At 42.1% G+C, this 72,089-nt stretch overlaps 1 protein-coding gene across 2 annotated transcripts; it reads left to right on the forward strand.

Annotated features, from left to right (window-relative positions):
• The first annotated feature begins 5,078 nt into the window (after positions 1 to 5,078).
• LOC147429980 (RNA-binding (RRM/RBD/RNP motifs) family protein) lies at positions 5,079 to 45,930 on the forward strand. Of its 2 annotated transcripts, XM_086496168.1 has the most exons (11): positions 5,082 to 5,324; positions 5,589 to 5,660; positions 5,769 to 6,008; positions 6,135 to 6,216; positions 6,312 to 6,467; positions 6,642 to 6,791; positions 6,924 to 7,130; positions 44,764 to 44,851; positions 44,925 to 44,983; positions 45,121 to 45,186; positions 45,310 to 45,930. In XM_086496168.1, exons 1-11 carry the CDS (start codon positions 5,134 to 5,136, stop codon positions 45,397 to 45,399), a joined length of 1,401 nt encoding a protein of 466 aa, XP_086352294.1. In that variant the 5' UTR covers positions 5,082 to 5,133; the 3' UTR covers positions 45,400 to 45,930. The 2 variants fall into 2 exon arrangements, 1 of the variants encoding a protein (XP_086352294.1); XR_015185916.1 differs by lacking the exons at positions 45,121 to 45,186; positions 45,310 to 45,930 and adding an exon at positions 44,489 to 44,678 and having other exon boundaries at positions 5,079 to 5,324; positions 44,925 to 44,974.
• The last annotated feature ends 26,159 nt before the right edge of the window (positions 45,931 to 72,089 follow it).

Consider the following 72,089-nt stretch of genomic DNA (forward strand, 5'->3'; position numbering starts at 1 on the left):
GGGCTAGGGAGCTGACATGTGTCCCTAATTCCCTTTGTGTAAAGGGAGCCTGTGTGTGTGTGTGACTTTCTCTCTCATCCCCTACTCCCAAGGCTCGCCCCCTCCTATGTAGGGATTTGAAAAGACTTTTTGGTCACACACAAAGCATCCAATTTCCCCTAGGGTTGACCTTTGGACACAACCTTTGAATTTTGGAACCTTAGCATTTTGGAAGTCTTAATGGGCTGAACCTTAGGGTCTTTTTAGCCCATTGTTGCACATGGCTCTTTTGCAGATGGCCCCCCCTTTGGATCCCTATTTTCCCTCCTTTGGATCCCTACTGTGGTCGGTCTGCTAGCTTAACCAATATTCTAGCTTTTTTCCCTTGGCACTTCCCCACATTAAATGATCAGTTTAATATGAGAAAATCATTTAGGAGAATTAGATATTTATTATTATGACAATTGACCCTACTTATTGTCCAATTCCTAGAAGGTGATCCTGGTATACCTATGCAGTGTGGAAGAGTAGAAGAAAGATGGTGTTGAATTACCGTGTCCTTGCCAATCTGAAAGAGAACACCAAGCCCATAGAAGCATATATGCTACACACCCTCAGGGCTACAATAACAATGTTGTGGGATGTACAAGACCTGAAATGCTAGATGACATGCACAATAACAAAGATGATAATCACTTGCATAGAAGCTTTAGACAACATTGACAAAGCAGAACACCCATGTGAAGTCTTTTTTGAAGGCACCAATGGCATTAGGTGGGACCTCCAAGAAGCACCTTCAAAAAATGTCATCATGGGAATGTATTCATGCATCATGTCCTTGCCTTCACACTACATGCAACCCTTTGAAGAGGCATTCATGGAAAGAGTTTTTGAAATGGATTCAAACATTTTCAAGCCATTCGAAAAGGAGCTTCAAGCGCATCATGTGGCATACCAAAGCACACTGCTCAACATCCCTCTCAGAGATCTATCTTTCAAGGCGGACATCATGGCAAGAGTAGCCAAATACAACAAAGTACTCAAGTCTTTGGAGAAACGACACTTTGAAAATTATTGATGATCTTTTGCAACATGCACAAGGATGTGCATCAGCTAGGAAGGGGGGAGGGTTTGGCTAGTACAACTTACGGACATCCTCCTAGTCGGACACACATTTCATAGCCAAAATTTTGGCAAAATGTCCATTATTTTTTGGAGAACCGTGTATATGAGTTATGTAAGTTTTGATCCTAGAGCTATAGATATCTGAGATGTTATGTCACAAGGCCTAGAGTAGAAAGCCAATGGCCATTTTTGAAAGCCCTAGGTATAAAAGCCAATAGCTCTAGTTTGGAAGGACATTCTTTTGGAAAAAGAGAGGAGATCTGTTGTATGTATGGTCAAGAGGCTTCTCAACGTCAATTTGTAATCAACATATCTCATGATTGGGTAATCTATTTTGAAATTCAAAAATTTCATTGCGTTCCTTGTCTCTTGCTCTTTCATTCAAGTGTAAGCATTTTTCAAGTTCTGTCGTGGTTTAAGACCTTGCGTTTGTAAGCCTTATCTTTAGCTTTGAGTGCTTAAATCATTGTTTTATGACATTTTGACTATAAGAGAGTGATATTATACCTTAGCGCTACCTATTTAAGTGGTTCTGTTAGGTTTTATGACCTGGAAAATGATGGATAGTGATTTTTGTACCTTGTTGAAAAGCTGCCAAACTTTGTAGACTTGTCCCCTTAGACCTAATATAGCTTTCCCTAAAGTTTGTGACTATCCGAATGTGTTTGGTCATTGAAATGGCGTGACGATTGAGAGCAGTGAGATAGGACATATGCAGATTTATTGATCCATGAGTTGGTGATTTGCTTATTCAGTTTGACATGTTTGTTTGTTAAGGTCACTTCTTGAGGATTGACACCCCCAAAGAGTCTCCGTGCCCCATCTAAGTCGCTTCCTTGAGTATTGACATGAGTATGTCAGTGCCAGAATGCTATGCTATGGACGTCCGTCATAGGGACCCGCAAACACATAACTTCTTAAACTAATCGTTATTTAAGAAGTTAAGGTTGCCTGAGACTTATTTAAGAAGTTAAGGTTGCCTGAGTACACTATTTGCTTGACCAATGGTTATGATAAGACGATATGGAATACCGTGGTCTTGGGGATTCCATTAGCCATGCAAGACTACGCGAGGGTACACTTGATCTTCAGGTCATGCATTTGGCTAGGGCATATGTATACCTAGGCATGGAGTGGTTATACAGCCTAGGCCCTAGTCTAGTGAGGTTCTATTTGCACAACACGCTATAGTTTGAGCATGGTGGTAGGGTCATCACCCTACAAGGTGACCGTAGTGTCCCCTCTACCCCTCTCATCTCTTCCACGGAGCTTCACAGAGCAGCATGTAGAGGCCAAATATCAGAGGTATATGCTTGTTACCCTCTTTTAAATTATGTTGTTTTAAGTGAAAGCAATAAAAGTGTTTCTATAGTTGAAACTAGAAATAATGTTTGTGTAGACAAACACATAAAAAACATGGCCTTGGATGAGACCCACTATTTGGGAATCCTGTTTGGCATGCATGCGACTCTAAAATGAAAAAATCCAAAGCAAAAGAGACCCTTAAGAAAAAATACGTAGATGCTTTAATGAATTTATTAGAGGAGTTCCAAGATGTATTTCTTGGTGATTTACGAGATGGCCTACCGCCGTCGTGGGAAGGAGACCATGGCATCGATGTTATGCCAGGGTCAAAACCTACAAGCAAACCCACTTATAGACTAAGACACATGAGGTGGAAAAATAGTTAACATAATATTTGAACAAAGGCCTTATTAGGCCTAGTTCTAGTCCGTGGGCATCACCTACTCTTTTGGTAAAAAAGAAAGATGGATCTATGTAGACGTGCATAGATTATAGGGCTTTTTGTCAAATGTCGATTAAGAACAATTTAAATGATGCAAGGGGTAAGAACAATGTCCAAAACTCTTCCCAAGGCAATTCCAACAACAATAGCAACAACAATCGGTCCAAGGAGAAGGGAGTTTACAAAGGTAAAAGTAAACTCTCTCCTGAAGAGCTAGAATTTTTTTGTAAGGACCACAAATCATTTAAGTGTGGGGAGCAAGGACATGGCTATCATTCTTGCCCCAAAAGAAATGCCCCCAATGAGACTCCTAGAGCTTCCACAATCGAAGATCCAAAAGAGGATGCTCATTGCAAAGGATCACCTCTCTCCTATGCTTGTGGAACAATATACCTGATGCCACATATGGATGAGCTGTTTGATCAACTCTTTGGATCAAAGTATTTTTCTAAAGTCGACCTGAGATCTGGCTATCATCAGACCAGAAGTTCAAGGTCATATGATGAAATTGGACTTTTAAGTTAGAGATATATCCAAAGCCAATGTAGTGTTTAAGTATGAATGGCTTTATAGTCTTGGCCCATCTCTCAAAAAGAAGTATCAACATAAGCCTCTCTAGTTTGATGTTGATGGCACTCATTTTTTGTTACTGGGAGAAAAGGATGTACCTCCTTCTCCTCTCTTGTGTACAATTGAGCTGTAATTATTGAAGTAGGAAATGAGATAGAATATAAAATTACACTCATTACTTGTCCACTTATCTATTGATTCTCACGTTAAAGATAATGTCAGTTTTGATGTATTTCTCAAAGTGATGGGCTTGATCAAGTATCATATGACTACCAAGATGTGTTTCCAAACGATTTACCTTTTGAGTTGCCTCTTGAACAATTAATCGTTTGGATAATAAGCCTACTAGTAAGCCAACATATTTCCTTAGTCAAATCGAATGTGTTGAGGAGGAAAGTTAGCTTGTTGGACTATCTCATTAGCGATTTCATTCAAACTGAAATAGATGGACGGAACTTCAATGTGCAATTTCATCATGTTTGGAGTTAAGATATGTGACTATGTGCTCCTAGCCTTGCATTGCCCAACACATACTCCTCGCATTCCTACTGCCATATAAGGAAGGCCCACCTATGATGAGAAAAACTTGCAAACTTTTAAAAGAAAAGTCTACATCTTGCAAGTTGCATCACTTGAAAGAGTGGAGAGACAAGAGCTACAAGAGGCATTGAAAAACATTACAAGACAAAAAGAACACGACTTTGCATTGGATGTGGAACAAGAAGGCGAGACTTTTTGCTATCAACAAAATGAAATTATGAATATCGATTCTTCGTTGATAGAGGAGCTAGATAAATATAGGACTTAGATGAATATTGGAATTTGGACACAAACCTCAAAAACAGGAAGTGGATAAACATAGGTATCCAGAGAGATCGAGGTCAATATCAGTTAGATAAATATAGGAATCTATTGAGATCGAAAAAGAGCAAGACAAATAGCAAAAACACTTGCATTCTTACACAAACATGATAAAATTAGTAAATAAAAGAATAAAATTCAATGAAAGCCCTCCTTTTGATCGTGGGGGGTGTCTTAATTTGTCTAATGATTTATTGTTTCCATAACTCACTCATGATATAATTCTGTCATCAGTGCTTTTACTCCCTTATCTTTATATCGAGCGATTCTTTGTCATTCATCCAATCAAAGTCTTTGCCTCAAAAACCTAATTTTAGCCAAGCCCAAAAAGAGTAGTAAACTCTAAGAGTGTTGACACACTAACGGAGTGCCCACCATTCTATGTGAAAAGGCTTTACACACTTGTCTTCTTTTTCAAAAGGTTTTTTTTTGTAAAACCGTCACTTTGTCAGCTTGTCGTGTAGCATACTAGTTGAGGTTGTCTATCTCATGCGTTAGGTCTTTGGTTTAAAGGTTTGATGCTCCTAAAGTTTTGGATGCTGTGAAAGCAATACTTTGGTGCAAGTCTCCACCTTTGCACATCCCCCTAATTTGGGTGCGGGCCCCCTATTATGTAAACCCCTAAATCTTTCGCTTTGAAATTCAGCTTACATTTTGAGTGCTTGCTTATAGGGTATAGCCTCAGTGAAAATTGCTATCTCACAAGTTTTTGTGCTAATTGAGCTAATCTCACAATAGCCTTCCAACCATTCACAAGTAGGTTCGAACTCAAGGCCTTTCACGCATTGTTCCCATTGCTCATTATAGCCGTATTTACTACCATTCAGCATACCAAGCGACAGCGTATCGCGATGGCGGAGGTTGCTCCCTCACCACCTCTTCCCATGGAGCAGCAGCTGCGACCGCCTCCCCCTCCTCTGCCTCCTCAAGACTCCCCCACTCTGCTGGTCAAGCATCTCCCTGATGCTCTCCCTCTCGACACTCTCAAGCACCTCTTCTCTCACTATGGTGCCTCCAACATTCGCCCCTGCATCGCTGCCAAGTAGGCTATACTGCATTATTTCTGAGGATGTGTTGATTTATCCTGTGATTTGTTTCCACTTGTCAGATGTACGGGTTTTCTTTGCACGCACGCACGCACGCACGCACGCACGCACGCACGCACGCACGCACACACACACACACACACACACACACACACACACACACACACACACACACACACACAAGTACTTACGCACTTGCTTTGGCTTCACATATATCTAGTTTGATATATGGATTTGTGTGTGGGCTGTCAAATCCTCAGAATGAAGAACTGCGCTTTTGTGGAATTCAAAGAGGAGGCCCAAGCTGCGCGAGCTCAAGCTCAGCTGCACAGGTGAGGAGCGGTTTATAAACTCTGCAGACTTGCATCAATTAAACACGTCTGATTTGCTGACAATCCTAGTCTTAAATATTTTGTTTTGATGTTTTGAAAAGCCAACAGGTTGCGATTTCTAGGGAAAGTTCTTGCAGTAGAGAGAGCAAAGCCATTTACTTCTAAAATTTCAGCAAAGGACCAAACTGAGGCTGCTTCACAATCATCCAACCTAGTCACTTTACATGATGGTCAAAGACTGCCCTCTTCAATGAGCTATTTTGAAACAGGGCCTACTCGTCTGGGGCTGCGCCACGAGCCTATTGCACCAAGTCTCGGCATTGATTATCCCTTTCCCCCTCACCTCGAGTAATAAATTACACCATGACAGTTCTTGCTTCTTTGCGTTTACCTTCCATGTGTTACATTTTGCAAAGCTTACATACAACGATCGTGTTTGGGTTAACACTCCAAGTATTGTTGTTGTACTGACAGATATGCATACCCTCCACCTGATGGTAACATATTAACAAATATTGTGAATGCCCTCATTGCAGTTCCTGGCTTTTACACTCAGGTATCCAGTTGTTTCTATGGCCTTATGTTGTATTTGATCAAATAGCATTCCACTTCCAGCTGATTGGGTCATGTTAACTAGTCTTGAATAAACAGGTGTTACATCTAATGAACAAGATGAATTTACCTGCACCTTTTCGTCCAGCTCTGCCAACTCCTCCACTTCCGCCGCCTCCACCTGAACCAGTTGCCCCTTCATGTCCAGGCAGAGATCTGTCCAGTGACGAGTCAGAGTTAGAGTCTGCAGAAGAGGTCAGCCTTCTTCTGTATCACCATGGATTGTGGAATTCCTTACTTGCACTTCTAATGAGTTCAGTTTGCTTTACGAGGGGTTGAAGCCTTTTCAGAAGTTTAGGTCACTAGATAGATTTTGTGCCATACAAGGCATCCATTTCTGGTGCTCTTGACTAATTTATTTTTCAACAGATGGGTGCAGAGAAGGGTGAAGAAGTAGGTACTCATGAACTGGGCACAAAGAAGAGGAAGAGCAGGGCTAAAGAAGTTGAAGAAGCTAAACCTACATCTTTAGTTCCTGCAGAAAGGCCCTTGATAAAGAAGAACAGACCTGTTCTACAGGTATTTTAAACGAAACCTTGAAACCTTGTAGTGCCACAGCAGCCTTGTTTGTTCAGTTTTTATTTTTGATGGGACACAATACAAAAATCCAAGTATAACTTTGATTTGGCTATTTATGCGGCATTTGTGCAGATCAAAATTACCTCCAAGGGGCATTCGAAAGACCCCATACAATCAGAAGGTGATAAAGTGCCCGAGGAACGTATGAATGATTCCGGTGCTGAAGAAAGTGTTGCTGTAATGGCAGAGTCAACAGAACCAAGGAATGCTGCAACACGGGATGAGCTAATAGCTGGAAGAATGCCTTCAAATGAACTCTTTGCCCTTCCAATGTGCAAGGTATCTACAGTGCTTTGTAACACAGGGTTATTCGATCTCTTTGTGTATATAATCCTACACTGTTAACTTAAGCAGGTGCTAGGTATTTCAACAAGGTGGTTGCTTCTGTCATTTTCTGTTCTTGTTAGTATGAAATACGTGAACCAACGTATGCTGCATACATCGACTTGGAAAAGGCATATGACATAGTACCACACGAGGCAGTTCTTTTTAAAGATGGAACCCATAGGGATTGGAGGCCGATGCTTGAACTATTTCTGAGCCCTGTATCAATCCTCTTAGGTCAGAGTGTGGGTTGGAGCGAAGCTGAGTGGTCAGGTTCAAATCGCTCGTGGCATGCGTCAAGGGTGTACTGCGTCGCCTACTCTCTTCAATATCTCTATCAATGACATCTTAGAAGAGAGTGTGATTCACATTGGGGTGGCTATTCCAAGCCTCCAAAAGATCCAGGGTCTGCTGTTTGCTAATGATTCAGTGCTTTTTGCGGAGTCGAAGAAGGAGTTGCAGGCTAGTTTAGATAGATTGCATAGTTGGGGGAAGAAGGGGGGGATGAAGTTCGGTATGAAATGCCAAGCGACCGTGCTTAACGTGGACCTCGAGGAACTTATTGCCTTTAAACCACACATTGGGTCTGAGGAGATTCAAGTGGCCTAAGAGTATAGATACTTAGACATATCAATAGAGAGTGAGGTTTCAATTGATACTATCCTCAGAGACATAATTGAAGCGCACGCAAGTCTTTATATGCGCATAAGCATTTATTGTGCTCTAAGAAAATCCCGATGTGGTCACGGTTGGCCTTTCTCAAGGTGCGCGTCTTCCCAATGGTTACTTTGGGGACGGAGATTATGGGCGCACATGACATGTGGAAGTTGAACCCATTAGAGACATTGATAGCAACAACTGGAATGAGGTGGATAGTTGGTAAGGCTACGAAGTCAAGTTTTGTGGCAACAATGACTCTTCATTGGGAGTTAGCCCCCTCCGGGGGCAGTACGAGCTTACTGTGCAGGGCAGAGGGTATGAGAGCTTTTACCAGATACGGAATTTTTAAAACTTGGATTGAGGATCTAGTTAACAATATCCTAGGTTGGAACCAATTCAAGAAGTGGACTTGGTGTAAGAGGACAAAGTTTTGGGGAGAGAGGTACATCAACGGCGCTTTTGTCGAGATTGCAATACAGGAGAGCTGGGAGCTATGGGAGCACTCACACCAATGTGTCTCCGTTGATCCTTATATTGAGAGGAAGTATGAGGATTCACATGACTACCTCTTTCGACAGAGACTTGGAAGAACCCCGATGGGATTGGGATGGAAGAGAGTCTTGCTACAGCTAGAGTGCAAAGGATAAGATTGAGCGAATAGAATCTAGAACCTGCCCGCTATGTGGATTGAAAGGTGTAAGGTAAGTCACTCACTCGTTGGTACAATGCCTTGAATTGGACAAGCTTAGAAGTTCTATACGACCCTGTATGGATAATGCTGGACGGCTATTGGAAAACCCAATCGGTGAAGATATCGAAGTGTTACTCTTGGGATGGGAGATTTGTGGAAAGCGATTGCCAGGGTGGGTCGCTCCCGGTGGCGCCCAAATTGGTCATCGTGGACCGTAGCTGAGGAGTACCTATGCGGATAACGTTGCACCATTCTTTGCGGGGCCGTGCTGCGGTACTACAATGCTCTGACCCGTGAAGGTGTCTGAGCTTGCAGGGCTTGTAGTTATTGTGTAACAGACTTGGACACCCCAAGTTGAAAATTTGGCACGACACGCGAGAGAATCACTTAAATACTTTACAAAAATTAATCACAATTCACTTGAGTCGACACGGTTTGGCGTAGTTCTGTGCCCGGAGATATTGTGTCACAAACTATTGACGTGTCAAAGCCCTGAAGAATGGAGCCAACTTGGAGATGCCGGCCGAGGGGTTTAAACCCCAAGAAGAACAAGTAACAGAAGAAGAAGTCCTACCAACTCATGGGGACCCCGTCCGATGGAGCTCCAAGTGACATAAAGGCATTAAAAATAAAGCAGAACACACTCAAAAGACTTGACACATCAAAATATTATGATGTGGCACCTGTACGAACGTTTCGCAATTCGCGGCGGATTTTTAAGAAAATCCCAAAATTTTATCAGAGGCATGCAAAGAATCAATTTGGCTTAATCGACTAGTAACAGATTTGGGAATCAAAGAAGAGATGCTTGTGTTATATTGTGATAGTCAAAGTGCTATACAATTGGCTCGCAATCTAGTTTATCACTCAAAGACAAAGCATATGGATGTGAAGTATCATTTCATCAGGGAAATGCTCGAGGATAAGCAACTTCAGCTTGTCAAAGTTTACACCACAGAAAATCTTGCTGATCTACTTACAAAAGGACTTCCCTCAGAGAGCTTTGCGCATTTTCGCAAGCACTTAGGTGTAGGGTAGTACATCACTTCTCTACATCTCTTGTATATTAGCTTGTATAGTAGCTTCTCTCACACTTAAAGTACCACATTGGACTTAAGTGGAAGGTTGTTGGGGTATAAAGCCCAATGTGGTCGCCCAGGTAAGTGGGCGGGCCGCCAGGTATGTACACATATTCTTTTGTTAAAACCTAATAAGAACTCACTATGCTCTACACATTACAGTAGAGCGAGTTCACCATATCGTCGTGCTCTTCTTCTCGCACTCTCTCTCGCGTCGCACTTCCGCTCGTACTCCTTCAGTAGCTTCAGCTATGCTCTATGGGGTTCAGGTTCGAGAACCCTTTGTGGGTCAGGGTGGGTGGAGAGGTATGGAGAGGCCCTTGGTATCTATGATCTCTCGACTAATTAGAGCCAAGGCCTCCGTGCCACATGAGATCATTAGAGCGTAGTTAGCAGCCCCCCACCAAATGGAGATAGAGGCGCTACCACATCAGACTCCTTTATGCACAGCTTATGGGATACTACTAGAGACAGATATGCCAAATTGGCCCTCGAGTCCTCGATAGTTAGCTTAACAGGGGGACGCATAATGCTGCTATGCGCAAATGTCAACATGAACAGCTTGCCTCCCTTGATGCACCATCGTTGTCTCTCACACAGGTGGAGATTACTAGACTCATCTGCCAGGACCTGACCCAGTTGGACACCAGGACACCAGGAGGACATGGATAGAGCCCTTGATGCACAATTGCTGTCCCTTACATGGATGGAGATTACTACTCATTTGCCAAGACCTTACATTGATGCACCATCGCTCTCTTCCCTCTCTGGCACTCTTCAGCGCACAGATTGCAGAGGAGGTGCTCCCCGGCTGTTGTACTTTGCAAATTAGGAGTAATATAAAGAAATACCGAAAGGGGCGCCAAGGTTTGGGGCCAATACTCTCTGGGGTGGAATTCCGCCACTCCGTGTCGCGTGTCGTTTCTCTCTCAGTTCAGTTGTTATTGAAGTACTAAAAGTGTGTTCAGTTTGTTCTTTTCTATTGGCACGTGGTGCCCGTCTTGTGACAGTGGTATCAGAGCATCAGGCATGTGCTTTTCTGAAAGCATATCGGTCCCACCAAAGAGCAGACATAGCAAGGTGGCGCTTCGAAAGTTCATTGGAAATTTTAGCTTCGTGCTTCGACCTCGGACTTACTAGCCTCTGACCTCGGATTTATTAGCCACTCCCACCCTTACTTCATCGCACATCGGGCGCGCTCCTGTCTTTACCGCTCATGTCTTACAAGGCATAAGCCATTAAGATCACTTGCAAGAGAAGGATTCAAGATTTGTTTCGAGCTGCCATTTTTCTTAGAGACAGTACCATGCAGATGCTGATAGCTACCAAGCAGCATACTCCAAGTACTTGGCAAGTTTTCAAGAAAATTTTTGCCCGAAGTTATATGGTTTCTGACATCTTCCTTTGGAGTGCAACTTCTGGCAGAGTGGGGTATCCTGAAATGCTTGCCATGGAAACCCTAGTAGATTATAACTTGAAGTTTCTTGACATCTCCCAGTAAATGTCTCTTCACGAGCAGATGACCTTGGAGGTTTAGTGCGACTGCTATCTTGGGACTACCATCGTCGTCAAAGAAACACTGTTTGTCCAAGAGTTGATGGACCGTGCTGTGCTCGGCTACGACCCTATGGAATGAAATTAACCCTATATTTTTGGTGCAGGTTTCAGGATGGAAAGTCAATCGACTTTTCGAGCTTGATTGATGTCGAGATTGCTTTCTAAGTTTCAAATTGACTTGTTTGGTGATCCTGTTTGAAATTTGTTTGAAATGGATGGTATCTGTTTTGAACCTGTCTTGGTGCCGATTTGAATTGTTTGACTTTGGTTTGATACTGGTTTCAATGATTGGTGATTTTACTCCCGAGTGGAGTAGTGAGAAATGATGTTTGAGAATGCTTGTTCATACTCATGGCCTGGACCCTTGTTGTTATTTACGGGGGGAGTTGTTGTTGTGACTCTCGGCCCGAACCTGGATGGTTATGCGGGAGGAGTATTAAGAAGTCTGAGCAGTGGTTACTCTCAGCACCTCCAAACGACGCAGGCTACGGTCTGGGGGGCGTTTGGTTGTAAAAGGCCTCTATATCTCATGGCCCGGACCTTTTTATGTTATTTGCGGGAGGAGTGATGAGGGAGTCGTTGAACAGCTCATGGCCCGGACCTGGATGGTTATTTGCGGGGGGAGTGTTCATCGACAACTTTATGTTTCTATGTCTTGTAACATGCATATGTAAGCATTTGTGTTGCATTATGATGTGCCAACCACTGAATATTCCTAATTGGATGAGATTGCCTGGCTATGTAATTTTAGTGCATCAAGACACCCATGGAAGATCAGGGCGATCTAGGTGTGATGGCTAATTTTACTACGTCGGAATATCAAGTTCCAATCTGGACGAAAGGAAAAGCTAACTCCTTGATCAAAAGAGCCGAAAGGAGAAGCTAATTCCTTAACAAAAAGAGCAAACTGATTGTCCCTCGGAAATTTTGAGCTAACTTGAGGAGTTTTGCAGATATGCTGTAATCGCGATTACTCTCTTTCAAGAAGGGGAGATGTCACAAACTATTGACGTATCAAAGCCCTGAAGAATGGAGCCAACTTGCAGATGCCGGCCGAGGGGCCTAAAACCTAAGAAGAAGAAGTAACAGAAGAAGAAGTCCTACCAACTTATCGGGACTCCGTTTGATGGAGCCCCAAGTGACATAAAGGCATTAAAAATTAAGTAGAACACACTCAAAAGACTTGGCACATCAAAATATGATGATGTGGCACCTATACGGACGTTCCGCAATTCGCGGCGGATTTTTAGGAAAATCCCGAAATTTTAGGAAAGTGTTTTTTTGGGGTCAGCTATTCGTATTCGATGCTTTTGGGCTTTGGGCCTTTAAATATGAGCTTTGGGGGCCCTCTCTGGCACTCCCCTCTCTGGCACTCTTCAGCGCGCAGATTGCAGAGGAGGTGCTCCCCGGCTGATGTACTTTGCGAATCAGCAGTAATATAAAGAAATACCGAAAGGGGAGCCAAGGTTTGGGGCCAATACCCTCTGGGGTGGAATTCGATCACTTCGTGTCGCGTGTTGTTTCTCTCTCTCAGTTCAGTTGTTATTGAAGTGCTAAAAGTCTGTTCAGTCTGTTCTTTTCTATTGGCACGTGGTGCCCGTCTTGTGATGTATTGGCCCCAACATTTGGCGCCCCTTTTGGTATTTATTTTTATATTAATGCTTGAGCAAAGTACAAAGAACGAAGGTCCTCTCTGCTCAGTTGCTTGTCAACAGACTGAGGGAAAAGAGTGGCCTTGGGTTCTTATTTAAAGGCCCTTGGACTCAAAATCAAAAGAAATTACATGAAAGGTTGCTAACTCAAAAGCAATTGGCCCAAAAGCAACCAACGTGAATCGTGAAATTTCGTACTGCTTGCCACGTGGCACAGCTAGCGCAAAACACAGAGATCCGTGCTGTTGCAAGCATGTCAGTGTAATCTGCGAAAATCTGTACTGTCGTCCACGTTGGTAGCTCCAAGGTCATCAATCAGCTTCTGCAGCTTTTGTTCTGAGCTGCCACGTCATCAGTTTGTGACATACCCCCCTCTGGAAAGAATTGTAATTGTCCTCGATTACGTCTACAAAATTAAACACTAAGCCATAAACCAGTTCAGTAGACACCGACTCTAAGTACCGACGAACTAGATGACACAAGCATAGTTACCCGGAACGCGGAACGGGAACGGCGACGGGATCCCCGCGGAACGGGGGAACGGCTAGGGGTCCGGAACAGGAACGGCGCGGAACGGGAGGTTAAAAAACACCCAAATAGTGCATTTTTTGGCTCCTTGTGTTTAAATACAAGGAGTATTAGAGTGCTTTGACTCTAATACTCACAAAAAACTCGTTTTGAAGACCATTTAACCTTGCTATGACTAGATGAAGATGAGAGAGAGAGCTTGAGAGACTGAGAGGGAGAGACTCGAGAGAGTGAGAGGGAGAGGGAGAGATTTGAGAGAGTGGGAGGGAGAGGAAGAGAGCTTGAAGGCTTGAAGCCTTGAGCCTTGAGAGAGTGAGTCTTGAGAGGGAGAGATCTTGAGAGTGTGAGAGGGAGAGAGCTTGACCCTTGAGGATTAGCTTGTGGAGAGAAAGGGGGAGGGGGGTGCATTTTATGAGTCCTTGAGGCCTTCCACACTTCAAAAAGAAGCCCAAACATTTACTTCAATTTTTCCAATTTTTGCCAAATTTGTTTGTAGCCGTTGGCCGTTCCAGGGGCATTCCGGAACATTCCGGGGGCGTTCCGGAACGTTCCGGAACAACCATTCCGGTTTGCACTGGCCACCTAGAACGTTAGACGTTCCGAGACATTTCGGAACGTTCGGGAAGGGAACTGCCCCCTGGAACGCCGGAACGGGGGCTAGGGGGCGTTCCCCGGTAACTCTGGACACAAGTCCAGCACTTGCACAAAGACTACAGTCAGTGAACATCAAATCACATTCAAATCAAATCACATAGAATCTATCCAGATCTTAGGACCATGATTCTGGGCAACGTATTTAGCAATCGCATCTAGATCCACATAGACCTCACTGATGTTGGATTAACTAATTATTATTGGGATCTTGTCGATAGATTTCTCAAGACCGAAATGCTACAATCATTTCGTCTCTCATTCCGTCTGTCAAGCACACAATCATATGAGTGAGTATTCAAAAATTAGATTCATTTCCGGAAATTCCAATTCATCAATCACACATTGAGTTTATACTGAACAAAGTGTTTCAATCATACAGTCTAGTCATCTTATCACTGTGTAGCCATCTCATCCCTCGGGAACTCTTGATGCGCTTACCACAGTATCATTCAATCATTCATCATGAATCATCAGCATCATTCAAAATTCATGATTCTTACCTTGAATCGTGATGGTGTTCATTCTGTAGCTGTCATTGCTCCCAATTGCATTCATATGCAAATTCGTCATCATCTCATTCTCGATTTCATATGTTATCTGTTCACAAATAACCAAATCTTCCAAACATATTCATTTCATACATAAATTAGAGTCATCTTCGGGAATTCCTATTTAAAAATTATTCATTCATAAAGTCATAAAGAAAAATACTATAAGCTCATCAGTATCTTTTTCAATTTTCTATCCAGTATCTGTTCTGAGCGAGTATCTCCTCGCCGAGTTCTATTTCAGTCTATCAGTTGTTCTCATTCTTGTGCCTTTTTGAGGCATCGGGCAAATATATATCCTTGTTCCCCACACTTCGTTGTTTTGAGATATTCGTCTTTTTGTTCTCTGTCAGTCGGGGACGTGCATCTTTCGTAGCTCTTCTTCTGTCATCATTCATCGAAAGTTGTTATGTTGGATAAATCAAATTACTTGAATGCATAGCAAACCCTTGCTTAGCATGTCCCATCAGTTGCTGTATGGACTAGGATTTTTGTAATAAGCAGTAGTCTCAAAGCTCTGTGAGAAGTCCACAACAAAAATGCTCAATTTGCTGCTTAAAACTTGAGTGCGCGTGTGCAGAATCGTGTGTGTGAGAGAGAGAGAGAGAGAGAGAGAGAGAGAGAGAGAGAGAGAGAGAGAGAGAGAGAGAGAGATGCATTATCGTCCACGGAGGTCAAATATGACCTATGGGACCAAGAAAACATACATGGTTGGACCTCTTACTAGAGGAGTACATGGAGAATCATGGCTAAGGTGGATACAACAAAATTTGTGACATATGTCATTTGGGGGAGAGAGAGAGAGAGAGAGAGAGAGAGAGAGAGAGAGAGAGAGAGAGAGAGGACCACAAACGCTATGTGTGGGAAAGGGGCGATCAACCCTCCACTGACTACCAAAGCAAGAGAACCTCAGTACAACAGATGATGGAAGTGGGTACCCTCCTGGCACCTATAAATAGGTGCCCAAGGGGAGGTAGGGAAAGGCTTGATAAAAATCCTCACGACCCAATAGAAAAATAATATATGGAAATATATGAGGGTGCCCAGACAAGGGTGGGCGGCCGGCCCCAAACTGTGGCGGTCGGACCAGGAGCAACCTAGACTATGGGTGGCCAGCCCAGAGACATACTAGCTGTACAAGTATGCCCTAGACTTGTGAAGCAGCAGAGTGATGTAAGTCTAACACCCCCTCTCAGCACCTGATGCTGAACAAACCGCATGAAGCCGAAGATGTGAGGCAAATGATGAAGATGTCTGCTGCGATGTCCACTGAAGGACAATACTCCAGCGAACTCCGCGAGTGTAGCAGCAGTCTGGGGTGTCATGATTGTGACTATGTTTAGTATTACATCTACTCCTTGTTGCAGATACGCAAAGTGCCATGCCAAGGAGAACCCCTTCGCTTGGATGGTCATGACCCCTCGCTCAAGAGACGTGCCTCTTCACCAAAAGCCACACTCCTTCGACGACTGGTCACACCACTTCGCTCTACGGTTGCGACGCTTCGCCCAATAATTGCAACTCTTCGCCAAAAGGATGCGTCTTTACGTCTAAAGTCGCGTCTCTTCACCATGAGACGCGTCTTTTCATTTGTGACTCTTCGTCTCCTATATAAGGAGCCTATTGTACTCAGTTTCAATAAATCAAACACCGAGTCTTTTGAGTCTTGTTTCTGAGTTCAGGTCAAGTTTCTTAAGTCTTAATCACGAGTTTAAGTACTTAATTAAGGATTGGTACCTAGAATCCTTACAGTGGTATCAAAGCAAATTTTTTTCCCGGGACCTGAAGGTTGTGAGCCTCTCACCCTTGCCGCTACACTCTACCCCCTTCCCGGAATTGTATGGGAGCAGAAGAAAGTTGGTACACACACGCATACGTGTATAAGATAACATGAATTTTTCTGTTCCAATTCTATAAATAAAGAACAGAACACAGATGTGTGTCGGCTACGTACCCGATGCATTTCGAGAACCCATCTGTTGGTGCCTCTTCACGGCGCACGCACCCTTTTCTCGGGTAGTACCCCTCGCCCTTCCCCAAAGTGACATGCCATTGTGCACAAGTGCTGGATTATTGAAATTGACGAATTGCTGAATCGCTGGCTGAATTGAACCTTTGCGCTCGCACCTCTTCATGTGAAAGGACACCATGGCACCTCTTCACAAAAGGGCACCCCTCCACTTTCGTGGCACCCCTTCCCAGAGGATTACACCCTTTCACAAGCGTTGGCTGAATTTTTGGAAACGTTGCTGAATTTTGAAACACAGGCTGCATTTCCACTCATGCTCGCACCTCTTGGCGCATAACATGCCGGCTGAATTGTCTCCACATGCCTCTTCACCAAGCGTGCCTTTAGCCTGGCGCCTCCTCACCAATCGCTGAAGTCTTTACACTGGCAGCTTTTCGTAACATGTCTACGCAGGTCAATTATACAAGGCAGCGCATGGTTTTTTTAAATTAAAATCCACTTATAAGCCAACGCAAGTTTTTATTAAACCCAATGAGGACGCCCAACTTGGCCGGCCAATCCGCAAAATTTACCCAGTTTTTAAAAAACCCATGTAAATTGACTCACATTAATTGTAGGGCCATTTGAACACACCCTTTCAATTGGCCATTAAACAAAAATGAAAAAGTTAAAACAAACATAAAAAACAAAGAAAGCCAGCAATTTCAGGATTCAAACACTGTCTCTCTCCTGCTTGCTTCTGGCGCTGGCAAATTTCTCGCGTGTGCGACATGGCCGACGACGACTATGTACACCTAAGCTTCCTCTCGTACATAGACGCAAGTCCGGAAGAAATCTTACCCGAAAACCCTCTTGCACGTGAGGTGATCGTGATTCTGGACATTCCGAACCCGAGGTTATCATAATTCCCGATTTCTCGACTCCAAAGCCGAAACCTGTTCCAGAGGTAGTTTCCGCTCCTAAAGTATTAGTTCTTAAGCTTATTCGGAGAAACAGTTACTTTCGCTGAGGAGTCGGCATGAATGGATCACAAGATGGCGACGACAATATTTTACCCGAGGATCCGATAGCAGTTCTCAAAAAGCAGATAGAAGCAATTTCAACAAGTCCCGTATCGATTCACACTCGCTTGGATCAGATGCAAATACAAACCTCTTCTAGAAGTCACCCAATTACTTCTTGGACTATACATGAATCTTCTTCCGACGCTTCAGTGGTCGACCAGGAAGAACCACTCAAATCAAAGGCTTCGGAACTCAAATTTTCTCACCCAAAGCATGGTTTCTCAGAGACAACTAGACACAAAGTACGTTCGTGCGAACAACAAAAGTCTCAGCATGAATATTCTTGGAAATGCTACAGTTCTAAGCAACCAACTTCTTATTGGAATCGTCAGCAACAGAAGTAGCAATATGAAGCTTCCATAGGATCATCAACGATATCAAGATGGGCTTACTTAGTGGCACATATATCCGACCCTAGTCGAGTACTCGGTCGTGAATGCTGCGACGTTGGACAAGTTCCCCCTCTTGAGCCATGCCCTACATTTAAGTCTTTCTTGGCTAATGGTGGTAAAGTTGAAGATTTATTGATCCTTTCCTTGTGCAAGAGGATCATTGAGAGGTCTAAGAGGCAACAACTCCCTCGACCTCCCCCTTCTCAATTGGAAGCCTTAATACCCGCTGAAACAATTGAAGATTCAAAAGATTTTGGTTCTTGTGTGACAATGGACAAGCACAAAACCCCTTCTTTGGCCGTGACCCAAGCAGAAAAACTCGCCTCGTCACCGCCCTTGCAGATTAAAGTCTCTCTCTCTCTCTAAACAGATACCAGATGCTATGGTGAATAATAATCCTTCAAACTTGAAGACTTGAGTCCTTGCCTTCAGGTTCAAAGGATAAATCAGCTGGAGACTCTTGCAGCATGACTTTAGTTGCTGCAATTAAATCTTTGGACACAACTTGTTCCAGTGATAAACCTTTACAGATGGAAATACCTCCAAACACTACTCTGTCTAAATCTACGACATCCCTTCAAGAGGATTTTACTGTTCCAGATAAACCAATGGAATACCTTACAGCTTTTCAACCAGTGGTCATCACTCAACAGAAAACTCAAGTCAGTTTATCAATAGTTTCACTTGAAGCAGATAAAAATTCAATCTTTTCTTGGACAAAGCTCAAAGTTAAAAATGACTTTGACAAAGGCACTAATCAAGTTGCAGATGTGATACTCACACTTTTGATATGATCAGTTTACATTCTCGAAAAATAGTTATGGTCAATAACATTGCCATGACATGGGACTTAACAGAAAGAGCTTTGGATACAGAAGCACTACAAAAATATATTTCCTTCTCTCGGAGTTTTCTTCAATTACCTTGGGTTTTATTTAAAGAGGGAGGGAATGTCACGATTGTGACTATGTTACAGTATTACACCTACTACTAGTTGCAGATACGCGAAGTGCCATGCCAAGGAGAACCCCTACGCTTGGATGGCATGACCCTTCGCTCAAGAGACGTGCCTCTTCGCCAAAAGCCACACTCCTTCGACGACTGGTCTCACCCCTTCGCTCTACGGTTGCGACTCTTCGCCCAATGGTTGCAGCTCTTCGCCGAAAGGATGTGTCTTTACGTCTAAAGTCGCGTTCTTCACCATGAGACGTTTCTTTTCGTTTGTGACTCTTCATCTCCTATATAAGGAGTCTATTGTACTCAGTTTCAATAAATCAAAGACAAAGTCTTCTGAGTCTTGTTTCAGAGTTCAGTTCAAGTTTCTTAAGTCTTACTCATGAGTTTAAGTACTTAATTTAGTACCTAGAATCCTTACATGGGGTGTCACGACCTACGGGAGATCTTCATGGTAAAGTGCCGTCACGAGTAGTGTAGCAAACTGCTGTACTCCGCCGATACAGTGTGAAGATACTGCGTGAAGGTCCCAAAGTGAGTGTGAAAACAACTCCTTGTCGTGAAAGAAGTGCCAATACACCTGCAAATGTCCTGCCTAATAGGATCTGCGGTGTCTGTAGTCAAACGTCTAGAGAAAATGGAGAAGCCCAGGAACCGTCATGAGAATGACCGGAAGCCTGTCAATGCATGAATTTGCAACCCAGTGTGCCCAGGTGGCTAAGCTGTGTAAAACTCCAAGAAGGCCAGATGTAGTAATCTGTGCCATAAACTCAGTAGAAGGCTCTCCAGGCGAGTGTAGGCTGCTAACTTGAGTGCACAAGGGTAGCGTGTGACTGAAAATGCAGCAAGTTCTCAAAAACGCAAATCTGCTAGCAAAAACGGAAGGCTGATCTTGGCTTCTTGGGTGTGATCTGTTGGTAGGGAGGTAGTGCCTGCAGTAGGTACGCAGATTCGGGCCGGCAGATTCAAAAACGCTAGGCTTCTCTGCGGCTGAAAAACGCTAGGCTGTTCTACAACTTTCCTGCGATGAAAGTCTGCAGAGATGCTAGCGCTAGGCCTGCACAGTGAAAACACTGGCTGTTGAAGCTTGGGAGAGTACCTGTTGCTCGAAGGTGCGCCTTGGAACATGGTAGAGCCTGAAGTTGCTGATACCATGTGTACTGGGGATCGATTCCATGTGAAAGTGCGCGTGTGCGGAAGCGTGAGAGAGGAGAGAGAGAGAGACAGTAGACTACAAACGCTATGTGTAGGAAAGGGGGCGATGAGCCCCCCATTGACTACCAGAGCAAGAGAACCTCAATACAACAGATGAGGGAAGTGGGTACCCCCTGGCCCTATAAATAGGTGCCCAAGGGGAGGTAGGACAAGGCCTGATAAAAATCCCCACGACCCAACATAAAAATGATGTATGGAAATATATGACGGCGCCCGGCCCCAAACTCAGGCGGCCGGGGACCAGGAGCAACCTAGACTATGGGTGGCCATCCAGAGACATACTAGCCGTACAAGTATGTCCTAGACCTGTGGAGCAGCAGAGTGATGTAAATCTAACAAATCTGATCTTTTTAAAAGGTGAAGCGGGTAGAAAAACATTTCAAAGTCTCCCGCAATAAGTATCCAGAGTACTGCCTTTGCCATCCGAAGGTGATTCCAGGCGATAATCTTGAGTGAGCCACGAGGAAATAAAAAGTCTCTTGAACTTTAGCCACTTTGTCGGTGCTTCTTTTTGTAACAAAAGAGTGGACCACCATGTCCATGCATTTCCTTTCAAATAGGATGCTGCCCTTCTAATGTTGGAGTGCTCTGAATAGCGGCCTCTAGGAAAAGCTATGTTAAACTGTTGAATAAAAGCGAGGGCCTTGTGCGCATCTCAAAACCTAAAAGGTATCAAATTTTATTTCTTGTCCACCCTCCTTGAATTCTTTGGTCTTCTTGCTCTTATCTTCGAGAAAGTCATATTGATTGGCTCTATAAAAGTGCTTCCTCTTTTAATAAAACATTTGTCATTAGAGTCTGAGCGCTCAGAAGAGGATGAATCCTCCTTACAACTGTCAGAAAATTTTCGAGATCTGCAGTGCGATCTGCTTTTCTTGGCCGCCTTCTTTTTCTTTCCATGTCTTTGGTTCTTCTGTCGTTTCTTGCCCTTTCTGTCCTCATCATTGGAATCAAAAGAGGAAGAGTTGCGGGAATTGTTAGAAGATGATGAGGACGAACTAGACACACCCTCAAAGCGTACACGCTTCTTGGCTTTTCGTGCATTTGGAAAAGAAGACTGTCGACCCAAATAACCAGAGTAATTTGTTCCCTTGCTACGTCTTTTTGCATGCTTCATGGTCTTCAATTTGTGGTCGACTTCTCGTTCGATCACATCGTCAAGTTCATCTTCACTGTATATTCGTGTGTGGACTTTATTGGTGAATCGATGGCTACGCCATCAGGAATGCATCTCATTAATCGGATGCATCAACGTGCTGTTGACGCTGCATCTCCATTCGTTCATACTCTGTAGGCTGAGGAGGCCCGTACCCTTGTTCTGATCGCCCATTTGAATTTCCCATACCTTTAACCGATCCGGAATTGTCGGGTGGGTTCGTCTGATTCTTGCGGGATTTGTCACTTGAATCCATGTGTGTCACGGTAAAAGGATCAGATTTCCTGGTGGAAGGAAAATCGATTGAGCTTTGATACCACTGTAACAGACTTGGACACCCCAAGTCGGAAATCTGGCACCACACTCGAGAGAATCACTCAAAATACTCCACAAAACTTAATCACCATTCACTTGAGTCGACACGACTCGGCGTAGTTCCGTGACCAGAGGTATTGGCCCCAAAATTTGGCGCCTCTTTCGGTATTTATTTTTATATTAATACTTGAGCAAAGTACAAAGACCGAGGGTCCTCTCTACTCAGTTGCTCGTCAGTAGACTGAGGGAAAAGAGTGGCCTTGTGTTCTTATTTAAAGACCCTTGGCCTCAAAATCAAAAGCAATTACCTATATACATATATATATACAGAGAAAGAGAGAGAGATAGATAGATAGGTAGCTCTATTATCGTCCTCGGAGGTCAAATATGACCTATGGGACCAAATGAACATGTCACATGTGGTGTGAGTGGAGATCATAAGTGACTATCGATGCTAAAAAATGGCTGAAATGAGCGTCGCAATAGAGAGTCCACATCGTGGTTGGGAGAGGAAGGTATGTAGGGAGAGCTCATGGCTGAATATATATGGGGAAAAGAGGACCTAATGTGGTCAAAAGCTGAGCACTCAAGTAGTGTGTGGTACTCACTCTCTCGCACGTGACGAGGGCATAAGGTGCAAAGTCGATGAGACTCCTCGCTAGTGCCCCAATGTCCTGTCTCGCAGCGTAGAGAATGGGAGTCAAGACGAATGGAGGCAATGGTGCGGATCGCACTCAACGGGATGGGCTCAAGGATGTAGGGATGGGTTCGGTTACCTCGTTCAAAGAAGAAGAGAGATTTTTAGTTTGGGGCAACGTGTGTGGTGTAATGGTTGAAGCGAGAACCTCCGGATTTCTCCCAAGCCGTGATACATTGGCGTTGTAAAAAGGCCTCATTAACTTGGGAGTCGATCGACGCATCCTTGACCAAGTGACATGCATCCCATCTTCCAAACCATTTCTTGATGTCAAGCATCCACCCCGAACTTAGTATTTTGCTCTTGCATGTCTTTTGGACCTTTTGACTTGCTTCATATGCGATTCTAGGAAGTCGATACAAAGGGCTACGTTGGGTCTTAAGCATGTACTCCACAACCCTTTGCATGCCCAAGACCTCAATGGGAAGCGATCCGGACTCAAGAAGTAAGAGCATGTAGGGTGTTTGTGTCTTGACTTGAGAATGTTGGTGAGAAAACGCTTTTGGACATTCTCAAACTCTTTCCAAGTAGACTTTCTGATGCTTCCACCCCACACCTCCACTCCATAAAGAAGCACCGGTGTCACCAATGTGTCAAAGAGGTACTTTTTGAGAGCCCAACACTTGATTTCTCCAGCATTGCACATGTTCTCAAATGCATAATAAGCCCTCTTTCCCGCTTCCAAGCGACGCATTGCACAATCCTTCCATTTATGATTGGATGGAATCCAAGGCCAAGGTACTTGAAGTGATCTACCACTTCAAGTTGTTCATTGTTGTATACAATGCATGGATTTTCATCATTGAGGGTCCATTTAATCATGCTATGTAGGCAAAAGCGTTCCAAGACACTCGTAAGCTTTTGTGCATCTTCTAAGGTATGTGCCAAGAGCACTACATCATCGGCATAAAGCAAAAGCATGATCACCGCATTTCCGATCTTAACCTCTTCTATGTCTTCTTGCTGCATAAAATCAAGAATCATGCATTCCAATTCATCAATGAGTAGCCCAAAGAGGGTTGGGGAAAGTGGGCATCCTTGTTTGACACCAACGGTGCTTGCAAAAAATTTTGAAATTCCATCTCCCATACGTAGTCGACATAGTACTTTTTGGTAGATGTGAAAGATTGCATGCATAAATTCTCTCGGCACTTGAAGGCTTTGCATACGTCTTCAAAGATTTCCTCGCGGTACCATGCCAAAAGCTTTCTTGAAATCCACAAAGCAACGATATAACTTTTTTCCTTTCAATCGAGACACTTCCATAAGAACTCGAAGAGTGACAAGGTGATCAGTAGTGCTATGATGCTTTCGAAAACCTGCTTGGCCAAGCGCACATTTGCCATTCTTTTCAGCCCATTCACTTATCTTCATCTCCATGATACATCCAAATAATTTTGCCATCAAAGAACTAACCATTATAGTGCAATAGTTGTTCACATTGTTTACATTTCCTCCTTTGTGCAAAGGTTTGATCCAATTTTCACTCCAATCATGAGGCATGCCATGCTGAAGTGCAAGGTTGAACATATCGCATATCCAATATCTTGTTTTCTTGCTTGTCCATTTAATCATTTGAGTCTTGACACCTTGAAGGTCCCCTGTCTTGCAAGTAGCAAGTTTCTCAAGCGTGCGGCATACATCTTCAATGGTAAAGAAGGGAGGCATAAATGGAAGGGAGCTACAACACTCCATCTTATCAACATTGGGTTGCTCATAGAGGTTCTTGCAATGCATATACATATCCTCAAGAGTCAAGTCACCAAAGCTCTCAACGCGCTTGCCTTTTACATTTTGCGAAAACTTGCCACATGCATGTGCTTTCTCTTGCGCTAAAAGAAGTTGTTTTTTGACTTCCCACCTACTTCTCTTCTTTTGAAAAAGTGCTTTGTATGTGTGTAAACATTCCAAGTAAACTTCTTTGTCTTTGCTTTCATCCAATCTTAGTAAGTGTTTTCGGGCTTGACTGCATTCCATGTCAAACCATTTCTTCTTGGTGCTACCCTTCTTAGACCTTTTGCAAGACATTTGTTTCACCAAAAAGCATTCCATCTGTTAGGTGCAGCGGAATGAATGTTTGAACTTTGCTCAAGATGAGTGCTCCGAACTGTGTTCAAGGTTCCTTTTATTCTTAGGGAAGGGAGAGCCTTCCGTTCCTAATGAGAGAGTGCAATGATCACAAACAAAGTGAATGGACACTGTGCGTGCAGTGTATGAGACTGAGAGATAGAGAGAGAAGAGAAATACGACACCAGAGACTGTTGTAAAACCCTCCTCCGAAGGCCCCACTCTCGTCGGCGAGAGTGGTCTACTTATGATTGCACAAACTGGTACAAACTGTATGCATGAGACTGATGCAAGTCTAGGCTATGTCGACGATGATGACGGGGACGACGAGACCCACCTAAGGGCTGAAATCTACAATCTTTTATCTGCTGTCCAAAAACGCTATGGGCTGAAATCTGAGGTCCTGCTACTACTGTTCAAAAATGCTAATGGCTGAATTCTGATGCGACGGAAAAACACTGATTCGGCTTGTCTAAAACGGTGATTTCCCGCGGGTCTTTATGGCTGAAAATTGCACTTCGTGTAGGCTGAAAACTGATGGTCCTTAGGCTGAATCTGGGACTGCTTCCTTGCTGAAAATCGCCAGGACTGAAGACTGTAAAGGCTGAAATCTGCAAATGCTGGGATATCCAAAAAGGCTAGGGGTGTAGCTCTTCAAAAACGCTAGCTGCCAGGTATGTGTGGCGATGACCTCCTTGATGGAAAACGCCAAGGTGCTGCAGTGCTAGGTGATGATGCTTGGAAACGCTAGGTTGAGGCTGTGGATGGCGATGGTTATCTGATACAGAAACGCTAGGAGAGAGAAGGTCCTTGCTTGGAGGAAAATCCACCAAGTGTCTTGCTTGAGAAGTTGCCTGCTGAGCTTGGCTCCTGTTGCCTCTTCTGCCAATTAGTGCTAACCTAGGTTTGCTTATATACAAACTTACTCAATTTGCCCTACCTACTTTCCAACAAAAGTCACTTAAAAATAATAAGTGAAAAATGTCAAAAATACGGAAAATAGGTTCAATGCACTGGAAAATTCTCCTGAAAGATTTTGATGGGAATGCTTATGATCATGCTGTGTGCAACCAGAGGATATGTATCTACACTAAGTGACTGGACATGCACGGTTTACGAATAGACTCACAAAAGTGCCAGATCACTTCTAAATCTAGACTGACTGGACTGACTGAACCCTTGTCGTGCTGTAGCTTGTCCATGGACACATAGGGTTGGATGTGTCACGTGACATCCCCTCCTTTTCAAAGTGAGGTACTGGTACCGAACTGTATGGCGTCGAGGGAGATCGCAACTAGCATCCAGAATCCTGGAAGGGACTCTTCGCCGGCCCACTCTGATGTGTGGGTCGTGCGGTACTTGAACTTCATAAAGGTCTGCAATGCTTGCTTCTTTGGGCCGCGCCGAAAGCGACACAAAGTCTTCTGGGACTCCTTCGATGCTTCAACTTCGTCGAGAGTCATGCTTCTTTCTTCGTCAAGAATCTCCATGGTTGAAAATTCCTGAAACCACTTTCAACACAAAAACATGAACATACCCATTCTATGTAAAGTGAGTGGAAAAAATCTCGTCTTCCTAAAAGATTGTGCATGCAATGTAGATGAACAAAGAGACGGAGTGTCAAACCGTTCACCACACACACGCAAACAATGAGATTGAATCTGTCTCTTTTGATCTAAAGCAATCAACTGTGGCAATTCACAACGGAAATGCCCATGCTTGGTGCTCATACTTTCATGTGCTCTTTCTTTAAATGTGTCATGCCAAGGGAGAGACATGGAATGTGACTTCCTTGAATGCATACTTTTCAGCTTTTCACGAATAATCCGCATACATTCGTGCTCATTCATGAGTGAAATGTGCTCACCGTACACTATGTCATGCCTAGGAAAAGGGATCACATAAAGACGCTGACTAAAATACAGGAAACGATCATGAATGAAACACTCTAACAATGCGTGCGTACTAATCATGCGAACACATAATACTTCCTGTAAGGGTTCTTTGGACCTAGGCTCGAGAGCCAAGATCGGTTCTTCTTGAGGGGGTTCTTTGGACCTAGGCTCGAGAGCCAAGATCGATCGTTCGTGATTGATCGAATCTGCAACGAGGGTAGCTTCGCTAGAAAAAGCATCAACTAACACATCATCCTTGTGAACAATCACATCATCTTCATGCAACTCATCATGCTTGAGAGAAATCACATCTTGATCATGCAAATCATCATGCTTGTGAGAAATCACATCTTGATCATGCAAATCATCATGCTCATTATTATCATGCAATCATCATGCAAATCATTGGCATTCAATTCATCATGCAAATCCTGTGTGTCATGCTTTGGAGAAGAAGAGACTGAGAGAGTCTCCTTTTCATGAATCTCTTGCATCTGTGCCTGAACTTGAGAAAAGAGTTGCAAGAACTCTTTCATGTGTCGATCGCTCTGTTCTTGTCTTGCTTTGGCTTCGTGATGTATGGCTACCACTCTTTCTTCGTGTTCACGCTCTATTTCTGCGTTTCTTTCTTCGCGTTCTAACTTCCTTTCCATAAACATCTGCTCCAACTCCTCCATAGGAGTTAGTGCAATCCTTGGCGTAGATGGGGAAGGGGGAGGGTCGGAAAAACCTCCTGGTGGGGAAAATTCTTCTTCGCCTCTCTCATGCTCATCACCTCCAAGCGAAGTATCCATTCCGCTTCGAGTGATGACCATCCACTGAAGTCGTGGGTTCTTGTGGTCTTGGGTTCTTAAGTTCACGAGGAACTTGGGTTCTTGCGGGTCTTGGGTTCTTGCGGTGCTTGAGTTCTCGAGGGTCTCGAGGGTCTTGACGTTCTTGAGGTTCTTGATGTTTTCTTTCGCTTGCAATCTGTGTTTGAGAAGGATCTTCTCTTCACCCGAGTTTTGCTCTTTTCCGCGGGCGCACCCCTTGGCGGCCTTGCGCTCACACCAAGGTTGTTTTTTCCCACCTCACGTCGATTGGCAGGCTGCTAAGAGCACGGTCCGCTCTCAATGAGTGAAAAGAGGCACAAGGGGAGGCTGGACAAGCCCTTCTTTCCTTGGATTCCTGTCACTCTTCAAAAACACGATTAGGAATCGACACGCCCAAGCGAACTTGGGTTTGTGCGACCGCAACAAGCAAAAAAATTCTTGTGATTCTTGTGGCTCTTTCCTTGAGTAATATAGAACACTGCCAAAGCTCTGATACCAATGTTAGGTGCAACGGAATGAATGTTTGAACTTTGCGCAAGATGAGTGCTCCAAACTGTGCTCAAGGTTCCTTTTATTCTTAGGGAAGGGAGAGCCTTCCGTTCCTAATGAGAGAGTGCAATGATCACAAACAAAGTGAATGGACACTGTGCGTGCAAGTGTATGAGACTGAGAGATAGAGAGAGAAGAGAAATACAACACCAGAGATTGTTGTAAAACCCTCCTCCGAAGGCCCCACTCTCGTCGGCGAGAGTGGTCTACTTATGATTGCACAAACTGGTACAAACTGTATGCATGAGATTGATGCAAGTCTAGGCTATGTCGGCGATGACGACAGGGACGACGAGACCGACCTAAGGGCTGAAATCTGCAATCTTTTATCTGTTGTCCAAAAACGCTATGGGCTGAAATCTGATGTCCTGCTACTGCTGTCCAAAAACGCTAATGGCTGAATTCTGCCGCGGCGGAAAAACGCTGATTCGTCTTGTCGAAAACGCTGATTTCCTGCGGGTCTTTATGGCTGAAAACTGCACTTCGTGTAGGCTGAAAACTGATGGTCCTTACGCTGAATCTGGGACTGCTGCCTTGCTGAAAATCGCCAAAGACTGTAAAGGCTGAAAATCTGCAAACGTTGGGATATCCAAAAACGCTAGGGGTGTAGCTCTTCAAAAACGCTAGCTGCCGGGTATGTGTGGCGATGACCTTCTTGATGGAAAACGCCAAGGTGCTGTAGTGCTAGGCGATGATGCTTGGAAACGCTAGGCTGAGGCTGTGGATGGCGATGGTTATCTGATACAGAAACGCTAGGAGAGAGAAGGTCCTTGCTTGGAGGAAAATCCACCAAGTGTCTTGCTTGAGAAGTTACATGCTGAGCTTGGCTCCTGTTGCCTCTTCTGCCAATTAGTGCTAGCTTAGGTTTGCTTATATACAAACTTACTCAATTTGCCCTACTTACTTTCCAACAAAAGTCACTTAAAAATAATAAGTGAAAAATGTCAAAAATAAGGAAAATAGGCTAAATGCACTGGAAAAAGGATTCTGATGGGAATGCTTATGATCATGCTGTGTGTAACCAGAGGATATGCATCTACACTAAGTGATTGGACATGCTCTTGTGCGATGGTGTCACGTGACACCATCGCACAAGAGCAAATTATTTCTTAAAAAAAACTTTCCACTTGCATTCTAATGTTGGGCTCTCTTGATGCTCTATCATGCTTAACATTTGGTCCACCATATCAGCATATATAAGTGCTCGTTTGAAGTCTAGACGTAGGTACAAATGATTCACATCATGATTGGAGGCTACATGCTCGGGCTGTTTACCACACTTGAGGTCAATACATAACATCCTATGATCCGATTCCGGATTCCATTCACCAAGTGTAAAGCTTTGTATGCATTCTAGAGTGGTTTCCGAGAACAACATATAGTCAATCATGCTATCACCATTGTGCTTTCTACATGTAAAGTCATTGGTGCCTTTCCATATAGATACACCATTTGCAATGACTATTCCGGTACTTGTTGTGTGTCGTGTTGTAACGTATTTGTGCGAGCATTCATGTCTCGAAAGACAATGACTTTACCCTGGTCCTTGTAATGAGCAATGTCTTCCTCTAGTTCAACAAATGGTTAATCTCTATCCATATCCAAGCGAGCATAAAAGTTTGAGTCATATTGAGGAATGTAGCAACCAGCCATAAACATGACTTGACCATTTGGTGGGCTGATTTTCAGCCATAAGTAGCGTTTATACTTATCTTCTTTGACAACGGAAACATCTTTCAAACCCTTTTTGGTCATACATGCTATGCCTCCTTGGCCTCTTCGTTGCTTTGCATTTTTGGCCCACATCAAAGAATGCATATCATATTTGTCAAATCCAAGAATTCGTTCTGCATCATGCTCCCTTGTTTCGACAAGAAGTATCACATCAGAGTCATTGGTAAGCTCATCAATGCCAAATCCCGCATTCCATGGATACCCGTTACAATTCCAAAAGCTTATTCGCAAGCGTGAGTTGGTCTCATAGATCATGTGTCCCTATTGTTGGGTGGACTTGCATCCTCCTCAAGTGACTTTTCTTCTTGAGATGACATCTTAACCTTCTTGCTTCTTTCCTCGTATGCTTTGCGACGTACATTTTGTTGCAAAAGAGTGCGATCCTCATATACATTACAACCCGTTCCTTTGAGGTAGATCCAACTATTATCAAGGATGATCTTTCTCTTTACCTCATCAGCCATGGTACATAAATAGGTCTTTCTCCCGAGTGAGGGACTCCTTTCTTTCCAACTCGATGTGCACCATAAGCCATGATTCCAGACATACCAAACATACCAAAATGTGTAGCAAAAAACCTCTTCAATAGCAACCGCAAGAGATTGGGGTGTTTCCATGCTTTCCTCCTTGATTCCACGAATGACGATGTTCTTTGAGCGTTTTTGTCGTTCTTGTATCTTGAGTGTCCACATTCTCTACATTCTTTGCTTGGACAACGGCTTGCGTGATAGGAGATGTAGAAACCACATTATCCTTACATATATCAGCCCATGATTTGGATGCATTTCTCATCTTACATACATCATGTCGTATTGTATCTATCATTTCCTCTTTCAATACATGATCACTCTCAACTTTGCTCAAGCGCTCTTTCAATACATTCATGTCAACAAGAGAGCGCTTACATTCTTGAACTTCATTCTCAAGATGCATCAAGCGTGTTGTTTGCATTTTAAGAACCTTCTTGAGGTGCTCATTCTCCACAACGAGAACTCTTAAAGTGCCATTCTCCATGGCAAGTGCGTGCAACTCTTCACCTTGCTTGTTGACGGTTTCTTGTATTTTTCCATGTAAGCCATGATCATTGCTTCCGTTGTTGTAGACGATGTGGTTGGATTAGCATCCAGATTCCTTGTAGATTTTGCATCATTCTCCGTAGAGAGAGAGAGAGAGAGAGAGAGAGAGAGAGAGAGAGAGAGAGAGAGAGAGAGAGAGAGAGAGAGAGAGATTAGGCTTGCGCGCTTTTGAGCCTGCTGAGAACCCTAACTGCGTGCTTGCGCGAACCCTAACTGCGTGAACCCTAACTGCGTGCAATCCTAACTGCGTAATGCGCGCTGCTGAGAACCCTAACTGTGCGAACCCTAACTGCGTGCCTGCGCGAACCCTAACTGCATGCTTGCGCGAACCCTAACTGCGTGCGCGCTGTTGAGACTGCGCGAACCTTAACTGCGTGCGCTGTTGCACCTGCACTAAACCTTAAATTCGCGCACTGTTGGGCCTGCAGAATCTGCACGAAACCCTAACTGTGCGTTGCTGAACTTGCACGAAACCACATTTGCAAGAGAGAGAGAGAGAGAGAGAGAGAGAGAGAGAGAGAGAGAGAGAGAGAGAGAGAGAGAGAGAGAGAGAGAGCAGCCAGTCCCCCTGCCCTGTTTTCTCAGCACCTTGCAATTACTTCATCGACCCTTCTTCCTCGACGTGCCTCCCTCTTTCCCTTCAACCTCGGCCTCCATCTTCCCATTGTCAGTCCAAGCTACACTTTGGGTTTTGTTTTTTAGCATTTGCCAATCTCGCCCATTCTTCATGGCGGCTATGCCGGTCTCGAGTGCTCCTCACGGCGCTCCATCACCACTTGCCTGTCGCGTGGATTGCACTGGCGACCTATTGACACGCATTGACTCCAAAGTACAACACTTGGCTCAGCATGCCTTAGTTGGCCGGATGATTGAACAGTCTCCACCCCGATCTTCTATACGTGATTGGTGTCAGACTGCATTGGGCACTACCGAGGGACGGATCTCGGAGCTTACTCTTCTTGGCAAAGGCATATTCATGGTAGGTCTTTCAGATCCCGCCACCGCGTCAGCTCTCCTGGCTCGCTCTCCGATACTCTCTGATCGCAGGATGTTATACTTGATGAGGTGGTACCCCGAATTTTCCACCGAGGAGTTTGACAATCGACACCTTATTCCCAGATTCCCTCTGACGCTCTCCTTCCCGGATATGCCTCTCCATTTTATCGATGATCATGTCCTCCAGATGATTGTTGCTCATTTTGGCACGGTAGTTCCAGGATCCTGCATCTTCTCGTCTGGCCCACCTCGCATTCAGGTCTTGGCGTTTGGGGATACTTCATTACCAGATAGAGTTAATGTGGGTGTGCGCGATCGAGACTACTCTCTCTGGATGGTAGTCACTGGCCGCCCAGGACAGTGCTTATGCTGTCACGAGATGGGACACTTGGCGCGAGATTGCCCCACCCAGCCACGACATCGGCGACGGCAACAGCCGGTCCGCGGCAATCATGCTCAGCCACATGGTCAGCGTCAACAGCCGGTTCCTCCTTCTCACCCATCTACTACTCAAGTACCTCAACAGTCTACAGGCGGTCCTCGAGCTCCAGCCCCTCCTGTTCCTCCCTCCGCTTTAGCTCACACTGAGGCAGCATGGCAGACAGTGGCTCGTAATCATTCCTTTCGTTCTTGTCAGCAACCAGCAGCACAACCAGCTCCCAGTGTTACCTCTCCAGCTCCCTCTCAGGTTTCCACCACCCCCTTACCCCCTGCATCTCCTCACCATTCTTCTTCTTCGCGGCAGGATGTAACAGACTTGGACACTCCAAGTCAAGAATCAACCGCGACAGCACCAAATAATCACTTCAAAACAATTCACAGATCACAATAGATTTGCACTGGCCCGGGGGAGTTCCGTGCCTAGAGATATTGGCCTCAAAGACTGGCGCCCCTTTCGGTATTTCTTTTTGTATTAATCAATCATCAAAGTACAAGAGAGCGGTTAGGGTTTCACTCTCAGACTCTGCGTCCAGATGCTCTGAGAAGTGAGGCCCTCACCACTAATTTAAAGGTTACAAGGGATGCCCAAAAGCAGAGCCCCAAAAGCTTGAAAGCAAAAGCAGATTCTCTCTCTCTCTCTCTCTCAATGAGAGTCAGTAAAAAGCAAGTTCTCTTTTTCTCTTTCTTTCTCCCAAATCAAAGCGAAAAGCTGAGATTTGCGTCGCTCAAAATTTCCCAAAATTTAAAACAAAAAAATAAAATAAAAAAAATAATAAAAAAATCCGCCTTCGCGATTTCCGAAAATTAGGGTTTTTGGTAGAAATTAGGGTTTGCAGGAATTTTAGGGTTTCTGGCAGAAATTAGGGTTTCTGTTGTCCGCCACGTCATCACTTTGTGACATACCCCCCTCTTGAAAGCATTGTAATCGACCGCGATTACGCCTGCAAAACCGACAAAAGCCATAAACCGTCTTAGCAGACACTGACTGTTAGTACCTACGTACTAGGAACACACATCTAGCACATGTACAAAATCGACACTCACATCACACGACATCACCAGACATCACAGGACATCACATGACATTCAACATTCATTCGGATCTTAGACCATCATTTATCGGCAATGCAGCAAGCAATCACATCTAGGTCCAATCGGGACCTCAACGATGTCCGATTGACTAACCCCTATTGCAACCATGTTTATTCGAGATCAATCAGACCAAAATGCTGCAGTCATTCCGGCTATCAGTTCCTGCACTCACAAGAAGTCAAGAACAAATTAGTATCATAATCAGGAATTCCATTTCATAAAGCCATCCAGCAGAATACTGTCAGCTCTCAATATCCCTGAAGCTCAAAGAGACATCAGTGACTTTAGTATCAAAATCAAGGCATCTGTTGACAAGGGAGCGGAGTGACTCCCCTCTTGTGCATCCCACTGCACCAGATCTCCGGCCAAGCTGAATTCTGGGTTCCGTTTGGAGTAGACTATGCTAAACCAACACATCGAGGTAAAGTTTCACAATCCGAGGAGTATCTGCTAGGTCCTCCTCCTCCATCCACTTCACTTCAAATGCAGGAAAGTTCTTGAACTAAACCAAGAACCGCCTTCGGACTTTACCTTTCTTCGTATCGTTATGTGCCAAAGTCTGTTCAGGAACAAGGATCTCCTCGTTTTCTTCCACTTCGGGTTGCTCATCAGGCTCCCCATCATCAGGCACATCACCCTTAACAGGGTTCAAGAGACTCACATGCAATGCATTATGAATCCTCCAAGTATCTGGCAGTTTCAATCGGAAGGAGACATCATTTATCTTGTCAGTGATCTGGAAAGGTCCGTAGTATCGCATACTAAGCTTTGGAAAAAGTCTCTCCTTTCCCTTTTTCTTTCGTAGGCGTGCCTTCTCAAAACGTAAGAGCACCCAATCATCCTCCTTCAATTTCATGTCGCGACGATGGCGATCCGCTGCCTTTTCCTGTCGTTCTTGAGACTTTTGCAAAGTCTCGCGAACCTTGGCAAAAGCCGTATCCAAATCTCGCGAATATTCATCCGCTTCAAATATCTAATCTTTCGTGCTCAGGAAGGATGGAACCTTCGCAGCACTTTCAACAATCTCACATGGCGTCTTCCCCGTCGAAGAGTGTATCATGTTATTATAGGCAAATTCCACCAAAGGTAAGTTCTTTTCCCATTGAGTCTTCTGATCCGAGATACAAGACTTCAATAAATCTAAAATCACTGAATTGGCAATCTCAAATTGCCCGTCAGTCTGCAAGTGGAACGATGACTAGAACTGCAACTGCGTGCCAATGTTCTCCCAAATTGCCTTCCAAAACAAACTCATAAATCTGGGTCTCTGTCGGAGACAATCATCTCAGACGTGCCATGTAATCGAAAAATCATCGTGATCATTCTTAGTTCTCGGGAGATCAAAAATGAAATCCATTTCAATACTTTCCCAGGGGTGGGTGGGTATGGGTAAAGGCTGTAACAATCCCTGTGCCTTATGCCTGTCAAACTTGACCTTCTGGCATACAAGCAACTGCGCACAAACTCTTCCACATCCTTTTTGAGTCTCGGCCCAAAGAAGTATCTCTCTTCCCCTTTCATGGTGGTAGCAATGCCGCGGTGACCCGTAAAAGGTCGACAGTAGTGGCATTCAGTCATAACCTTTTCCCTCAACGGCTGTGTAGCGCACAGCATAGTCTTTTTCATCAAGTAGCCTTCCCGAAGGGAGTATCCAGCTACTGTCTCCCCATCCCGTAGCCGTGTGAAAATATCTGCAAAATCTGTATCTGTGGCATACTGATCGACCATCTCCTCGAAGCTCCTATGATGTATCGCGAAAATAGCGAGAACCAACGGTTTCCGAGACAAAGTATCTGATACCACATTCCTCTGTCCCTGCACATGGACAATCTGGAAGTGGAACCGTGACAAGATGTTCGCCCACCGCATCTGCTTTTCCGAAAGCTGCTTCTGTGACAAGAAGTAGCGCAAACTCTGATGGTTTGTAAAGACAGTAAAATCCGCTCCGAGTAGGTAATGCCGCCACTGAGTAAGAGCATGGATAACCGCCAAAAGCTCTTTCTCATAGATCTGTGCTGTCATCTTCGGCCTAGAGAACAAACGGCTCTCGTAAGCTATAACATGGCCTTCTTGCATCAAGACCGCACCCAGACTACAACCACAAGCATCACAATATACTTCAAATGACTTCTGCAAGTCCGGCAAAGTCAAAATAGGTCCCGTAGTCAATTTCTCTTTCAATGTCCGAAAGGCAGTCACCTCTGTGGGTCCCCACGAAAAGGGTACTCCTTTCTGTGTCAAGATATGCAAAAGGGGAAGCAACCTCTGAAAACTTTCGTATGAACCGCATGTAGTACGAACACAGTCCCAAGAAGCTTCTAGCTTCATGGACATTCCTCAAATCGGGCCAATCACGGATAGTCTCTATCTTGGCCGGGTCCATTTGCACTCCTGCTGCTGACACAATGTGTCCCAAAAAGTGTATCTCTGGTAGGAAAAATTCACTTTTCTTTGCATTAATCACTAACGTGTGATCTCGTAATGCCTGAAAGACTTGAAGCAGATGATCTCTGTGTTCTGCCTCATTCTTGGAGAAAACAATGATGTCGTCAAAGAAAGTGCCAACAAATAGCCTGTACTCTCGAAAAATCCTGTCCATCATCCGGTTAAATGTCGCAGGAGCATTGGTTAAGCCAAAAGGCATCACCAAAAACTCAAATAACCCAAAAGTCGTCCGAAAAGCTGTCTTGTAGACATCTCCTGGCGCTATCCTGATCTGATGATATCCACTCTTCAAGTCAATCCTGCTAAAGCACGAGGATCCCTGTAACTTGTCGAGTATATCATCGATCCTAGGAATTGGAAATCTGTTCTTGATGGTGATTTCGTTGAGAGTGCTATAATCGATGCACATTCTCCAAGATCCGTCTTTCTTCAAAACCAACAACACTGGAGAGCAATACGGTGAAGTACTAGGCTGGACACTGGGTTCATAATCTTTTCATTCTGTACTCGGCTCACACGATAAGGTGGCCAATTCGGTGGCGTGCTTCCAGATATCAGATCAATGGTATGATCTTCAGGCCCTCTCAAAAGCAATCGGCATGAGCGTGGAGAAAAAATCTTGGCGTTCTTTTCTTCAGGTCAAAACATATTCAACCTTTATCCATCGTTCAGTTCTCCCATAAGAATGAGTAAGAAAACTGAAGTTCATCAAGTACAATCTCTAAGCTCTTCATTTATCAAAGTCTCTTTCTCGGCCTGGTAGTCAACCACGACGTAGTTCTTGTGGTACCAAGGGATCCCGAGTAGAACGTCACTCGTGTGCCCTGAACACCCCTGTCATTGCAAACGAAGTTTGCCAAGGCTCGGTGTAATGGCAACATCCCATCCGGGTGCCAGTCGAACTACCTCCGCCTGTGGCGTCAGTCTGTCGGGCGTAGTTCCAAATCGAGCCGTCAATTCCAAGTGAGAAGAATTTGGCCTTGGCTCCTTCAAAAGGGCTTCTTGATCCTTCACTTTGCCCCAAAAGCGGCAAAGTTTGTACTTTCATTCATTAGATTCGGTGCAGGTTCCACGCCATGTGGTACCAGTTCTGCTTTTCTATCTGCCTTTTCTGCCACATTCCTCAACTCCTCTCGAAATCTCAGACCTGTCGTCGTCTTTATCATTCGTTCTTTCTGTGCCTTATTAGGACACTTCACGGAGATATGTCCCTGTTCCCCGCATCCAAAGCACTTCCCCTCTCTGATGAAGCGAGCTCTCTCCTCAGGAGTAAGCTTGGGTCGTGCATCCTTCTTCTCTGGGTTGCTCTTTTTTCTTTCTACTTTCATTCCCAAGAGTTTGTTCGGCTCGTTGTGTCATGGCCTCATCTGTGGGGTAGGTCAGACTGCCAGAGTGAATGGCAAAGCCCCGCTTCGCATGACTCATCAACTCCTAAATAGAAGCTGACTTCTATTCCAAGCAGTGATCTCGGATCTCTGTAGGTAGACCCAAGGTAAACCGTTCCATCTGTTCTCTGAACAAGATCTTCTTGAATGAAGAGGCAGGTAGAAAAGAGCTCCAGAATCTTTCACAATAAGCATTGATTGTATCTTTCTTGGTCATGCGAAGATGGTTCCAAGCAGCTCGTACATCTAGTTCATATTCTTACGTCAACCAAGAAGAAATAAAAAGCCTCTTAAATTTCAGCCATGTAACTGGCACAGTCTTGCTTAATAGAAGCGTGGACCACCAAGTGCGAGCATTCCCTTAAAATAAGAGGCAGCTCTCCGAATCTTGGAGTGCTCTGAATAGCGGCCTCCCGCGAAAGCGATGTGAAACTGCTGTATAAAAGACAAAGCCTTCGAAGCATCTGAGTATCCTGAAAAGTATCAAACTTGATCGAGTGGCCACCTTAAACTCTCGGACTTTCTTGCTTTTATCTTTGAGAAAGTCATACTGGTTGGCTTTGTAGAAATTCTTCTTGTTCGCATAAAAGTTTCCGTCATCGGAATCTGAGCTGTCTGTAGACCAGTCCGCAATAGAACTGTCAGTCTCATTGGGCGAGACTTAGACTTCCTTGCCTTTTTCTTGCCCTTTCCGAAGCGTTCCTTCTTGCTTTGCTTTTCACCTTTTCTGTCTTCTTGGCTCGAATCTGAAGAGCTAGAAGAGCGGGTTTCGGGAGTGGTGTTGTGGTTCTCTGCCACTCAGTCTGTACCTCTTCCAAAGAGGTATGGTTCATATATTTTGCCATCTTCGGGTCCTTGGCAAAATTGAGCATCATCTTTGTTGCATCGCCGATCAGCTGGCGACGCTCTATCTCTCGCCGCTCCGCCTAAGTAGGCCAAGGTGGGCCATACTCTCTGCCTGAATCTTCGTTGTGATCCCAACCCGCATCTCCAGATGCAGAGGGAGTCGACTGATCATTGCCTGAAGCCATAGGTGCCGCGAAAAATAAAATAAAATCGGGGATCGGATTTCCCGTAGAAGAGAAATCGGCCGTGCTCTGATACCATTGTAACAGACTTGGACACTCCAAGTCAAGAATCAACCGCGACAGCACCAAATAACCACTTCAAAACAATTCACAGATCACAATAGATTTGCACTGGCCCGGCGGAGTTCCGTGCCTAGAGATATTGGCCCCAAAGACTGGCGCCCCTTTCGGTATTTCTTTTTGTATTAATCAATCATCAAAGTACAAGAGAGCGGTTAGGGTTTCACTCTCAGACTTTGCGTCCAGATGCTCTGAGAAGTGAGGCCCTCACCACTAATTTAAAGGTTACAAGGGATGCCCAAAAGCAGAGCCCCAAAAGCTTGAAAGCAAAAGCAGATTCTCTCTCTCTCTCTCTCTCTCTCTCTCTCTCTCTCTCTCTCTCTCTCTCTCTCTCTCTCTCAATGAGAGTCAGTAAAAAGCAAGTTCTCTTCTTCTCTTTCTTTCTCCCAAATCAAAGCGAAAAGCTGAGATTTGCGTCGCTCAAAATTTCCCAAAATTAAAAAAAAAATAAATAAAAAAATCCGCCTCCGCGATTTCCGGAAATTAGGGTTTTTGGTAGAAATTAGGGTTTGCAGGAATTTTAGGGTTTCTGGCAGAAATTAGGGTTTCTGTTGTCCGCCACGTCATCACTTTGTGACACAGGACCAATTGCCTCTGCTAGCAGCTCCTTCTTCACCTGCAATTCCTCCGCCCGCTCCCTCCTCTATTCTCGAGGTCCCTGTTCCTATGCAGATGGATCTTCCACCGCTACTTCCTCTCCCTCCTCCTCCTCTTCCTCTCGCCCTTACTCTCCCCCCTCCGCCTCCTGGTCCTCCTCCTCCCTCAGCAGCTCATACATACGTCTCACGCAGTTTTCTCAGCTGTTGCCCTCTTTCCTGGGCACTCATCGAACTGAGATGTGCGGTGACTCGGAAGGACCATTGCGGGTGCAGCTCTATCTTCTGCATCACAAGACAGGTGGTGTTCCCTCTTTAGTAGGTAGTCGCTCTCAGCCTACCCATTCCTTTTTCCTTCCATTCCACGCTGCTCAGGAATGGTCCGAGGATCGGGTTCTACATTTTGTGCACTCACAGACTATGGCTCAGCTTCATTCATGGTTGTCTCCTTCCGCTCCTGATGTTTTGTCTCCTCACTACCCTTCATGTATTGGTGCTATGGAGTGGAGTGATGTTTATGCTTGCTATTCATTGCCTATGGTCATTCATGTATCCTCAGATGTGGTGCTTCCTATGTCTATGCGCATTTGGGGTGTCAAAGTTGCAGCATCGGTAATGCAATGTAAACAAGCTGAGGTCCGCGGTTTGTGCAATGAGACAACATATTTTAGAGAGGGCTTACGAGTAGCTTTTCTACCGCCTGAAGCCCACCCCTTGGATGGCCCAGTTGCCTCCAAGAAGATGCGCAGTTAGTCAAATGCTATTCATACTCTTTCATGCAGTCTATGGATTTACATGTAGTTTCTTGGAATGCTAATGGTTTACAGACTTCTCGGGTAAAAGGTTCCCGTAAGCTTTTACTTCGCAGAGATTTACACTCTCATGTAGTGGGCACTGTGGATATATTGCTAGTACAGGAGCATAAGATTGCCACTCCCTTTGGCAATCTCATGCCACTCCCTTTGGCAATCTCATGCCCTCGGGCGCCGCACTTTTTGGGAGCCTGCTCTGGGCCTTTATGGACAGAGTTGCGGTGTATGCATCTCAGTGGGACCACGTTACTTGGCCTCAGTTCAGCAACATGGCACCCTCATCGTTGGTAGAGCAGTTTATGTTTCTATTCGGATTCAGGAATCTATCATTGGCTTTATGTTAGTCTACGCACCCACTACTCCTCGGGAGAGGGCTACATTTTGGTCCTCTTTGGCTGCTGTTCTACTCGCTGTAGACTCTTGGGTTGTTGGAGGCGACTTCAACAACATTGAGAGCGATTCTGATTGGCGAGCCACCACACCTCCAGTTCTATCATCCATCTCTCCCGATGAGCAGCCAGCTTGATCATTTACCCATCTCATTGTTTATCTCCTTCACTAGATCCTCTGCAGAGAGGAGAGGCTGCCGCATCCCTGACAGTGTTCTCACCACTCCGGTTTTACAGCAATAGATTCATGACTTATGGTCCACGGATGCTTCTTATTGTAGACCCCCTGGAGAGTTTCTTGCTCATTGCATTACTCAGTCTAGTATTTACTGCCGTGCTCAGACCGCTACTATTCATCGTCAATTGAGGGTACGCGAGTCTGATCTTCACATCCCTCTTGGTTCCACTCAACGCTTACTCGAGGAGTGGCCTCAGGATGCTTATCTTTCTGGTAGACAGACAGAGCTCATAGAGGAGATTCGTCGCATACAGGAGGCTAGGTCTGAGTTCACTCATCATGCTTCAGTATCTCATTGGATAGCTAAAGTTGATCGGATGAATAAAGACTTCTTTGCTGCGCATAAAGAGCGCTCTCCTGGCACCACCCTTCGGACTCTTTGCGATGCTCAGGGGACACTACATATGCATCCTGATGTTATACTTGATATGATTGCAGATTATTTTGAGACATTGTTCACTGCTGATGTATGCACTACTGAGGTTTTACATGCACGTGAGCAGATCTGGCATCACACGCGACACCGTTGTACAGACACTATGGCAGAGATCTTGTTGGCACCCTTCACACTTGCAGAGCTCCATGCTGCTATAGAGAGTCTTGATCCATCCTCCTGTCCAAGAGAGGATGGCCTCACTAGAGCTTTCTTTTTGACATATTGGGATGTATTGCATATACCACTGCTTCGCGATTGTCAGGACATCTTTGCATCAGGATATATGCATCCGGATCTTTGTTCAGGTCTGATATCTCTTATTCCAAAGGGGGGTGACACCACTCAGCTCCGACAGTGGAGACCTATTACCCTACTCCCTTCGGTCTATAAGATATTAGCGTTGATGATCAGCCATCGCTTGCGGCCGTTCTTACCCGATATTATTCATACCTCTCAGACAGGCTTTGTCATGGATCGATGCATCCTGGATAATATCTTCACTTTTTATGAGGCAGTGGAGTGGGCCAGATCATCTTCTGAGCCTCTTGCTTTTTTCATCCTTGACTTCGAGAAAGCCTATGATCGTGTTGAGTGGGACTTTCTCGAAGGAACGTTAGCCTGGATGGGTTTCCCTTTGAGATGGATCTCAAGCATTTCCGCTCTCTTCAGGACTGCCAGCAGTGCTATTACTATTGGTGGTCGAGTCAGTCGCAGTTTTGAGCTTTCTCGATCTGTCCGTCAGGAATGTCCTCTAGCAGCATATCTGTATCTGTTTGTAGGAGAGACTATGTCCGACTTTCTTCGTGCTCAGAGTCATGCATTTTGCGGCTTGACCATGCCAATACCTACAGCTCCAGACCTTATCGATCAGGAGTTTACTGATGATACTATGCTCATGTTATGCTATCTGCTAGCTGCTCTCGATGCCATGCGGGAGGCCCTAGAGGTTTTTTGCATTGACAGTGGTGCTCGCATTAACTGGCATAAATCCTATGGGTTATCGGTTGGCAATGATCACATACCTACTTGGGGGGTTGCTGATGGTTTCACATGGCTTCGATCGGGTCATACATGCAGATATCTGGGCTTTGAGGTTGGATTACATGTTTCCTCACAGCAGCAGTTTGCACCCGTGCTACAATCTATTCGCAGGAAGCTATGCCATTGGTCTTCACGCCATCTGTCGTTGGCTGGTCGTGCATTGGTCGCCAACTAGGTCATTCTGGCTACAATATGGTATACGGCTTCTCGTTGGATGTTACATTCTGGTGTGATGGCCCTGCTCCGCTGCCTAGTGCGGAACTTTTTATGGAGTGGCACAGACGGTACTATTGATACCCGTGCTCGAGTTCGTTGGCCCACGATCATTCGTCCTAGGTCAAAGGGAGGCCTTGGCATTATTGATCCAGAGTTACAGAGCCGCACCCTTCTTACCAAGCTTATTGTTCAGGGTTCTTTTTCCCGGACAAGAACCTTGGAAGATGCTTCTTCAAGCCGCTCTTTGCACAGTCACTCCCCGACTCGGCACTAGAGATGGTCATACTTGGCAGACAGGGTATCGTTTTCTCTTTATTGATGCCCCCTTGTCCACCACCTCTCTCCCCCCCTTTATCCGATCACTCCTTTAGATTTGGGTTTCCATGCGACGGGCTATCATACGCTCACCTCCCTCATGTCGTGAGGAGATTGAGCGCCAGCCTCTCATTTGGAATGCTGCAATTCTTGATTCTTCGGTTGATCCACCCCGTCAGCTTGGAGAGCGGACTCACATTGATTGGGTTGCCTGGGATGCTGGCCCCGCTGCCTCTATGGGGTTGTTTCATGAGACACAGATGCTAGATGCTGATTTTGTGGCAGAGCATTATGACATTGGTCGCGGGGTGGTAGACAGATTGCTTGAGATTGACACCGCCCTTCCTTCACAGTGGGATGCAGTCATGAGAGGCACAGTTTAGATGCCTCCCCATTGCGGCTGGGAAGGCCTCTTTGCTCAGAGCACTCTCTTATTAGTTCGTTTAGACACCATGCTGTTCATAGTTGATACTGCCCAGTTTGAGGGGATTCATGCTAGATTGACATATGATGCCACCTTTCCACATCCTATCCTTCCCGGAGCTCGATGGGAGGCAATCAGAGTAGTTGGCTCCTGCGGGAAGCGTCGTTGTGTTGACCCTCGTTTCGCTTTCGCTGATGCTACACTTTGGAGGCTTTGGGTGTGGGAGGGTCGTGCCCTATCTCAAGTATATTGGGACCCAGGAGAGTGGCATTGGCCTCACTCTGACCCTAAAGGTGCACCTGTATCCTTCTTTGAGTACACTGTCAGGATTGGACGGTTAGCATTGATGAGACAGCAGCCAGAGTAGCCCACTCGTATGCGTTTCTGGTTACATTCAGGTCTCTCTCATGCCTATCTGCAGCAGTTTTGGTCCGCCATCTGGGATTTACATGCAGCTCGTCGTATTTCTTTTTTCATGTGGATGAGGACTTCCAGTTGGGACTTGGCTAGCTACTATGGGTCATGATCCGTTATGTACTTGCTGTCCTTTACGACTCTCTGAGTCACCTGCACACTGTCTTTGGTCATGCTCAGCTTCCCATGTAGTGTGGCTTGCAGTTTTCTTTCTACTTAGCAAAGCAGGTGTTCAGCATGGATTTCTTACTTGGGGATCTGTCTCATGGTTGATGTGGATGCCCGGCCCCCATCTTTTTTACGAGGGCTCAGACACAGATCCAGCCTTTATGCTTACCTCGGTTGGTTATCAGCGAGGGACTTTGGCTATGCTACCACAGATTGCTTGGCAGGGGGATTCTCAAACACGTGATGAGGTTTTTTCAGTCATCACTAGTATTACACTTTGGAATGTTTGGAGAGCTCGTTGTCTCCACATTCTCAGTGCGGCTTCACAGCTCCTTCAGGATACCCTCACTACCATTTGGCTGGATATCATTCACACCCTGATTTGGCAGTGGGATTCTTCCTCAGGTGCATCTCGAGCAGCCGAGGCTCGCCGTTTTGCCTTCCTTCGGCGTTGGGCACGATCCCCACTCTTTTTCACACTTACAGGTGGACAGATTACGTGGCATTATGCCCCTCTTGGGTTGTTTCTCCTGCACTCGTCACACCGACCACCATGAGATTGTTTTAGTCGAGTTGTCACTATAGTGGCTCTCCTCCTTACATTCAGCTTGTACACCCCACGTGATAGGCATCCGCTGGGGATTATATTGTACTCAGTAATATACAGCCCTGACTTTTTCAGAGAGAGAGAGAGAGAGAGAGAGAGAGAGAGAGAGAGAGAGAGAGAGAGAGAATGCATCTCATTAATCGGGTGCCATGTCAAAAATTTCGCATACTGGAGATCCTTCGAATACGGTAGCATTTGCTTGGCACATGCATCTACGTTGTTGACGTTGCATCTCCATTCGTTCATACTCTGTAGGCCGAGGAGGCTCGTACCCTTTTTCTGATCACCCATTTGAATTTCCTGTGCCTTCACCCGACCCGGAATTGTTGGGTGGGTTCGTTTGATTCTTGCGGGATTTGTCACTTGAATCCATGTGGGTCACGGTAGAAGGATCGGATTTCTTGGTGGAAGGAAAATTGATTGAGCTCTGATACCACTGTAACAGACTTGGACACCCCAAGTTGGAAATCTGGCATGGCACACGAGAGAATCACTTAAAATACTCTACAAAACTTAATCACAATTCACTTGAGTCGACACGGCCCGGTGTAGTTCCGTGACCAAAGGTATTGGCCCCAAAATCTGGCGCCTCTTTCGGTATTTATTTTTATATTAATGCTCGAGCAAAGTACAAAGACCAGAGGGTCCTCTCTACTTAGTTGCTCGTCAACTGACTGAGGGAAAAGAGTGGCCTTGGGTTCTTATTTTAAAGACCATTGGCCTCAAAATCAAAAGCAATTACCTATATATATATATACACACACATAGATAGATAGATAGATAGATAGATAGATAGATAGAGAGAGAGAGAGAGAGAGAGAGAGAGAGAGAGAGAGAGAGAGAGAGAGAGAGAGAGAGAGTCCTACCTTAAAGGGTGTCGTTCTAGGTGTGCCATGGGCAGATTCGGCTCATAAAGAAGCTACTGAGGACACTTCCAGTTCCCATTGGAAATTTTAATTTGAAAGTTAAAACCGAATGAACATAAGCAAAAAAGGCAATCTTATGGAAAGATAGTTTTCAAAAGCTTGGGGTGGTTTGTTTTTTGGCTACAACTAACAGGAAGATGGTTCTCACTTGTAAGGTTCAACAAGGGAGCACTCCCAATATCAAAGCATCTGAAAAGTAAGTGAGTGTTTCATGTTGTGGTTTCTATTATTGCAGAATTATACGAGGGGTGCACCAACTGCTGTTTTGTACATCAAAAATTTGGCAAAGGATGTTGCTCCGGATGATCTCTACTTTATCTTTGGTAAGTGATATGGAGTGGGCTTCTTTCTGACCTTATCAACTGAGAAGATCTGCAACCTTTGTTTCTTTTCCAGGGGCAGTGTTTGGAGAAACCAAGGATTTTCGCTCGCAGCTTGGCATAAAGCTTATGCAGGTATGTATCCACCTCTTACTTGCATTTTATCCTTGCTTTGGCAAAGTTATTTTGGCCCTTACCACTCTTATAACTTAATCACAATGCCATGGTGATACTTGCTGCACAATTGACACAAATTCTTTTGGTGACATCAGGAAGGGCGGATGAGGGGCCAAGCTTTTGTGGACTTCCCATCAGCTGCCCTTGCGGAGGATGCTTTGGTAGATTCACATGCAGACAAGCATCATTTTGTTTTTCATGAACTGATATGAATGTTAAATTGAATGCTGGTTTTGAGGGGATTTCTGCTTCTAATTACTTTTTGTATTGCGTGTGTGTTTCAGAACATGACCCATGGCTACATGCTTAAAGGGAAGCCAATGGTGGTGCAGTTTGGTCGAAATCCTGCAGCGGGAAAGACAAGTGCGTTGTGATGTGTGTGCAAAATATCGCGTTTGCAGTTCTTAAAGTCCCCTTGTTGTGGGAATTAGAAGATTTTGCCCGTCTTGCTAGCCTGCATCGTCATTCATACTTGGAGGCCTTTTTAGAAACCACACTTGCTGCAGGCTAAAGCTCCCTTTCTTTGCCCGTTCTTGTGTTTATCAATACCTCCAAGCTACAGAACCTCCATGAGGATCGTGTTGCTGGAGGAGGTCTGCAGCAAATGTGAGTATTAGTCTAACAGAACCCCACAATAAAAGTGATACTAAAAACAGTCGAAAGATGCGGATGCTTTTTAATTGTGAGCAGCTGTGGCTTAATGAGCCCAAAATCACTGTTTTCACCCGGCATCTGAACTGCGCAACCAAGGAGCCAATCTACCACAAGGTAGGATTAGGATTAGGATCTGCAGTTCAGTAATTCTTGGACATCAATTGAATGTAATTTGTAGCTAACTTGTCAAGGATATAAACTAAGATAAGGGGACTAGTTCTATATCATTGAATACCTGCATTTTGGCTTTATTTCTAGTTCTGATTGCCATCTTTGGTGTCTGAAAAAAGCTTCGAAAGTGTTGAAGTTTATTGGCATATTGGGTGGTGGTCTTCGAGGTTGAGTAGAGATGCACTAAATTGAAGACAAAGGCCTTTCAATCTATGATGTTGGTAAACTCATTGGGATATGGAAGATATCTCTGCAAAACTGCACAATTAAGGTTGATATAAACATGGAAACATACTTTTCAGATCCTTAAAAGCACATTATTAAGTTGTACATGGAAGCTTGAAGGATGTGTCGGTAGTAGTGTCCACATCATATGTTGTGATCAACAGATTGCCTGTGTCTTTTAATGGGTTCTTGTATTTACGTGTTTTTTACCCGCCCAAAGACATGACTACTTTTTGGGCTTGGCTTGAAGTATTTTCATAGAATTTTGTGATGTTGAATCAATATTTCTGTTATGACTAATAATTTCAGTGTATCTTGGTATAATTTATCATTTCTATAAGAAGGAATGTGACATTGGTTAATGTGATTTCAAAAGTCAATAGTTCTGTTGCTATACACTGCCCTATTTTTGTCTTTTCTTTGTCCAAAGTGAACTTTTTAGATGTGTTGATTCTAACAAGATACTAGATTTGAAGCTTACATGAGACTTGTTGCAAGGGAATTGCCTATGTTAATGGCTAATGTGGATGCCTATTTAGGAAAGCAATTCATGCTGGTAGTAAGGAGTCCTATCATTGTACATGCAATACTGCTTGCTTCATCTTCTTGGAATGGCTCGTAACTAATGGAGAAATTGTCGATTTTATTTAGCAAGTCTAAATCTTCTTTGACTTTGTATTACCAGTTGCCAAGTCTGTAAATCTCTACCTTCTTTGGCCCTATCATTTGTACAATCTGACTATAGTGATTATTGCAACCTACCAAACTGTATTGATTCCTTCTGTTTATCGACACCTACCCATTAATTTTCTATTGCACAATCTCAAGTGGCTTAGTTATTTTACTTTGACTAATTGTACTTAGAGAGGAAGGGTTGATTCTGTAAAATCAAAGAGGCGGCTCTGCACCTTCTTGAACAACCATGTAAATTCGATAACCATGGTTATTTTGGTGATGCTTCTCCATTTTGTAGACACTATTAGTTCTTAAGACAATTTATCAAGACCTTTTCAACTAACAACATATATCCATCTACACATACTTGTGTGTGTGTGTGTGTGTGTGTGTGTGTGAGAGAGAGAGAGAGAGAGAGAGAGAGAGAGAGAGAGAGAGAGAGAGAGAATTGGCTCTAGCAGAGGTAACAATTGAGGAGTCCAAAGTGAAGATGGAGTGTAGATGCAAGGATATATCAAGTTGTGAATGGACACATGCATCAACACGGTCATATAATGTAAAATCCCAATTATTTTTCTTCAGTGTATATGATATGGACTCATCAAGAGTCATCCAAGTTGTAATGTGGATGTCGGTTGGTATGCCTTGTAATGGATACAATCAACATGCATCTCTAATGGCTTTGGGCACCCAAGCATTTCATAAGTGAAACGGTAGGTATATAGGGCACTATGCAAAAGTGTGAAAGGATACAATTGTTAGAATTTCAATGTGTGTAGGCTCTCTTGGATTTAAGAGCTAGTGTGGCCATGGCTATGGAGTCCTTGAGCTTCTCCATGTTGGGTTCCATATCTAATGCTAATGCTTATTCTCCCTCCACTACTTGCCTCTCTATTTTCATAGTTGTTTATGTGCACATGTGATTACTTGATTCAATCACTAATTAGCGGTTAATGCTTTTTGTTAATTGGTCTATTGTCATAAATATTTTCATGTGTGATTTGATTAGAGGTAAGTGTGCTTAGACTTGCATGGTTTAAGTAGTACACTTTCTAATCGTTGGTATGCTTGATTCGTGCATTCTTAATGCATCCATCTTGTGCGTTTTTGTTTAGTGAGTGTTGAGTAGGTGTATGCACCATTGTCAATATATGCGTAGATCGGGTTAATAGAAGTGGATTGGAGAGTGCAATTCTATGTTTGCTCTCTCGTAGTGCTATTAAGCAATTCATATAGTGTTCGCCTCTCACTACAATTGTTGATTAGCTCATTCCTTGTTGCAAAGTGTTTCCGTGCTCTAGTCGTGTTAAGAATCCACAGATTGACAATTTTGTTGCATCGCTAGATGTGCAGTTAGTTGCTATGCTATGAGGCTCTGATGGAGAGAGGTAGTGGGAGAATAAAGGTTTGCTTCAATCAATGAAAGGGAAAATGTGCAAGCTTAGCATGAAATTACCCACTCGAGATTGAGCATGTACAATTTTGTACATTCAAAAATGTGATTTCTGCTCCCATTGTCTCTCGCTCCCCCCCTCCCTCGTGCCAGTACCGTAGACTTACACGAGCTTGAGCATCACCTGCACTGGGATATTATGCAGATTCTGGAAGCTCAATATACGGGGGTCTTTGTCCAAAGTCGAATGAATGGCCTCTACTTAAAGGCGAGGGTTGCTCTTGCCCCTCATTTAGCCTTGTTTGTGTTGTGTGTGTTCAGGAAAGTGAGTTTTGAGGGCTTTTTTTGCCGATCATACTCTTGGTGTGGATTGCTAAACTCCTTGCATTATGGAATTGGTGGAGCAAGTCGCCCCTCTCAGGTTGGTGCTAAACCATGCATGGCATATAGAAGTTATTGGTGTATTTTTGCCATAATCAGTCACTGCAAAACGCACATCTGGTGTATTTCTACCATAACCATCTACTTTAAATCCCTCACTTTGGCTTAGCGTTTGTAGTTTTGTTTTTTTTCCTTACTAGCTATAAGCTAGTACTGGTTAAAAAAAGAAGAAGATATAAGCTATCTTTGTCTTTGATGTCAAGTTAATATTATTGTTCTGATTATCACTATTTGGTAATAAAACATGGTGCTTCACCTCATTTTTTTCAACCTCTTCTTAGTTTGTAAATGAGATTGAGTGAGTAAATGTGAGCTCCTTCTCAAAAAATGGTTAACAAAGTGTGGGAGCTGCTGACCATTTACAAGCTCGGGCTAAGTTGTTGATATATAGCTAGCATACTCTGTTGTTTAAAACCAAACACTGCTTTTCTTGATGCAAAGGGACTCTTTTTTCAACCGAAGGAACTTCTGGTAATGAACTTTTTTTGAATGATGGCATGTAACTTACCTAGGGTTGGGTTGGCAATCGTAAATGACCTAAACTTATGAGCTGCTTACCATAGATGTTAGATATTGAATCCCTAAAATTTAAAGTATTTTTACTACATGCTGTAGATAGCGCATTCTTTGAAACCTACTAATCTTATGGCTTTTAGTAATGTATATAAAGACTTTGCATATCACTTTGATTTATGTTCGTTTACATTCTCAACCTAGCCAGTTCTAGTTATTCTCATGATGAGTAGGAAAGATATCAATTCTAAAACCCATTCCTAAAAACCATTTATTTTTTAAGGTTCTTATTGGCTTCTACAAACCCTCAAAAAATTGCCGCCACTTGGTCTTGTATGGTTGCAATATTGATACAATTGATCACTTATATTACACTTATCTTCGAAAACAAATCTGTGTTTGAAATATGAAAAGACAACCGGACTGCTTCTGGTTTTTTGAGCTAATAATCTAATTTCAGTTTTATCAAAACTGGGAGTTTTTTCTCAGCTATTGCTTGTATAATATTGGATACTTCCACAATAGCGATGTCTAATATCTTCCATAAATGATTTTTTTTCGATTTGTTTGCTTTGGCAGAGTTTGAGCACTCATATTCACAAGTCACTTGGCTAGCACTACTTGGTTTGAGAGAGTGTGACTGTGATACATCTTGTAAACATGTATCTCTGAAAGCTAGAAGTGGCTTGGCAAAAAAGCATCATAATATAAACTCCATGGGACAAAAGTTTTGGTGAGACACTTGGATCAGAAGGGGGTAATGGCCTTCTGGTCAGAACTATGTTTAAATAAATATGTATGAGGTTCTTAAAAAACTGGGGAAACTATTAAAATTATTTATAACCTATAATCTCACTTCATGATCACAAGTTAAAACAAATTTCAAAGGAATTAAAAGAAACACACTTTGCACTTAATCAGTGGCTACAAATGACAGTTTCATATCAATGGTTTGGAGAATGGATACTCTCAATTATTTTTTACTACTTCAATGGTAGGTATAAGTTAAAAAGGTTTGAAGTAGGACATGGATAACAACTGATAGGGTTAGTTGACACTTGTAATATGTATTCAAGGCTAATGAATTTGTTGTCTGGTTTAAATGAATGCAGGTTAGGACTCTTATCTTTACTTATGATTTTTTGGCTTACCTGTTGTCCTCTGTCATTGATGTACTTGACCTCTTTCACTCTAGAATCAATTATTCATGATTATCCTTTGTACAAAAACACTAGAATGAAACCTCATCGTCCCTTTAATGTGCAAAAATGAATCAAAGACTGATTTGTTTTTGTGCTACTCCTTGTCCATTGTCTAAAGCCAGATGTTCTTTGAACTGTTATGTTCTTTTGTGTATAAGTATTAGTTTAAAAACAACAACACCCACGTCCTAAACAGAAGGTTCTCCCAAATTGCTAGAAGACCAGGATGTTGGCTTTAGAAATTTTTAGGGCTATAGGTCTTTGGTTGACCCACTGTCTATAATTCTTGTTTAGGGTGACGGGTGTGAGGTGGTCCATCTTAGGCTGTAGTTCTGGATTCCTGCTATGGCTATCATAGTCTTTGGATTTTGTCGATTTTAAGTTTGTAGGTTAATCCATGCTTACTTACCTTGGTTTTGATTGATGTTTCACGTAGACATTAATGACAAGATGATTGCTCGCATGAGAGTCATTTATGACCACTGAAACACACAAAGATTATGGAACAAATTATACAATTCTTAATGGATCACCCCCCTAAAAAAGCCTAGCCACCTATAACTAGACCTTTTCTTGATAGAAAAGCAAAACGAAAGCGATCTCTTATCCAAAATAAACACATTTCAAACTATTGTTACAGACCCTATCCCTCTCCCATACTCAGTGAAACTTGGGTCTATCTTGCCAACCTACCTGCATCTATAGTTGAAGACTGCAAACTGAAAATATTAAAAGGCGCACAATTTTTGGACAAAGGGGAGCTCATTAAGGCCCCTTTTAACCTCAATTTTATTGATCAGACTAAATGTGACTCTAATGATAGCCTTTATATTTACACAAAAGGAAATATGGACTTTGCCAAGAGCAATCCTGACTTCTACACAGAATGTCTTTTCACCTTACCTGAAATGTGCTTGCAAACCAAAGCCTTCCTATGATTCTAGCATTATGTGGTTTGTTCATGCCATTTGGTACATTCTCAATCATTTGGAACAACTTTTTCTTGAAAAACCTGTAGACTTCCATTTATCTCTAATTTGCTCATGGCTTGGTGGGCAAGATAAATCCCTTGTAGTAGCTCACATTGCTTTCAATGCCTTTCAAAGCTTGATGCTTGACATTCTCAAAGAACTTAAATCTGATGAGCATGGCACTTACCTCACCACCTATGCCAATTAGAAAGGTGTCAAAATTGCTACTGGATTACTCAAACCCTGCATTGAGGATGATGATTCTCCATCTCTCAAAAGACCTAACTCACTAATAATTCCAATAGCTTTTTTACATATTTTTCAACACCTCACACTTCTACTAGCTTTAACAGAGAAAAGTCTCGTAGTTTCACTAGAGGTAGAGGAAGGAACACCCCTATTCGACATCTTCTTAACATGTCATTCATTTTGGTATGCAGGTAATTTTTGGCCCTTGCGGGAGAAAGACTATTTTCAACAAATCTTTGGCGGTAGATTGTATCTATGTATATTTTTTATACCACAATGAACTTCTCGATTGGTTTTCACCTAAATCTATCTTTTGTGAATGTTTTGATATACTTTTTGGTAAGCATAAAATGTTGAAAAATGTCATGGTAGGATGGACATATCATCAACCTAGTAAGAATCTGATTTACATCAATGAGTTTTTATGGAACAGTTCTATTCTAGAATGTTCTTGTAAAGAGTATGATGTTTTTTGTAAAGACTTTGGTGATTTGGGTAAGCATGTTTGCACTTGTGCTCTTAGGATTATTAATAACCCTACATTCTTAGGATTATTAATAACCCTACATTTCAAGAATCATTGGTATGGGTTTGACCCACATTCCAAATTTTCCAAAAAACCCATACCTTGCCCTTTCAACTTTGCTTAGCTGTTTGACTGAGCTAGTCAACACTCTCGGACCGAAGAAGATAGTCCTACCGGACTTAGCCAATCTGGTTTATCAATTTTTTTTTCAAAAAGTTTCTCTCGTGCCAGATAATCGGTTATCCACCGATAGCACTTGGATCACACCTAACATTAGCTTGTATGTTCAAAAACTTTCACAAAAGTGGTTTATTGTTGGTCTAGATAAGGCCCCTAATTGTCCTACTCTTATATGATAAATCTTGCATGGAAGGCTACTCACTCACAACTAGCCATTGATGAGTTTACTCTACTTATCTTGTCTCCTAGTGATGCCACTAGTATTATCATTGATTCAATGTGGGCGTTTTGGCTATTCTCTTGAGGTAGTTAAATTATTTGTGTTATTCCCAAGTTATAAACACCACAAACATAAATTCCAATGCATTTTGGATGCTTCAAATGGTATCTTGACAAGCATTACTAAGGACATTACTTCATGCCCGGATCTCGTTTTAGCAGAGTTTGAATTAGTATGCATAAGAAAACAGAAAGTATGTTTTGATTCTGTTAAGATCCATTACAATCCATACTGGCTTGTTAAAAACTTTACAAAAGTATCACTCAACCTCCCTAAATATTTTTTCTATCTTTTCTTTGCTAATATCACTCTATGTTACAAAAACATTCCTCTCAATGTTGATATTGGGTTAAAAAATATTTTGAAAAAGATGATCAAGATCGCATTTAATAATGCCAACCTGAGAGGTCTCTCTCATATTTCTCTTGCAAATAAACCTAGATGGATTAAAAAGGCTAACATAACACACACTGTTCACTTTGGAGAGAGTAAGTTATATGACTTTATTTCATGGCTTCTTGATAATTGTTCTAAGCAATTTGGTGGCTATTGCTAAAACTAAAGCCTTGGTATTCCAATGGGGTTTTCGTGCTCGCCCCTTATGTGAAACCTATACCTAGCTTAGTTTGAGTATAAATGGTTTCTTAAAACCACGAAGGCAAAATATAAGCCACAAAATTTCTCTCTTTACTCATACCTATAGGTATATGGATGATATCCTAGCCTTAATAATAGATCCTTTCACAACGAAATCACATCTACATATCCAAACTGCCTCAAAATTGAACCAATTCTAGGAAAGGGTTTCGATACTCCTTCATGATTCTTTTCCACCTATATACAATTCTCGAACATCTCAATTTTGTTACACAGTCCTTACAATGGTAACTTCGATCTCCGTTTCATTTGGAAAAGGGATAACTTAAATATCTCCACTATAGAGTTTATAAAAAAGAAAAGTAATCGACCACCTAAAACTGCATAGAATTCTGTATAAGTTACTCTACATGATATTGTATTCCTCTTCTAATAGCTTCATTTCTTGGGAAGAAATCAGTTGTCTTATTAACAAATATTGCCTCAATGGTTTCAAAAGAGCCGACCTAATTAACACTATTGCAAACGCTATCTCACGTAACAACTAGCCTGACTTAATAATTAATCATACTAATGTCATCACATTGATTAGGCAGTAGCATCTACTGTCGACTCATTGAGTATGGTGCCTGGATAAAAAAGGGCACACACACACACACACACACACACACACACACAGCTTATAGACTAGACAATCACTCCACTTGCCCTTAGCTAACTATAGCTAAGTCTTTCACGCCTTCCCTTTGAAGGAGATCTATGACAAACACGGGCTATGATCCTTGTCCCACTCAACAGAAAATGTTGGAACTCTCTACAAAGTGATTCCCATGTAACTACCCCACCTACCTTCCATGGGGTCCTAGTTGTCTAAGAGGCCTTGTTTGGCACTTGGGAGATAAAAACAAATGATCATTTACTTCCCATGTGCATGCATCTACACACACCCTCCACAAGACTTGCAAAGAGGAATTAAAAATGGGACCTCAGTGTCTCTCCCTATCTTCTTTTTGTGAACCTTATCAAAAGTGGTTTTTATCCCTGGCTAAGCATGCTCATCCTTTTAATAAGCACCGCGTTATCTGTTATAGCACCACGTTCTCTGTGATAGCCTTACACACTATGCTCTTGCTTACCCGGCCTCAGAGTCTTTAAAGATCTCCATCTCCACTCGCCCTAACCGGCTCAACTGATGCACGATGATTATTCAACACACACACACACACACACACACACACACACACACACACACACACACACACACACACACACACACACACACACACACACACACAGGCTCAAAGAGGACCTTATGTGTCCCTCCTCTACAGAGTGTGCTCCACATTTGCACACACATACACATGCCCATGTAGAAAGAATGATGGGTTGCCCCAACCGGTGTGCTCTTAGCAGTTGGGATTGCAAGAATCATGCATACTTATACAATGAGAATCAACCTTGCTCTCTCCGGATCAAACGGAATTCTTCCAACTAGCATGACTCCAATATAACCTTCTTCGAAAGTCCTGATAGTTCTCATCCAAGAAGACTCCCCAGACACTATGGGTATTCGGAATCTCCACTACTACAACACAGGAAGCTTGTGATTCAGGTAGGTGCTATCGCACCTACTCAGTACATATCTTTTTCATGCTTGATTAAGTTAAGATGCTATTGTGCAGATGGTTTGCTTTTATGATTGGGGTTATGCTCTTACATAGTGCTTCAAATAGAGTGTTGCAAATATAAATTTTCATACAAATTAAGGCATATGTATGTTAATGGAAACTTGATAAAATATATGGATCTGACCCTGTCATCACTTGAAATCAACTTGGTTATATTACAGTACATAAGCCTTGTTGGGGTATAGGCGCCTGTGCCTTGCCCGACCGCCCAGAGTCTGGGCGCCCACTGACTTGTATACCTTATACATAGCATAAGTGTATAGGGGGCTGCTCACTCTTTGAGTCTCCCCACCCACATCGTATGTGTCTCTCCTTCTCTCTCTCTCACTCTCACTCTCCGTCTGTGGTGCTCCCCGATCCCCTTCAATTGGTATCAGAGCTATCGCCTCGAAGCTCTCAAAGCAGTCGTGCTCTCCGCGGTCACCATAGCTCTGATACCAATTGAAGGGGATCGGGGATCACCACAGACGGAGAGTGAGAGAGAGAGAAGGAGAGACACATACGATGTGGGTGGGGAGACTCAAAGAGTGAGTAGCCCCCTATACACTTATGCTATGTATAAGGTATACAAGTCAGTGGGCGCCGAGACTCTGGGCGACCGGGCAAGGCACAGGCGCCAAAGTCAGTTTAGGGTATTTGTTATTAAACACATTGTGAAGTCCTTTATCATAAGTTCATGAATGCTTACCAAACTAATGTGGCTTGACACTATTATATCTTGAGTTTGGCTACTATGCATGACCAGGTCAACAAGCCATTCTTGTATCTGCGGTTGATAATACCTTACCATATGTTTTTCCATAACATACATGATAGCTTCTTGGTAGAAGCCCCTCTGTGTTGCAAGCCATTGAATGCATAATATTCCAATCTATCTCATTCTTGATACGACTCAACATCAAACAAGCTCCCAATGGAATGGAGCACATTTAACTGGAATCTCAATTTTTGCTTTTATTGATTTAGACATATATACTGAACTATTATGACAGATTGTCGTACTACTCTGATGCGGATTGACATATTGCAAATTGTTCGTCTAACTTGAAATTGTCATTCGGTTGCAAACTTGAGAACCAGCCAAACCTGGTTCATCGTAGGCACACACCCATGGATTGTAGCTCAACACTCAGAGTAGGTTTATATAGATTGTGTTAGTTCTGAATTTTTATTGGCTTGAGGTATTATTGGTCTTTCAAGCTCAATTAATTATATAGGTATTCTTATGCCTTTGGTAAGGATTTTGCAAGAAGTGGTAATGAATGTTTTTTTTTTGAAAATACAATCTGTATGTAAATAGCATGCTGCCCAACTTAAACATCCAAAGTTACACTAAGGACACTAAGATCCTTACACAGTCCTTGATGGACAACTCACAAATTCTTACTTAAACAAACTAGCTGTCATACTGGGTTATCACAATGATTTTGGATTGATTGTGGACTGAGTTTTCAGGGTTCTCTTTGATGTAAATAGAAACCCTATTTGACTAGCATATTTTTCATGTGATGTTACCATTATCAACATCTGACCTGTAAACTTATACTTAGTGGATATACGATGTTGAGCATCAAATTGTGGGGTGGTTTAGATCCTAAAACATGTCTTTGTATAGTCACATAAGGTACTATCCTTTGGTATCTCATTTATAGGTATGATAAATATAAATGACATTATATATGGTATATCTTTTGGAATCGGTTTTGGATTGGATAATGTACTATGGAATGGGAAGGCATTAAATCATTTGAAGGCTACCTTAACCAACTTTATTAGCTTGGAACTAACTAATCTTGTGTTCAAGGCTAGCAAGAACATATGCATAGCGCTAACATTATAGTAGAAGGATGCACTATGACTTACTGTCGATTCTAGAAAAAACCAATTCTCTTAAATTGTATTTCTATGCAGGAGGTCACTTTTGATGTAGGTAAGTATATAGTGGTGAATTCACAAGAGTTGTTTGATGCTATCCTTTCTTGATGGATGAATGCATAATTTTTGAAACAAAGGTTTGTAATTTTCTTTGAAATTAATCCAATAATTGTTAAAAGAGCCTTAATCCTCAAGTGGGGGTCTCAGATGAGATGGCATTAGACTGGAATTTTGAGAATTGATCCAATTTACAAAGGAGATGCTGTCCGATTTTTTCTGGAATTAAATGATGTAAACAATATCGAAAATAAATTGCTTATTCTTTTAATATAATATTTGATCTATGTTATGTTGTTAGTTTTTGTTGTAATTTTTGACACTAATAACAAGGGGAGAGAGTCGTTGACACCTGTCTTCCCAAGTAATGCCAGTTCTGACGGGCTTGTGTTTCTTGGATGGTGACGGGTAAGAGATTCTTTCCTTGGGATTACAATGACAACTGTAGCAATAACAAAAGATCATCAATTATTGAAAACCCTTGTGAGGGTTACCTTCTCAACTATGGTTTTCAAAGTTCCTTAGCTTGAAGATAGCAGACTATTATATCTTCTGGCTCTTGATTTCAACACTTATATATAAATACCATTCTGTACTGTGAATGAAAATTATACCACCTTTCCATTGACATAGTTTCTAGTGTCTTTTGTGATCTGAAGGATTTGTTGGTGTATATTTTATATTGTTATTGGAATACACACATGTACATCACTTTCTGTTATGGTTTATCTTTTACTCGGAGTCAGAATCGATCTTTTCAAATTAAAAAGCCTTCCATTGGTGGTTTCAAAACTATAAACCCTTTCAAAGCCCAATCTCGGTTTAAATAGAACAATAAGGTTCACTTATTTTGGGTGATACTAACTAACACATACTACTGTGTGGTCCAAATATTATTAAAGTTAAGCTCAACCCTTAAAGCAATCATGTTCTAAACTAATCTTGGAATCGATCGTCACCTCTGAATGACTATAAGCCCTCATTGCTCTAGCATAAACCTTTGGATATCCCTTTAGTGTAACTTAACCTAATTTGCTACAGAAATTTGACACACTTATAGCCTTCTGTTGATTGAATTACACCCTATAACTTTTATCACAAATTGTTTAAAATACTATAACACTATAACCTCACTATAGGGATAACTCCCCTTCTGCACGATTTAGGCTTAGATATTAGATTTCACTTAACTATCAAACACTCCTTTATGGACTAAAAATCTTCTATCATGTAAACCTATACCTCTCCCGGCACCTTGTTGGAACCTTGGATCCTTAGCCTGGTACAATCCTTGGCTTCGGCACTACCATTAGTGGAACTCCCCTCTTAGCACAACTAGGCTATTCTCGCCAATAAGTGGGTAAACAAAACCATAAGCCGTTTTTTAATATGGTTTGATGGGAACACTCCTCTTGTACCTATCTCAAAGAGTTAATAACCCTGGCATTATGCGGTACACGCCATGAATGAAATGCTCCTCCCAAAGTGGAGTCATGAAACTCCTATCTATTTCATCCCCGCCTATAGCTTAGAAAGGCAATTTCTGCTCCCCATTTTCTCACTCTCTCTACCCTCTCCAATGTAATGTAGACTTACACAAACTTGAGCATTGCCTGCAATGGGATATTATGCAGATTCTAGAAGCTCAACCTACGGGGATCTTTGTCCAAAGTCAAATGAATGGACTCTACTTAAAGGTGAGTGTTGATCTTGCCCCTCACTTAGCCTTGTGTGCATTGTGTGTGTTATGAAAAGTGAGTTTAAGGGATTTTTCTGCTGATCACACTGTTGGTGTGGATTGATAAACTCCTTGCATTATGGAACTGGTCGAGCAGGGCACCGCCTCTCAGGTTGGTGCTTGGATGACATAGAGAAGTTACTGCAAAACACAAGGGCTTTCATTGACGTGATCATGATCATGTGATTACGTTAATAACTCTAGTAATTACAAAAGAAAAAGATGTGATCACGTTAATTGTTAACGTGACCTTGGTGATGGCCTGCAAAAACCAATAGAGCCGGTTAGCTCGTCGGGTAAAAGCATATTCCCTCAGGGCCTGCCGGGTTTTTTTATTTTCTCAATGGGCCCGGTGGGCGTAATTATATAAAGTAAACCTCGTACTTACCATGGTGTCTTTGACTAGGCAAATCCCTGGGGAGTGTATCCGAGCGTTGAGTACAATCATCTCCTTGTGAGTACAATCATCTCATATCCGAGCGTTGAGTACAATCATCTCCTTGTGAATCAACCTAAGGTTACAGAGTCACAGGTCCTTTTTTGGGCCGATCGTGATTCTTAATTTGGTAACCACTTCTACAAATATTTAAATCCTTCACTGAACATAAAGGTACAAAACCAAAACAATTGAGAATTTGGAGAGTCATGCTCATTGCGACGAAGCCATTGGTCCATATGAGGGATGAAGTTGGTTTTAGAAGATGAGCATATGCAAATAACGAGTCGATAGTCAAGCGTCGGATGTCCTGTACTAGTGTACTGGGCATATAAAGATCCTTGGAGTCTTGCATTTTTCACCATTATAGATTTGAGTTGATATACATCGTCTTTGCACAATATAAGAGCTATAGTCCTTAATTGGGTAAAAATAGCTTTTATATTGAATTGGATGCATAAGGGGGACTACAATGACTGAGTACAAGTAGTCCTCAATCGTGTGATTGTGGTTGAATATTTCTTTGTGTTGTTTCATGCATTGATTTATATAGAGAGTGCATTATGTATTATGAAAGATTGTTAGTGCATGACATGACCAATCATAGATATTATTGATTTCGTGTGTGTTTTGCAAATAATTGACATTGTTTTAGTGTAGAAGTTGATTATTCTTTGTAGCATTTGAAATTAGATGTGTCTTATTGTTTGCAAATCGAAGAGGATGTATAAATAATCATCATACTAATAATTGCATTGAGAAATTCATAGCATTGTTGTATTTATATTGCCGTGCAGAGAGTGATCAATATGTGGATTGACTAGAGTGCATTGCAAATCTCATATTGTGCACATTTGATTACTTTTTTAGTGATTGGTTTTTTAATATATATTGAAAAGAAGAAAAATTGTTTTAAAAACTGAACATCTAGTTCTTACTCCTTTAGTTTTCAATTAAAAGCAATGGAGCAAAATGTAAGCACAAGTGGTACGAAGAAGCCAAAGAATTAAAAAGCTCCTGACAAAGAATGGGATTATGCTCACAACATATGCGATCGATATATGGAGTGACAATGTAAATTTTGCTCGACAACAAAATCAGGCGCTGCACCAAGTATTAGGGACCATTTTTTGGGTAGCATTAAAAAGAATAATAGGAAATGTGAACATCCTCAGGCACCTGCAATTGCAAAGCGTTTGAGAGAAAAGCTCGCCAAAAAGGGTGGCAAGAGACAACAGATATATAACTCTGTTATGGATGCAAGTCAAGAGTAGCCAGAGCCAAATATTAACTCTGCTGATCTTGTGGTGACACCAACTAACCTTGGAGAACAACCTGCACAGGGAGAGGAAATATCAAGCAGCGTTCCTTTTAAGCATCACAATGAAGGTGGACTTGGTCAAATGCATCAAAAATCATTGCATTAAAGCTTTTGGAAGTAGTATCTAGAAAAAGCACAAATTGCACTCACAAAAGCGAGGATTTTCTTCAATGAAAATGCTCTGGTCATGGTAGACAACAATCATTGGAAGGCCGCTTGGAAGAAAATTGGTGAGTTTGGCCCAAGATTTTCAGCTCCTTCTTATCATACGATACAAAGTATTCTCTTGTACAAATATTACATCAAAGTCAAAGAGCATGTTGCCAAAATAATACTTGGGAATATTTCGCTTTCAGGATGCACAACTATGAGTGATGGTTGGTCAAACGTTCAAATAAAACCACTGATCAATGTAATGATGGTTTGTTCAAGAAGGGGAGAAACATTTATAAAGGTGATTGAAAATTTTAGTGCAATTAAAAGTGGCAAATACATTTTTGAGGTCTTGATTAATGTAATTAAAGAAATCAAAGCTGAACATGCCGTTCAAGTAGTCATGGACAATGCAAAGAACTGTAAAAACGCTAGCAAATTAATAAAGAAGTGCTTTCCACACATTTTTGCCAATGGCTTTATTACCCACAACTTAAACTTGGCGCTGAAGGATTGGTACACTAGTGAAGAAATCACATGGTTTCCCAAGATAGTTGACATAGCACGCCAAGTTGTGAAATTTATCTTGAAATGATAAAGTGTGCTTGATTTGTACAGAACGCGCATGTCAACGATGTTGAAACTTCCTGCTGAAATTCGGTTTTGCATGCATTTTTATACATTGAAATCACTTCTTTGCAACAAGTGCGCTGTAATTGACACTTTCAATTGCACGGCCTTTGACGAATGGTAGCTTGCACGGCCTTTGATGACTGGCAACTTGAGCAGAAAGAAAAAGTGAAAGAGAAAATTACATGTCTATGTGGCTCTATAAACAAGGCTTCTTGGTGGAGGAGTGTAATGGATGCATATCATGTTATGATGCCCATTATGTTTGCGATTTGCAACCTTGATCAAAAGGCACTAAATATGAGCAAAGTGTGGATGACATGGTGGTTAGTCCAACAAAGTCTTGAAAATCTTGAGGGGCTAAAAGAGTCTATAGTAAAGAAGGAGTGGTGACTACCATTCTTTGGAAAAAACAAAAAAGAATTTTGGCCAAGTATTTCCATGCAAGATGGAAGAGCACTCATAGTCCACTCCATAGTGTCGCTTACATGCTCAATCCAGAGTATTGGAATTTAGATCTGAAGTCCAATACAAAGGTGGTTAACAATTTCTACCTCGTGATCAACACGTTCTACTCCAATGTTTAGGACCCAATTGATTGTATCAAAGAAATGAGTGCATTTATATTAAATGAAGGTCCTTTTACAAATGATTTTGTACAGTCAATGGTAAAAGAGCAACCTACATGAAAGTGGTGGATGATGAATGGTGAAGAGCATTACTCGGCCTTACGTCCCCTTGCAATGAAAGTACTAGCACAATGTGCAACAAACTCAAGTTCAGAGAGAAATTGGAGTATGTACAAGTAAGTTCATAGTACTATTCGCAACAGATTATTAGCAGACAAAGCTGAAAAATTATTGTATATGTTTTGCAACGGAAAGATATTGCATCACATCGAAAGTGCTGGCTACGAGGAGGAAATGCCAACCTGGTTGTATGATTGTCAAAACAAAGAGGAAGAAGAGTTCAATGTCGGTGTATCTCAATGCACTATAGACAAAATAAAAGAGAATCTAATAATAGATGTGGAAGTCAAATTACAAGAAGACCCACAACACTCACACTTAGAACCAGATAACAACTTCACAGATTCAATATAGCTTGAGAGTAGAATGAAGATTGTTTTAAAAACCATTATAAAAGAGCTTGTATTCAATGTGTTTTAATCATATACAATGCTTCATAGTAGCGATTATACATAGTTTGTCGATCTCAATTGTTATGCTCAAAACTTGCATCTTTGCCCACCAAACAAATTTCTTGTTGTGTTAGGGGTATCTTGGCAGGCTTGCTTGAATTTATACTCATTTGCCATACCAAACATATAATATATTCCTTGTGGAATATCTTATGAACAGATTGCACATCGTCTCCGCGTCCTCACATGGCCATATTGTTTTAATCATATCCTTGGTCACTTCTTTATTGATATCTTTCCATTGCATGTGGTTTGAATTTGCCCATTTTGATAGTCATTGAGCAGTTTGCATCGCTTGTTGTTCCGACATACCGTGCGCTAGAGATTTCATGCACTGAAATCATTAACAACCACTTGCTGTTGATCATCTGACACTCATTGGGTACCACAAACTTGTTCTTCATCGGCCATAGTATCTTAGAGATGCAATGGACAAATAGACAAATATTCAATATCATTGATAAAAATATATTATCAAGATTCAACAGTCTCACAGATACAGACAACAGTCTTGTCCACTACATAACACGTCGTAGGCCCCTTGAATCAAATCACAATTGATGCAAAAAATAAAATCACAACTGACTGAACCAATTGAACCACAAGACAAATGACTAAAGATAATTGATCTGATTGAAATAGAAGACAATTGATCAAATTGAAATACAAGATAATTGACTAGAGACATATAAATTCAAATATACTTCAAATGACTCAATGAGGTGAACCACCCCAAACCCAGGTAATCGACTTTAATACAAATAAAATACCCAAACAACAAGACAAATATATAATACAAAAATTTCAAGGGCGGATATAAAGATGGCGCAAGTTCAATAGGCGGTCATTGGACAGGATTAGGGTCTGTCTTTAAATGTTCTTTGAAAAAGATCAAAACATCTGATGCGTTTCTTCTAGTTTCCCGCTCTCTTAACTTCATCCAACAGTCTACTTTTATATGAATGGCCCTCATGACATCTTGATTAGGGTGGTAAAATATTTCTTCTGGGAACTAAACTTTCCTAGCTGCACTCCAAAAGTCTATCAACATGTCCAATGATATCCTAATGCATAAATGTCGCTTGCTTTTGTGTATGCATCTGCACACTGTGGATCATGTATTTCTGGAGCAATCCACGATTTCTTTGCTATCTCTCCTTCCCTTGCTTTCTGTGCCTCCAAAACTATAGGGTACGACTGTCTGCTTGGATGCAAATAATTATTTGATAAGCGCTTGGCTGGCGTTCTAAGCATCATTCCCCAATCAATGATGCCAACACGGGGTTTATTTGCTCAAGTAAAGTCCAACATTATGTTGAAAGGATGCAGGTCACTGTGCACTATACCAACCGAGTGAGCATTCACAATGCCATCAATTAAAGCACGTAAGATTGCTGGCATCTGCTCAATCACTATTTTGATCCGTGCAGTCTCTATCTCTGGTAAGATAATTTGCTGGTGGCAGTGACCTCCAGCCGTGTTGTAGCCTGTGCATGTGGCGTCTGAACGCTTCGTGGACGAATGGCAAGCGACACATCATGTCCCCCAAGGTGCCCCCATTGTAGTATGGAAAGATTATGATCTAGGGAGCTTCGGTGATAAATCCAATGTATCTTACAATGGAGGGGTAAAGTGTTTGCATTCGCTGCTCTGTTTGAAAGCTATCAAATTTTGCCTCACTCCCTCCCTTGTAGCATTTTCCCACATATGTAACGTGCACTAGAAAGAAAGAGATACTTTTAATGGTGTATAATATGCACACACCAAAAGAGCCTGCTTCAAACCTTCTACCTTCTACCAGGGCCTCGTGGGGAATGCCAATCAGATGAGCGCACTTGGCATTCAATGTCGTGTGCATGATTGTGTCGGTGCCGTTGGCATCTGATCGGCCACCCACAACCGCTTGTGCATCCTGGGCCATCAATCTCTTGGGTAATGAAGCTTGTTCCAAGATTTCACCCGCTTCATCTTGACCTTTTGTTCCTCCCATAATTTGTCCCAGAGCTCCAATACTTCCATATTACAGGTGGAGGAATATCTTCCTTTAAGTCTCTGCAACAGACTTTCATATTGCCCAACACTGTCCTAATCTTGTAGTGGGGGTCAAATTTTTGAATCCCTGTTGGAATTAAGAACTCATATCGGCCTTCATGTTGCAGCCTACACTTTGTGTTCTCCCATATAGTGCTAGTGAGGTCTTTAATGAAGACGTCACTTTCACTAATCTGTTGTATGTGACCATCTGTACATGATGTTATTATCAAAATACATTTTTTTAACTAAGTCAATGTCAATTAACAAAAGCTGCTAAAGACCGAAGACGTACGGATGCACATCAAAGATCAATATGAAGAAGCAGTAAAGATTGGAGTTACATATTTTCCACATTTTCCCAAAATGGTCATGTATTATAAATTCCCAATTTATTTCAAGCCATTGCAATATTTTTAATGTGTTAGGGGCTCAATGGGAGTTCCAAGCTGCAAAGAACAGGTCAGTTAGTGTTCCTAAGTTGCGGATTTAGTAAGTGGTGGAGCCTTAAAGGCATTGGGCACCCGGACAATGCATATGTTTACCCTAGGTATATAGGGTAGTGTGTAAAAGAAATTAGGGTTCTCAAGCTCATTTGTTGAGAGCACTCTTTGGTGAGAGCTCTTGAGGTGTGTGGCTATGGAGTTCTTGAGCTTCTCCTTGCTCATGTGACTTGATTAACACTAATCAATGCTTAATTCTCTTTCATTATGTCTCACTCATACTTCTTGAGATTGCTAATGATGCTTTGATTAGCTAGATTATAATTAATTAGTGGTTAATCCCTCTCTAATCTTGTGTGATTGCCCTCTCTTGCTTGTGTGTGCATGTATGTTTGATCGGAGTGTGTGGTGCTCGATAGATCTATGTGTGTGTGCTTGTGATTAGTCTGATGCATGATAGGATTAGTGTTGTGTGCATCTTGCAATTGTTAGTGTGTGTGACTGGGTTGATTGGAGGTGAAGGGAAGTGGATGTGGAATTGGCCAACCATTGTGGCTTAGCTCCTTCATAGACCAAGAAGCTCACCTTGTAGAGTCACCATTCGTGTTGCCATGATTAGCTCTCTAATTGTGTGAGTGTTTCCATGCCTTAGCTGGGTAGCGCATCCCTCCGGATCGATAATTTTGTTGGTCATTGGAGCTATGCAACGATGGAACCTCCAACATTTGGCGTCGCCACCGGGGACGATGGCCTACACTAGTGTAATTGTGACATAATCGGATGTGTTTCCTCACTAATTTCACGTGTGTTTATGGTTTTGTGGATTTTGGATGTGTGTGCATGAAGCAATGTGTTCATGTTCCCCTAATTTGTCACCGTGTCTTGCCAATTGTGTGTTTACACACTCTAATTTCACATTAACCTCTTGCTAATTTCACTAATTTCGCTAAGTTACACACTAATTTGCTACTAAGGATTGGAGCTTTTAACCGTCAATCGATCTTCATTGGAAAGGTAATCAAGGTGGTATTCTCAACCTCCCTAGAATCTAAACATGTGTAGAATTGTGTCGAGATTCCATGATGATGCAATGCAATGTCAATGCTATGTTATGCTATGCTAATTAACACCATGTCTATGCGATGTTAATTGCAATGCAATCTTGATGCTATGATATGCTATAAATTTTTTGAATTGTTCATTTTTATGCCGTTGTAATGCCAAAAATTTTCAGATTTGGTGGCGTATGGAATTGACAAGTTCATTGTTAATTGGTGAATGTGTGTTGCTAATTGTGTGCCTAATTAATCTAATTGCATGCTTGAATGGTCAATTGCAAGTGTATGAGCATTCTAATTGATTGTGTGCATGCCTAATTTTAGGTGTGTGTGCAGTATTTTGCCCTTGATTGTGCACCTAAAAATCAATGTGTGCTTAATGATTTTTCAATTGTGATGATTGATTTGTGTTGTGGTCATGTCCAACTAGAGATTTGTGAAATTACATTGCAAATTTGACAAGATTTACCCTTTTGTGTGCGCACCTAAAGATTGGTAAAAACTGCCAATTATTAGTGTGTGTGTGTGTGTCTAAAAAGTGCTTAATGCGCATGATTAATTCAAATTTTGATTGCATGACTGATGTGTGTAATGGTTAATTACTGCATTTTTGAGCTTAAAACAGGTCTATACACACTCCAAATACGTCCTAATTTTTATTGATAATTGCCTAGTTTGGATTTTATTGATCAAATTGTTTGGCAATTGAATTGATGTGCTTTTTGTGATTTTTGAATTCTCCCCTATGTGTGGAGAATTTTCAAAAATTTTTGGATAATTTTTATAAATTTTTGCTAATTTTTGCTTAATTCAATAAAAAATTGATATTGTGTGATCTTGACGAGCTGTTTTGAATGCGTGTTTACGGTCGAGTTGATGATTTTGTCGAATTTGGCATTTTTGGTGAAAATTGCTATTTTTGGTGTGCTTATGCGTGTTGAAAATGTTTGATTGTGATTGTCGATGATTTTCTAAGAGTTTCAAAAAATTTCAAAATTGTTTTGGATTTTTTTGATGATTTTTTGGATTTTTGGGTGATTTTTAGCGTTTCGGCTAATTTTCGGACTAAATTTGGTTTCTTTCGATTCCCGAGTGTGCCTTTCGGCACATGAACTCTCCTCGTTGGATAGATCTTTACGGTCTCTTGAGATAGTTTCCTACGACGTAAAAATAATCTTCTTCTTTCTTCTTCATCTTCTTTCGTCCGCTCTTTCTTGCTCGTGGCGTGTGAACCCCACCCCATCACACACACACACACACACACACACACACACACACACACACACACACACACACACACACACACACTCCCACTCTAACTCTCTCTCTCTCCCCACTGCTAATGATTATTTTCTCTCTCTCTCTCTCTCTCTCTCTCTCTCTGTCGCTCTCTCTCTCTCTCTCTCTCTCTCATCCCCCTTACTCTCTCTCTCACTCCCTCTTTCTCTCTCGCGATTATTCTCTCTCTCTCTCTCTCTCTCTCTCTCTCTCTCTCTCTCTCTCTCTCTCTCTCTCTCTCTCTCTCTCCTACGTGACCCAATGACCCACCCTCTCTCTCCCTCTTTGTCCTTTTCAGCACACACACACCCGCTTTCGGCCACTTACTGTGCAGTGCGTGCATGGCTCTCTCTCTCTCTCTCTCTCTCTCTCTCTCTCTCTCTCTCTCTCTCTCTCTCTCTCTCTCTCTCTCTCTCTCTCTCTCTCTCTCTCTCTCTCTCTCTCTCTCCCCCTTTGCGCGGCACGCTACATGCCAGGCCTGGCCCCTCCGTCATTTCCCGCTGTTGTGTCGTGTACTAGCACGCCAGGCTACCACTGTCAACGTCGTCAACTCTCTCTCTTCTTTCTCTGCCCCACGCAAGTCCGAGCCTTGTCCCCTTTGTCTTGAGCTGCAGCCTGCGCGCCAGGCCCGTACCCGCTCCCATCTACCCCTGTCCGCAGGTCAACGTTGCGTTGTTTGTCTTGCGCGGCTCGTCCTTCATCGATCGCATGTCAACTCCCTGACGACCATGTTCGAGCTAGGTAAGCAAGGTGAGTAGGCTATTTAATTTATAATTTTAAGTTAGTTAGATTATTTTATTTAGTCTCCACTAAAAAAATTAAAATAAATCAAATATAAGAATCTCAAAAACAATAAAAAAGCCAAAAATCACAAAATAAAAAGAAAAAAGGTTTTTAAAATTACAAAAAAATAAAAACTCACCAAAAAACTTATAAAAAATTAAAACCGCATAGAAAAATCATAAAAAATTTATAGATAAATCACAAAAATTATAAAAAATTCATAAAAACTCAAAAAAATCCATAAAAAATCATAAATTGATAAAAAAAATCACAATAAATCAAAAAATTCATAAAACTTCAAAAATTTTGTAAAAATTAAAAAATGGTGAGACACTTGGATCAGAAGGGGTAATGGCCTTCTGATTAGAACTTAATTTGTTAAAAAAATATGTAGAAGGTCCTTAAACAATTGAGAAAATGATTAAACTTATTTATAACTATAATATCACTTGGATATGAAGGGTGATGACCTTCTGATCACAAGTTAAAACAAATTTAAAATGAATTAAATGAAACACACTTTGCACTTAATCAATGTCTACAAATGAAAATTTTATATCAATTGTTTGGAGAATGGATACTTGCAATTATGTTTTACTACTTGGATGGTAGGTATAAGTTAAAAAGGTTTAAAGTAGGACATGGATAAGAAAGGATAGGGTTCGTCAACACTTGTAATATGTATTCAAGGCTAATGAATTTGTTGTCTGGTTTACATGAATGCAGGTGAGGACTCTATCTTTAGTTAGGATCTTTTTGGCTTACCTGCTGTCTGCCATCATTGATGTACCTGATCTCTTTCACTCTAGAATAAATTATTTATGATTATCCTTTGTACAAAAACACTAGAATGAAACCTCATTGTCACTTTAATGTGCAAAAATAAATCAAAGACTAAGTTGTTTTTGTGCTACTCCTTGTACCTTGTCTAAAGCCAACGGTCTTTTGAATTGTTATGTTCTTTTGTGTATAAGTATTAGGTTAAAGCAACAACACCCATGTCCTAAACATAAGGTTCTTCTAGATTGGTGGAAGACTAGGACACTAGCTTTAGAAATTTTTAGGGCTATAGGGCTTTGGTTGACCCACTATCTATAATTCTTGTTTAGGTTGACTGTTAGGTGGTCCATTTTAGGCTGTAGTTCTGGATTTTTGCTTATGGCTATCATAGTCATTGGAATTTGCAAATTTTAGGTTTGCAGGTTAATCCAAGCTTACTTACCGTGGTTCTGATTGCTGTTTCAAGTACATATTAATGCCAAGATGACTGATCGCATGAGACTCATCCATGTCCCATTGAAACATGCAAAGATAATGGAACAAATTACACAATGCTTAAAGGATCACCCCCCTAAAAAAGCCCAGCCACCTAGAACTAGACCTTTTCTTCCTAGAAAAGCAAAAAGAAAAATGATATCTTATCCAAAATAAAAACAATCTAATATTTCAAAATTTTGTTATTACAGGCCTTATCCCTCTCCCAAGGTCTTGAGTTGGCTTCAGAACCTCTTTCTGTGGCTAGCTCCCGTCTTTTTTGGTGTATAAGCAACTTGGATGCATCATACTTGATCTATGCTTTTGTCCTAGCAGTAGACAGAAAGCCATCTATCTTACATATGTTTTCCTTCAATGATTGGGTCAAAACTTTGGCTACTTTTGACTAAGATACTAATGATGGGGTCGCTATGATTTCTCAATATATCTCCCAACTGCCTGTATTAGCCCTACAATACTATCAAGATCTTGCTCAATTTTCTTCCTCTGGTGTTGAAATTGCCAATTTTCTCAAAAAATTGTGTGGCCTTAATCCTGCTTTCATTAGTACCCTTGTTACCCCTATTGTCCCACAAATCGATGTCCTCTTTGTTAGAGACAATGCTACTGTGGAAGCTATTAAAGAATTCCAAAATAATATGTGCATGCTCAGTGACTCTACCCTTTTAGAGATGGTTCCAAAAGTCTCTCAAGCTTTCCCTTTCCTACCGGTCAGTCAAATTGAAGTAGAATCTTTTTGGAGTGGACCATCAATTGTGGATTCTTCCCAATAAAGAATTTTTGGTACCCATACTTAGTGAAACTTGGGTCTATCTTGCCAACCTACCTGCATCTACAGTTGAAGACTGCAGACTCAAAATATTGAAAGGCAGACATGTTTGGACAAAGGGGAGCTCATCAAGGCCCCTTTAACACTACAATGGTAACCTAACAGGACATAAAAGTGTCCTTTCATGGTTTTGGGAAAAAATTCCAAAACCATAGTAGATCCACTCATTTTGAAAAATCCTTTCATGAGCTTATAGTTCAATAACTACTACATATGGAAAAAATGAGAAACTTGTAATTTTTCTCATCCCTTGGTCACTACAAGCCTCCAAAGTTGATGGACCACTGCATTTTGCCCAAAACAACAATTTCTTACGGTTGATTGCATATAAATAAGACTGGGGATTTTTGTAGGACATGAGATAAAATGCCCCGTTAACTTCAATGGGTTGGTGACCAAAACATATGGTTCTTTTTTTTTTGGTAAAAAAAAAAAGGTACAAAAAAGATGTATTTTTGCCATTCTGCGGACCTATCATCAAAGTTTCTGTAGTCACGCTCAATACAGATACTATACACATGTTTTCTTAGTTTCCTTTGGGTTTTTGGATTCAAACGGAGCCATGGAGCATGTCAAAAGGATAATGGATCTCTTACAATTGGAACCTTGAGGGCAATAATAAAGTGCTAAATACAGCAAACATGAAAAAACTGGGTTTAGCATTATGACCTCTAGAAATCGATAAAAACTACCCAATATCTAGCCAAGTTTGTAGTCTAAGATTAGATATGGTTACTACCTACAAAATACACACAATTGGCCTAAGAAACTAGCAATATTGAGAAAGTTATACTTGCTACTCTAAAATGTATCATATTCTTCAACAATCAAAAAACTCAACCATCATCATATACTATGCTATATAGCATATTAGGTCCCCCAAAATTCAAGGAAGATTAGCTTTATGTTATACATTACACTTACACAATCAAAATTGAATTTGGATATCAAGAAAGCCACCAAAAAAATCATAAAAGTGCTAATTTTGGCCAAAAAACAGGATTATGCAATTCTTATAAATTGGTCATAACTTTCAATTTTAACACTTAGCTCTCCCTACAAGCATCAAAACATGTTGAGAACTATGAAGGCCTAACCTCTAGCCATCTAAACCTCACAAACATGAAGTTTAGAGTGGTATAGTTGCCAAAAATTGAAAAAAGGCCAAAAATTGGACCCGTTTTTTCACACAGTTTAGGTTCAAAAATGTTGTGCAAGAGTAAGGTTAATGGTGAGATCGATACTCAAATAAAAATACTAAGTTGTTTTCAGCTCCTGAGACAACTTTGTGGATATATAGCACCTAGAAATTCATTTTCGTACTCTTCAAATAATTCAAGCAAAATGGTCACTTAACAGGACACAAAAGTGTCCAAGGACATAAAAGTGTCCTGTTACCATTCTAGTGTTTAACCTCAATTTTATTGAACAGACTAAATGTGGCTCTAATGCTAGCCTTTACATTCGCACAAAAGGAAATATGGAGTTTTCCAAGAGCAATCCTGACTTCTATATAGAATCAATCTAGAGTGTCTTTTGACCTTACTTGAAATGTGCTTGCAAATTCCTCGACCCAAATCCTTCCCTACGATTCTAGCATTATGTGGTTTGATCCTGCAATTTGGTACATTCTCAATCATTTGCAACAACTTTTTCCTAAAAAACCTGTAGAATTTCATTTATCTCTAATTTGCTCTTGGCTTGGTGGGCAAGCTAAATCCCTTGTAGTAGCTCAGATTGCTTTCAATGCCTTTCAAAGCTTGATGCTTGACATTCTCAAAGAACTTAAAGATGATGAGCTTGGCATTTACCTCACCACCTATGTCAATTAGAAAAGTGTCAAAATTGCTATTGGATTACTCAAACCCTGCATTGAGGATGATGATTCTTTATCTCTTAAAAGACCTAACTCACTAATTACCCCCAATAGCTCTTTTACATCTTTTTTAACACATGGCACTTCTACTAGCTTTAATAAAGGAAAGTCTTCTATTTTCAATAGAGGTAGAGGAACGAACACCCTTATTCAATATCTCCTTGACATGTAATGTATGCATGTAATTTTTGGCCCTTGCGAGAGAAAGACTATTTCCAAATCTTCGGCGGTAGATTGTATCTATGTAAACTATTTATACCACAATGAACTCCTCGATTAGTTTTCACCTAAATCTATCTTTTGTGAATGTTTTGA

Source organism: Adiantum capillus-veneris, chromosome 22 (genome assembly GCF_014529385.1).
Source record: "Adiantum capillus-veneris isolate H3 chromosome 22, ASM1452938v2, whole genome shotgun sequence".
Taxonomy (NCBI): domain Eukaryota; kingdom Viridiplantae; phylum Streptophyta; class Polypodiopsida; order Polypodiales; family Pteridaceae; genus Adiantum; species Adiantum capillus-veneris.

Coding starts and splice junctions, on each gene's coding strand:
- LOC147429980 (XM_086496168.1), top strand. CDS start 5,134: ATGGCGGAGGTTGCTCCCTCACCACCTCTTCCCATGGAGCAGCAGCTG. Junction 5,661..5,768: donor GCTCAAGCTCAGCTGCACAG/GTGAGGAGCGGT, acceptor AAAAGCCAACAG/GTTGCGATTTCTAGGGAAAG. Junction 44,852..44,924: donor TGATCTCTACTTTATCTTTG/GTAAGTGATATG, acceptor TTTCTTTTCCAG/GGGCAGTGTTTGGAGAAACC.